This window comes from Mobula hypostoma, chromosome 30 (assembly GCF_963921235.1).
Source record: "Mobula hypostoma chromosome 30, sMobHyp1.1, whole genome shotgun sequence".
In the NCBI taxonomy this organism is placed as follows: domain Eukaryota; kingdom Metazoa; phylum Chordata; class Chondrichthyes; order Myliobatiformes; family Myliobatidae; genus Mobula; species Mobula hypostoma.
In genome coordinates, this window is record NC_086126.1 from 5,975,235 (window position 1) to 6,029,803 (window position 54,569).

The 54,569-nt window shown below is 53.1% G+C and overlaps 1 protein-coding gene across 1 annotated transcript; it reads right to left on the minus strand.

Moving 5' to 3' along the window:
• Nucleotides 1–9,995: 9,995 nt before the first annotated feature.
• LOC134339570 (somatostatin receptor type 4-like) lies at nucleotides 9,996–35,977 on the minus strand. The gene is made up of 2 exons (XM_063036195.1): nucleotides 35,663–35,977; nucleotides 9,996–11,340 (listed from the first exon to the last, which is right to left on the minus strand). The coding sequence occupies exon 2, from the start codon at nucleotides 11,136–11,138 to the stop codon at nucleotides 9,996–9,998; it is 1,143 nt and encodes a 380-aa protein (XP_062892265.1). The 5' UTR covers nucleotides 11,139–11,340; nucleotides 35,663–35,977.
• Nucleotides 35,978–54,569: the final 18,592 nt, after the last annotated feature.

Below are 54,569 nucleotides of genomic sequence, written 5' to 3' on the forward strand. Positions count from 1 at the left end.
GAGGCTGCCCGACCTGCTGAGTTCCTGCAGCATTTAGTGTGCGTTTTGTGTCACCCTGCTCGATCTGTGCGCACACGGTAGAAGATAAAGATTGGCTTTATTCACCAAAATATACACCCAGCTCGTTAATGTAAATATCTAATCAGCCAATCACGTGGCAGCAACTCAATGCATAAAAGCACGCCGACATGGTCAAGAGGTTCAGTTGTTGTTCAGACCGAACATCAGAATGGGGGAAGAAACGTGATCTGGGTGACTTTGACATTGGAGCGATTGCTGGTGCCAGATGGGGTGGTTTGAGTATTTCAGAAACTGCTGGGATTTTCACACACAACAGTCTCCAGAGTTTACAGAGAATGGTGTGAAAAACAAAACAAAAAAAAAAGTCCAGTGAGCGGCAGTTTCGTGCCTTGTTAATGAGAGAGGCCAGACCGGGTCAAGCTGACAGGAAGGTGACAGTAACTCAAATAACCACCCGTTACCACAGTGGTGCGCGCAAGAGCATCTCTGAACGCACAGCATGTCTAACCGTGAAGAGGATCGGCCACAGCAGTGCAGGCCATGAACTTTATTAGGTACAGAAGTGTCCAGTGAAATAGACCATTTGCGTCAATGACCGACAGTCCACCCCTATAATCTTGCGACGCTCCCTGCGTCCACTGTCCCAACCTGCTTTGACCGGCCAAAGCGCTTACCTGAGGTGAGCGCTGTCTGCGATTCCTTGGTCCAGGAGCCGAGCTGCTCGAAATCAGTTCCCACCCCCACTGTAATTTTTGGATAACCTTCTTCACTGTCTGCAAACCACCCACTTAAGTGTCATCCGCAAATTTAGTAAGCCATGCCGTCGGAAAACTCCTTACAGGCAACGGCAGGAATTGGACCCCCTATTCCCTATTTTTTGGCACTGTGAAGCTTCGTGCTCCGTTATCTTTGACTGCGACAGGCCACCTCACTCTGCGCCCCCCCACCCACGCCTCAAACAACCACCCAGTTCTGGGTGCCATCGCGGGCCGGGGGAACGGAGGAAATGATTTGAAGAGGCACTGAGCAATAGACGGTAGACCTCCACATACCACTGTGCCAACGGGATAACCAGATCTTCCAGTCTACACCCAGGCCATTCGGCCCATCGATCGGGAGCACTCGATCGTCCTCCTCTCCTGTTCACTCTCCCCTCTGATCAGTACAGGGACAGCCCCACTGGATAAGGATGAGTGACCGTCCCATCACACACTCCCAGGGGTCAGACACAGAGTGAAGCTCCTTCCACACCATCCCATCACACACTCCTGGGGTCAGACACAGAGTGAAGCTCCCTCCACACCATCCCATCACACACTCCCGGGATCAGACACAGAGTGAAGCTCCCTCCACACCATCCCATCACACACTCCCGGGGTCAGACACAGAGTGAAGCTCCCTCCACACCATCCCATCACACACTCCCGGGATCAGACACAGAGTGAAGCTCCCTCCACACCATCCCATCACACACTCCCGGGATCAGACACAGAGTGAAGCTTCCTCTGCACCGTTCCATCACACACTCCCGGGGTCAGACACAGAGTGAAGCTCCCTCCACACCGTCCCATCACACACTCCCGGGGTCAGACACAGAGTGAAGCTCCCTCTACACTGTCCCATCACACACTCCCGGGGTCAGACACAGAGTGAAGCTCCCTCCACACCGTCCCATCACACACTCCCGGGGTCAGACACAGAGTGAAGCTCCCTCTACACCATCCCATCACACACTCCCGGGGTCAGAAACACAGTGAAGCTCCCACCGCACCGTCCCATCACATACTCCCAGGGTCAGGGTCAGGCACAGAGCGAAGCTCCCTCCACACCGTCCCATCACCCATCACACACTCCCGGGGTCAGACACAGAGTGAAGCTCCTTCCACACCGTCCCATCACACACTCCCAGGGTCAGACACAGAGTGAAGCTCCCTCTACACTGTCCCATCACACACTCCCAGGTCAGACACAGAGTGAAGCTCCCTCCACACCGTCCCATCACACACTCCCGGGGTCAGACACAGAGTGAAGCTCCCTCCACACCGTCCCATCACACACTCCCGGGGTCAGACACAGAGTGAAGCTCCCTCTACACTGTCCCATCACACACTCCCAGGTCAGACACAGAGTGAAGCTCCCTCCACACCGTCCCATCACATTCTCCCGAGGTCAGACACAGAGTGAAGCTCCCTCCACACCGTCCCATCACACACTCCCGGGGTCAGACACAGAGTGAAGCTCCCTCCACACCATCCCATCACACACTCCCGGGGTCAGAAACACAGTGAAACTCCCTCCGCACCGTCCCATCACACACTCCCGGGGTCAGAAACACGGTGAAGCTCCCTCCGCACCGTCCCATCACACACTCCCAGGATCAGACACAGAGTGAAGCTCCCTCCACACCGTCCCATCACACACTCCCGGGATCAGACACAGAGTGAAGCTCCCTCACCACTGTCCCATCACACACTCCCAGGGTCAGGGTCAGGCACAGAGCGAAGCTCCCTCCACACCGTCCCATCACCCATCACACACTCCCGGGGTCAGACACAGAGTGAAGCTCCCTCCACACCGTCCCATCACACACTCCCGGGGTCAGACACAGAGTGAAGCTCCCTCCACACCGTCCCATCACACACTCCCGGGGTCAGACACAGAGTGAAGCTCCCTCTACACTGTCCCATCACACACTCCCAGGTCAGACACAGAGTGAAGCTCCCTCCACACCGTCCCATCACATTCTCCCGGGGTCAGACACAGAGTGAAGCTCCCTCCACACCGTCCCATCACACACTCCCGGGGTCAGACACAGAGTGAAGCTCCCTCCACACCATCCCATCACACACTCCCGGGGTCAGAAACACAGTGAAACTCCCTCCGCACCGTCCCATCACACACTCCCAGGGTCAGGGTCAGGCACAGAGTGAAGCTCCCTCCACACCGTCCCATCACCCATCACACACTCCCGGGGTCAGACACAGAGTGAAGCTCCTTCCACACCGTCCCATCACACACTCCCAGGGTCAGACACAGTGTGAAGCTCCGTCTACACTGTCCCATCACACACTCCTGGAGTCAGACACAGAATGAAGTTCCCTCTACACTGTCCCATCACACACTCCTGGAGTCAGACACAGAGTGAAGTTCCCTCCACACCATCCCTTCACACACTTCCGGGGTCAGACACAGAGTGAAGCTCCCTCCACACCGTCCCATCACACACTCCCGGGGTCAGACACAGAGTGAAGCTCCCTCCACACCATCCCATCACACACTCCCGGGGTCAGACACAGAGTGAAGCTCCCTCCACACCATCCCATCACACACTCCCGGAGTCAGACACAGAGTGAAGCTCCCTCCACACCGTCCCATCACACACTCCCGGGGTCAGACATAGAGTGAAGCTCCCTCCACACCGTCCCATCACACACTCCCGGGGTCAGAAACACAGTGAAGCTCCCTCCACACCGTCCCATCACACACTCCCAGGATCAGACACAGAGTGATGCTCCCTCCACACCGTCCCATCACACATTCCCGGGATCAGACACAGAGTGAAGCTCCCTCACCACCGTCCCATCACACACTCCCAGGGTCAGGGTCAGGCACAGAGCGAAGCTCCCTCCACACCGTCCCATCACCCATCACACACTCCCGGGGTCAGACACAGAGTGAAGCTCCTTCCACACCGTCCCATCACACACTCCCAGGGTCAGACACAGAGTGAAGCTCCCTCTACACTGTCCCATCACACACTCCCGGGGTCAGACACAGAGTGAAGTTCCCTCCACACCATCCCGTCACACACTCCCGGGGTCAGACACAGAGTGAAGCTCCCTCACCACCATCCCATCACACACTCCCGGGGTCAGACACAGAGTGAAACTCCCTCTACACTGTCCCATCACACACTCCTGGAGTCAGACACAGAGTGAAGTTCCCTCCACACCATCCCATCACACACTCCCGGGGTCAGAAACACAGTGAAGCTCCCTCCGCACCGTCCCATCACACACTCCCGGGATCAGACACAGAGTGAAGCTCCCTCACCACCGTCCCATCACACACTCCCAGGGTCAGGGTCAGGCACAGAGCGAAGCTCCCTCCACACCGTCCCATCACCCATCACACACTCCTGGAGTCAGACACAGAGTGAAGTTCCCTCCACACCATCCCATCACACACTCCTGGAGTCAGACACCGAGTGAAGCTCCCTCACCACCATCCCGTCACACACTCCCGGGGTCAGACACAGAGTGAAACTCCCTCTACACTGTCCCATCACACACTCCTGGAGTCAGACACAGAGTGAAGCTCCCTCACCACTGTCCCATCACACACTCCCGGGGTCAGACACAGAGTGAAGCTCCCTCCACACCGTTCCATCACACACTCCCGGGGTCAGAAACACGGTGAAGCTCCCTCCGCACCGTCCCATCACACACTCCCAGGATCAGACACAGAGTGAAGCTCCCTCCACACCGTCCCATCACACACTCCCGGGATCAGACACAGAGTGAAGCTCCCTCACCACTGTCCCATCACACACTCCCAGGGTCAGGGTCAGGCACAGAGCGAAGCTCCCTCCACACCGTCCCATCACCCATCACACACTCCCGGGGTCAGACACAGAGTGAAGCTCCCTCCACACCGTTCCATCACACACTCCCGGGGTCAGAAACACGGTGAAGCTCCCTCCGCACCGTCCCATCACACACTCCCGGGATCAGACACAGAGTGAAGCTCCCTCCACACCGTCCCATCACACACTCCCGGGATCAGACACAGAGTGAAGCTCCCTCACCACTGTCCCATCACACACTCCCAGGGTCAGGGTCAGGCACAGAGCGAAGCTCCCTCCACACCGTCCCATCACCCATCACACAGTCCCAGGGTCAGACACAGAGTGAAGCTCCTTCCACACCGTCCCATCACACACTCCCAGGGTCAGACACAGAGTGAAGCTCCCTCACCACCGTCCCATCACACACTCCCGGGGTCAGACACAGAGTGAAACTCCCTCCACACCGTTCCATCACACACTCTCAGGTCAGACACAGAGTGAATCTCCCTCCACACCGTCCCATCACACACTCCCGGGGGTCAGACACAGAGTGAAGCTCCCTGCGCACCGTCCCATCACACACTCCTGGAGTCAGACACAGAGTGAAGCTCCCTCCACACCATCCCATCACACACTCCCGGGGTCAGACACAGAGTGAAGCTCCCTCACCACCGTCCCATCACACACTCCCGGGGTCAGACACAGAGTGAAACTCCCTCCACACCGTTCCATCACACACTCTCAGGTCAGACACAGAGTGAATCTCCCTCCACACCGTCCCATCACACACTCCCGGGGGTCAGACACAGAGTGAAGCTCCCTCCGCACCGTCCCATCACACACTCCCGGAGTCAGACACAGAATGAAGCTCCCTCCACACCGTCCCATCACACACTCCCGGGGTCAGACACAGAGTGAAACTCTCTCTGAACTGTTCCATCACACACTCCCGAGCTGAGCCAGAGACCTTCTCCATCCTGGTCTCAGGGCCAGAGTCTCTATCCAGAGGATGTGATAAGACCATCACCATAAGCCATAGGAGCAAAATAAACCATTCAGCCCATCAACACCTCTGCTATTCCACCATGGCTGATATATTATCCTGTTTTCTTTGAAGTACTGGCTAACCAAGAACCCATTACTCTCCTCTGTAAACGTACCCAGTGACTTGTCCTCCACAGCTGTCAGTGGAGGTGAAGTGTTCAGATTCACTCCCCTCTGGGTAATGAACTCCCTGCTCATCCCTGTCCCTATTTTCTGAGGCTGTGCGCTCTGATTGTAGACTGCCCCACTATCGGAAACATCCTCTCTCAGCCTGCATAGGCGTTTCAGTATTCGATAGGTTTCAATGAGATCCCCCACCCCTTATTCTTCTAAAACTCCCGCGAGTTCAGGGTCAGAGCCATCAAATGCTCCTTGTACACTAACCCTTTCATTCCTGAAATCATTCTCATGAAGGTACTCTGGACCGTTTCCAATGCAAGCACAATTTTTTTCTAAGATAAGGGGCCAAAACTACTCACAGCACTTCAAGTGTGGTGTAGACTCTCTCTCTCTGAGACACACACACACACACACACATGCAGAGCCAATCTGTCTTCCAATTCTTTTCCTGAGTTCTTGGAGGTCGGTGGATCCAGAAATTGCTGAGTTATTGTTTTGGGAACGAAGAGCGAGACAGATGTTTCTGTAATCCGTGGGTGGGGGTGGGGGCAATGCTGGAATACCCGTCAGAGTTTCCACATCACGCAGCAGCTGGGAAATTCTCTGATCATCTACTAGACACGTCCGGTACTGCTCATGCACCGACTGTGACCTGGGGAGGGGTGATCTTCACCAGAACAGGGGGAAGGAATGGTGAAGGAATTGGTCTAAAGGAGTAGCATTGACGAGTTCAGTGTTATAGACTCCTAGAGTACTTCAGCACAGAAACAGGCCCTTCAGCCCATCTAGTCCCTGCTGACTCCCATCGACCCGCACTGGGATTACAGCCCTCCATACCTCTCCAAACTTCTCTTAAACATTGAAATCGAGCTCGCAGGCACCACTTGTGCTGGCAGCTCGTTCCACACTCTCACCACCCTCTGAGTGAAGCCCCTCATGTTCCCCTTAAACTCTTCACCTTTCACCCTTAACCTATGACCTCCCACCCAACCTCAGTAGAAAAAGTTTGCTATCTATACCCCTCATAATTTTGTACACCTCTGTCAAATCTCCCCTCAATCTTCTATGTTCCAAGGAATACAGTCCCAGCCTAGAAGGATAGAAAACCTACAGCACAATACAGGCCCTTCGGCCCACAAAACTGTGCTGAACATGTCCTTATTTTAGAAATTACCTCGGATTACCCATAGCCCTCTATTTCTCTAAGATCCATGTACCTGTCCCGGAGTCTCTTACCCTGTCGTATCCGCCTCCACCACCATTGCCGTCAGCTCATTCCACACACTCACCACTCTCTGCGTAAAAAAAAAACTTACCCCTGACATCTCCTCTGTACCTACTCCCCCAGCACCTTAAAACTGTGCCCTCTCGTGCTAGCCATTTCAGCCCTGGGAAAAAGCCTCTGACTATCCACGCGATCAATGCCTCTCATCATCTTGTACACCTCTATCGGGTCACCTCTCATCCTCCGTCGCTCCAAGGAGAAAAGGCCAAGTTCACTCAACCTATTCTCGTAAGGCACGCTCCCCAATCCAGGCAACATCCTTGTAAATCTCCTCTGCACCCTTTCTATAGTTTCCACATCCTTCCTGTAGTGAGGTGACCAGAACTGAGCCCAAGTGGGGTCTGACCAGGGTCCTATATATCCGCAACATTACCTCTCGGCTCCTAAACTCAATCCCACGGTTGATGAGGGGGAAGGTGGGTGGGCGGGAGATGGGGAGGGAGAGGATGAAGTAAGAAGCTGGGATAGGTGGAAGAGGTGAAGGCCTGAAGAAGAAGGAATCTGATTGGACAGGAGAGTGGACCATGGGAAGGGAAGGGAAGGGTACGACATGGATAGGTGGAAGAGGTGAAGGCCTGAAGAAGAAGGAATCTGATTGGACAGGAGAGTGGACCATGGGAAGGGAGGGAGGAGGGGAACCAGATGACGGGCAGCTGAGGGGTGAGGGGGCAGGAGCCAGAATGGAGAATGGTAAAGGAGGGGGTCGGGGAGACATTATTCAGAAGTTTGAGAAATCGATGTTCGTGCCATCAGGTTGGAGGCTACTCAGATGGAATAGGAGGCGTTGCCCCTCCAACCTGAGAGTGGCCTCATGGTGGCGATAGAGGAAGCCGCGGATGGACATGTTGGAGTGGGGAGGGGAAGGGGAATTGGAATGAGTGGGCACTGGGAGAGTGTGGCCGGTGGGGTGAAGTTGCTCGGTGAAGCTGCTCTCCCCCACAATCAGAGTTGTAGAGGAGGCCGTAGCGGGACACGGACAGAGCAGGGGAAGGCGAGGCCCTGCCTCGGACCAGCGTTGGGGGCGGAGGAGAGGGCGGTGCGGGAGGGAACGGGGTGAAGAGTGCACCATGACCCGTGCCACTTGGGAGGTGGGCACCGCCCGGCAGGATCCCGGAAGGACACAGGCAGAGCATCGCCTGGGATCTGGCCCAGGGATGCAGGGTGCAATCCCGCAAGAAGGGGGGCTCGCGTGCCTCACTGACCCAGAGGGCTACGCTGGCTGGAGTCAGGGGCTTTGGGCCGTGGCTCTTGGGGGGGGGTCACCCATGCCAAACAGGGTCAAAGGGTAGAGGTCACACCGAGAGGGGTCCACCAGTCCTCCAGGTTCGGGGGGTTCAGCTCAGGGTTAACAAACACGTCTGTTACAGAAACAGCAACGAAGAACCCTTCTCCATCTGAGTGAGACGGTATTCCCGAGTCTCCACCCGGGACTTGCGTGACTGACAGGGGTGAAGACCGAGTGGAAGCTCCTGACACGATGAAGGAAGCCCTGAACACCGCCATCGCTGCCCGAAACGCCAGCGGCAGGGTGCAGCGCCGTGGGATAGCGGGGTCAGGGGGAATCACTGGGCCTTTGAGGAGAGCGCACCCAACCAACAGAGGGGACAGTGCCCGGGCGAGGCGTGAACAGAGAGGCTCCCCCCCCTTTAACAATCCATTCTGGAGGGAGCGACCTTGTTCTGGTGCGAAGCCGGCGCCTCCGGCCACGGGGTCCATTTACCTCCAGACCCAACCCCGGGACCCCGAGCCAATGTTCCCTTTCGTGGGATCTTCCTGTGCACGCCAGCACTGCCCACAGTCCCGGGAGGGGGTGGAATCGGATCAAATTCCACTCTGGGGGCAGGGGTAAGTGGGGGGAAGGCTCAGTGGTAGAGACATGGAAAACCCGCAGCGCAATACAGGCCCTTCGGCCCACAAAGCTGCACCGAACGCATCCTTAGCTTCAGAGATTACCCGTAGCCCTCTATTTTTCTGAGCTCCAGGTACCTGTCCAGTAGACTTTTAAAAGACCCTATTGTATCCTCTTCCACCTCTGTTGCCGGCAACCCATTCCACGCACTCACCAATCTCCGCGTAAAAAACTTACCCCTGCACCTACTTCCAAGCACCTTAAAACTGTGCCCTCTCGTGTCAGCCAGTTCAGCCCTGGGGAAAAGCCTCTGACTATCCACACGATCAATGCATCTCATCATCTTATACACCTCTATCAGGTCACCTCTCATCCTCCGTCGCTCCAAGGAGAAAAGGCCGAGTTCACTCAACCTATTCTCATAGGGCACGCTCCCCAATCCAGGCAGCATCCTTGTAAATCTCCTCTGCACCCTGTGCTGATAGCACCTTTAACTCCAGATCAATAAGCCCCAGGTTCACATTCAGCTCCCCCAGGAGGGTCACCAGGACGCTGCCTGGATCAGAGAGCGTGCCTTACGAGGAGAGGCTGGGCGAGCTGGGGCTTTTCTCGATGCAGCGGAGGAGGATGAGAGGTGACTTGGTGGGGGAGTCCAAGGTGATAGGAGGCACAGATTGAGTTGCGACCCAGAGGCTTATCCCCAGGGTGGGAAATGGCTAATAGGAGGGGGGGGGCATAATTTTAAGGTGATTGGAGGAAAGTATGGGGGGGGGAATGTCAGAGGTAGGTTTTTTAGTGGTGGGTGTGTGGAAACACCATACCAGCAGGGTGGTGGTCGAGGCAGACACATTAGGGACATTGATGAGACTCTCACATGGATGATAGAAAAATGGAGGGCTACATGGGAGGGAAGGGTCTTGGAGTCGTTTAAAAGGTCAGCACAACATTGTGGGCTGAAGGGCCTGTACTTTATATGTTCAAAGTGAGAAAGGGTCCCTTGGAGGCGGTATGGGGTCCCTGGGGTGATGTGGGAGGGTCATTTTCCTGGAGGTGGGGGGAGAGTTACTCACTGGGATGAGGGTCTCTCCCCCACCCCCACAGTTCGCCCATCACAGAGCGGTGGTCCGCGAGGTGCACGTCCCATTCGGGCAGGCCTTGTCATAGTCCTGCTGGCCGGCGTCGGGGAGCCGCGCTCTGGGCTTGAGAGCAAGGGCGCCGTGGTCGGCGGCCTCCCGCTCGCCCTCCTCCCCCCACCCCTCACCCGCCTCTCCCTCCCTGTTCGCCCTCCCCTCGCGCCCGCGCCGCTGGCCCGCGCACTGGAGGCAGAGGAGCCTGCGGAAGGCCCGGCGGAAGTTGTCGGACACGAAGCCGTAGAGGACGGGGTTGGCGCCGCTGTTGGCGTAGCTCAGGATGACCACCAGCTGCGCCAGGGTGGGGTCGGGCGGCGACCAGAAGACGCTGGAGAGCTGGACGGCGTAGAAGGGCGTCCAGCAGACGGCGAACACGGCCACCACCAGCACCACCATCCGCGTGATCCTCCTCTCGGACTGCCGGCGGTGCAGCCAGCCGGCCCGGAGGCCCACCGCCCGCATCTTCACCACGATCAGCAGGTAGCAGAGGCTGATGGCCGTCACGGGCAGCAGGAAGCCCACCAGGAAGGTGTAGACCACGAAGACCTTGGACCAGGACCTCCTGGGCCAGAGGAGATTGCAGACCACCTCGCCGCCCTCCGTCTTCTGGGTGTCGGCGAAGACCGCGATGGGGGCGATCACCAGCAGCGAGAGCGCCCAGACCAGGAGGTTGACGGCCTTGGCCACCGGCAGCCGGCGGTAGGAGGCCGCCCGGATGGGGTGCACCACGGCCAGGTAGCGGTCCACGCTCAGCACGGTCAGGCAGAAGACGCTGGTGAACATGTTGATGCCGTCGATGCTGAGGACCAGGCGACAGGCCAGCGGGCCGAAGGGCCAGTGGCGCAGGGCGGCGGCCGTGGCCAGGAACGGCACGCTGCCCATGAAGAGCTCGTCGGCCACCGCCAGGTTCAGGATGTAGATGTTAGTGGCCGTCTTCATGCCGGCGTGCCTCAGCACCACGTAAATGACCATGGAGTTGCCCAGGACCCCCACGCAGCATACCAGCACGTAGACGGAGGACAGGAGGATGGCGTCGGGGGCCAGGGCCTCGCTGGCGGCCTCTGAGGCATTGGGGGCACTGGGCGTCGGGAGGGCTACCTCGGCTTCGAGGGGGAGCTCCATCCTGCGGGCCCCTTGGGTAGCCGGTGGAGGGCTCTATCACACCATCGTCTGCGGCGGAACTCCAAGGCGGTGGCTCGGAACGGGTGGGACCTCAGCGCAGGCCCCGGGAGCTCTGGGACAGACTGCAACTCGGGATGGACCCCTCCTGCCGGCGTTTCCCGGGATAAATCTCCAGGTCACCGTCTTCCCCTCGGCGTCACATCTAAACAGGAAGAGAGTACGGTTGAAGGAAGGGTGGGGCAAGGCCGCTCGGCCCGTCGAGGGCAGACCGGCTCTTCCAAAGGAAAGGCTCCCCCCCCCAAAAAAAATTGTCTCAAAACCCGGAGTTTTTTCCCCTCCTCCCCGCCTTCCCACTGGAGCAGGGCAACTCCCTGTGGGGAAATATCCCCTCTCTCAACCCCCAGTGCTCAGCTGTCTCCCCAATAAATTTTACTCCAACAACCTTTGGTGTCCAACATCTGCCCCCCCCACCCCCACCACACACACACACACACACACACACACCCTCCACGCCCAGTAATAGTTTCTCTTTGTTAACTTAATCACCCGCGGGGTAACGTTGCAGTTCTATAAAACCCTGGTTAGACCTCACTCGGAGTTTTGTGTTCGGTTCCGGTCCCCTCATTATAGGAAGGATGTGGAGGCTTTAGAGGGGGTGCTGAGGAGATCTGCCAGGATGCTGCCTGGATTAGAGAGCATGTCTGATGTCGTATTCTGGACATTTTCAAGGAGCGATGCCTCAAAAAGGCAACATCCATCATTAAGGACCCCCATCACCCAGGACATGCCCTCTTCTCATTGCTGCCATCAGGAAGGAGGTACAGGAGCCTGAAGACACACACTCAACGATTCAGGAACAGCTTCTTCCCCTCTGCCATCCGATTTCTGAATGGACATTGAACCCATGAACACTACCTCACTACTTTTTATTTTTTTAATTTTTGCACAACTTATTTAATTTAACAATTTAATATATATACTTACAGTGATTCACATTTTCTTTCTATTATATATTGCAATGTACGGCTGCCACAAAGACAACAGACTTCACAATGTATGCCGATGATATTAAGACCATAAGATATAGGAGCAGAATTAGGCCATTTGGCCCATCGAGTCTGTTCCGCAATTTCATCATGGCTGATCCAATTTTCCTCTCAGACTCAATCTCCTGCCTTCTCCCTGTATCCCTTCACGCCCCGACCAATCAAGAATCTATCAACCTCTGCCTTAAATATACATAAAGACGCGGCCTCCTCAGCTGCCTGTGGCAACGAATTCCCCAGATTCACCACCCTCTGGCTAAAGAAATTCCTCCTCATCTCCATTCTAAAAGGACGCCCCTCTATTCTGAGACTTAGACTCTCTCACCATCGGAAATATCCTCTCCACTTCCACTCTGTCAAGGCCCTTTCACCATCCTGTAGGTTTCAATTCTGGATTTGGTGGCCATTATACTGATACATTATGGTAACAGGCCCTACAGACCGCGCCTTCCAAGATGTCTGCCTGGACTAGTCTCATTTGCCTGCGTTTCGCTCTAAATTTGAAAGTCAAAACTGCCCAACGTATTATCGGCTCCAACCTATCGGCATCAAGGACATATGTACAGAAAGCTGCTGGGAAAGGGCCAGGAACATCATGAAGGATCCCACCCACCCTCATGGACTGTTTGTCCCACTCCCATCGGGGAGGAGGCTACGTAGCACCCACGCCAGGACCGCCAGACTCAAAAACAGTTCCTTTCCCCAAGCAGTGAGGCTGATCAACACCTCCACCCACCAACCCACCCCTCCGCACCCCCCAACCACCACCACTTTATCATTTCCTGTCAGAGTCACCCTGTGTACCGAAACTCCTGTTCCCAGAGTCATTTTATGGACAGACAATCAATCCATGTATATAGGCTGTCTTATGTATTTATATTTATTGTGTCCCTTTTTATTGAAATTGAGATGGAATACAGATTCGGGAAGTGTATTTGGTAGAAGAAATGAAAGGGTTAACTATTTTCTAAGTGGAGAGAAAACACAAAAAATTGAGGCTATTCCGTTCAAATGTCTATTCAGATATAGAAAGGGGCTTGGGAGTCCTTGTGTAGAATTCCCTAAATGTTAATTTGCAGGTTGCGTCTGCGGTGAGGAAGGCAAATGCCATGTTAGCATTCATTTCGAGAGGACTAGAATATAAAAGCAAGGATGTAATGCTGAGACTTTATAAAGCACTGGCAAGGCCTCACTTGGAGTATTGTGCGCAGTGTTTATCTTCGAAAGGTTGTGCTGACATTGGAGAGGGTTCAAAGGAGGCTCATGAAAATGATTCCAGGAACGAATGGCTTGTCATATGAGGAGTGTTTGATGGCTCTGGGCCCGCACTCACTCGAATTCAGAAGAATGAGGGGCGACCTCATTGAAACCTATTGAATGGTGAACAGGCCTTGATAGAGTGGGTGTGGCAAGGATGTTTCCTGTAGCGGGGGAGTCTAGGACCAGAGGACACAGATAGAGTGGATGTGGAGAGGATGTTTCCTATAGTGGGGGAGTCTAGGACCAGAGGGCACAGATAGAGTGGATGTGGAGAGGATGTTTCTTATAGTGGGGGAGTCTAGGACCAGAGGGCACAGATAGAGTGGATGTGGAGAGGATGTTTCCTATAGTGGGGAGTCTAGGACCAGAGGACACAGATAGAGTGGATGTGCAGAGGATGTTTCCTATAGTGGGGGAGTCTAGGACCAGAGGACACAGATAGAGTGGATGTGGAGAGGATGTTTCCTATAGTGGGGGAGTCTAGGACCAGAGGACACAGATAGAGTGGATGTGGAGAGGATGTTTCCTATAGTGAGGGAGTCTAGGACCAGAGGCCACAGATAGAGTGGATGTGCAGAGGATGTTTCCTATAGTGGGGGAGTCTAGGACCAGAGGACACAGATAGAGTGGATGTGGAGAGGATGTTTCCTATAGTGGGGGAGTCTAGGACCAGAGGACACAGATAGAGTGGATGTGGAGAGGATGTTTCCTATAGTTGGGGAGTCTAGGACCAGAGGACACAGATAGAGGAATGTGGAGAGGATGTTTCCTATAGTCGGGGCGTCTAGGACCAGAGGGCACAGCCTCAGAATAGAAGGACGTCCCTTTCAGAACAGAGGTGAAGAGGAATTTCTTTAGCCAGAGGGTGGAGAATCTGTGTAATTCTTTACACAGATGGCTGCAGAGGCCAAGTCTTTATAAATATATAAGGCAGAGGTTGATAGATTCGTAATTGGTCAGGGCATGAAGGGATACAGGGAGAAGGCAGGAGATTGGGGCTGAGAGGGAAATTGGATCAGCCATGATGAAATGGCGGAACAGACTCGATGGGCCAAATGGCCTAATTCTGCTCCTATATCTATGGTCCTCTGTATACAGTATGCAACCTGAAACTTTTACTCTTCACAGACATCCATGAAACAGGGGAAAAATGCAAAGAAACACCAGAACCCCAATTATTCTGTTCTGCTTTACACTTGAGTATTGGAAATGACGTTAAATGATCTTGGATCTTATCTTGAATCTATTCACGTTCCTTCTCAAATGCCCTTTAGATGAGTTTTCTCAGCTTGTTCAATTACACACACCACCGCCTGGGTGAAGAAGTTGCCTCTCAGGTCATAGAGTCATAAAGAAAGACAGCACGGCCCTTCAGCCCATCTAGGCCGTGCTGAACCATTTATACTGTCAACTCCCATCGACCTCCATTCAGACCATAGCCCTCCATACCCCTACCAACGATGACGCCTGAGTGAAGAAGTTTCCCCTCATGTTCCCCTTAAACTTTTGACCTTTCACCCTTAACCCATGCAGTCCCACCCCTTGCACTTTCCCAATCATTATCCCTCCTAATTTTGTGCCCCGTTTAGATCTCTCCCCTCTCACCGTAAACTATAATCCACCCCAGAGGTCAAGGGTGAAAGGTGAGCGGTTTAAGGGGAACATGAGGGGAAAGTTCTTCACTCAGAGGGTGGTGAGAGTGTGGAACGAGCTGCCGGCACCAGTGGTGCGTGCGAACTCGATTTCAAAGTTTAAGAGAAGTTTGGATAGTTGGGAGGGATATGGAGGGCGATAGTCCCGGTGCAGGTCGATGGGAGTAGGCAGTTTAAATGTTTTCAGCATGGACTAGATGGGCCGAAGGGCCTGTTTCTGTGCTTTTCTTCTCTATGACCGTGCCCTCTTGCTCTTGATTTCCCACCCGTAGGGGGAGAAGAAACTGTGCACATTCAACGTACCAGTCGGGTCAGAGGCGGGTCCGGTTTTGGTACGGTGAAATGCGTCGCCCGCGTCACGGGCCAAAGCAGACCGAAGATTCAGCCGGCCGGGCGCGCCCACGACTCGCTGACCCGAACCCGCGGGACTTTGGAATGCCGGAGGATGCCGGAGCCACCTGGAGGGAAACCCGCGCGGTCACGGGGAGAACGTAGAGACGATGGCGGTGATTAAACTCCCGTCGCTGGCGCTGTAAAGCCAGTGACGTTGTTTCTGCACAGGGAGCAGTGGATGAGTGACACGCCCTGCCAGGCACGGCGGTCGAGGCAGATACATCAGGGACATTTCAGAGACTCCTCTCAATAGGCACCTGAATGACAGAGAAATGGAGGGCTACGTGGGAGGGAAGGATTAGATTGATCTTGGATTGGTTAAAGGGTTGGCACAACATCGTGGGCCGAAGGGCCTGCACTGTTCTATGTTCTGTGTTCGGCCAGAGAGAGGCGGATACACAGGACACACTGGCGGAGGGACTGGTGTTTAACGGAGTCACTGACCGCATGTAACTGCTGGGACTGAGGTGGATGCATGCCCGCTGGCCAGTACAGAGATGGTGGGCTGAATGGCCTCTTTCTTACTGTGTTCTGTTGCCTGATTAGCCACAGCGTTCTGACTGAGGTTGTGAGTTCGAATCTCGCCTCTCCCACCTGGGGAAACTGAATAACATAGTTAAATGACTCGCTTAAATCCGGTGATGAACCGAAGCAATTAACCTTTGATGGCCACGTTGAAGAGAAGTTTGGATAAATCCATGGGTGGGAAGGGGATGGAGGGCTGTGGTCTCGGAGCCAGAAGGGACTAGGAGGGCATAACAATTGGCGACACTTGCAGGCTGCCCCCCCCCCCACACAGCGATTGATTGTGTTGGTTGTTAATGCAAACGACACATCGAAGCTTTTTTTTATAAGCATCCATTAGTCTCGTGAGACCATGGATTTGTGCCTTGGAAGGTTTCCAGGGCGCAGGCCTGGGCAGGGTTGTATGGAAGACCGGTAGTTGCCCATGCTGCAAGTCTCCCCTCTCCACGACACCGATGTTGTCCAAGGGAAGGGCATTAGGACCCATACAGCTTGGCACCGGTGTCGTCACAGAGCAATGTGTGATTAAGTGCCTTGCTCAAGGACACAACACGTTCCTTCCGCTGGGGCTCGAACTCACGACCTTCAGATCACTAGACGAACGCCTTAACCAACGAACGAACAAAGTACGTGTAATAAATAATTCTAATGCCATCTAACAGTTCAGCACAGACTAGCTGGGCCAAAGATCCTACCTCTATTGTGTAGTGCTCTGTAACTCTTTGCTGGTGATATGTGATGCTGGACCCACTGGTATAGTTGGCGATTAACCCTGATCTTCCCGCTGCCTCAGAAATGAGCCAACACCTTCAAGGAGCGATGCCTCAAAAAGGCGGCCTCCATCACCCGGGACGTGCCCTCCTCTCATTGCTACCATCAGGGAGGAGGTACAGGAGCCTGAAGACACACACTCAATGATTCAGGAACAGCTTCTTCCCCTCTGCCATCCGATTTCTGAACAGGCATCGAACCCACGAGCTCTACCTCGATGCCACACACACAGAATGTTGGAGGAGATCAGCAGGCCAGGCAGCATTCGGGTCTCGGCCCGAAACGTCGACTGTTTCCTCCTCTCCGTAGACGCTGCCCGGCCTGCTGAGTTCCTCCAGCATTCTGTGCACGTTGCTCTGGATTTCCAGCGTCTGCAGATTCTCTCCTGTTGGTGTTTTGACCACACCCTTGCTACTTTTTTCATTTCTATTTTAGTGCTACTTATTTAATTTGACTAATGTATGTACTTACTGTAATCCACATTTTTTTCTCTACTATTATGCACTGCATTGTGCTGCTACCGCCAAACGGCAGATTTCACAACATATGCTGGTGGTATTAAACCTAATTCTGATTCATCGTTACCCCCACCACAGACATTCTCCCTTCTCCCACCCTCCCATCAGGGAGAAGGTACACCAGCCCGAAAGTTCGTCCCACCAGGCCCAAGGACAACCTCTGCTATACATAAAACCATTAAGCAGATCCCTACTAGGAGAAATACCTCACCATCTACCTCGTTGTGATCTTGCAGCTTGTCGTCTGCCTGTACTGTACCTTCTCTGTAACACTTCATTCCTGTTCTACGACTTCCTTTGTTCCAATGCGATGTACTTACGCCCCTCTCCCCCACCCACCCACCTTCCGTCTCACCTGGTCTCACCCAGCACCTCCCAGTGTCTCACTTCATCCCCCCTCTCCCCCACCTACCCACCTTCCCCCTCACCTGGTCTCACCTATCACCTCCCAGTGTCTTACTTCATCCCCCGTCTCCCCCACCCACCCACCTTCCCCCTCACCTGGTCTCACCCATCACCTCCCAGTGTCTCACTTCATCCCCCCTCCCCCACCCACCTTCCCCCTCACCTAGTCTCACCTATCACCTCCCAGTGTCTCACTTCATCCCCCCTCTCCCCCACCCACCCACCTTCCCCCTCACCTGGTCTCACCCATCACCTCCCAGTGTCTCACTTCATCCCCCCTCTCCCCCACCCACCCACCTTCCCCCTCACCTGGTCTCACCTATCCCCTGCCAGCTTCTGTTCCTGTCCCTCCCCACCATCTAACTCTGACTTCTTCCCCCTTCCTTCCCAGTCCTGACGAAAGGTCTCGGCCCGAAACGTCGACTCTTTATCCCTCTCCGTGGATGCTAAGCTTCTCCGGCACTTTGTGTGTGTTGCTCAGGAATTCCAGCATCTGCAGAATCCTCTTGGGTTTACCAGAGAAGGGAGCAGAATTGAGCCATTCGGCCCATCGAGGCTGTTCCACCTTTCCAGCATGGCTGATTTATTCTCCCTCTCAAACCCCATTCTCCTGCCTTCTCCCCAGAACCTTTGTCACCCTGACTAATCGAGAATCTATCAGCCTCTGCTTTAAATATACACAATGACTTAGCCTCCACAGCCGTCTGTGGCAGAGTCACCACCTTCCGGCAAAAGAAATTCCTCCTCTTCTCCGTTCTAAAGGGACGTCCCTCTATCCTGAGGCTGTGTCCTCTAGCCCTAGGCTTCCCCGCTTTAGGAAACACTCTCTCTGTGTCCACTCTTTCTGAGCCTTTCAATATCCAACAGGTTTCAACGTCCCCTCGCCACCACCCCGACCATTCTTCCAGACTCCAGCGAATACAGGCCCAGAGCTGTCTAACACTCCTCATACGTTAACCCTTTCATTCCCAGAATCATTCTCCTGAACCTCCTCGGGACCCTCTCCAATGCCAGCACATCCCAAGGGGACCAAAACCGCTCACAGTTCTCCAATGAGACCAATACCTCACAAAGTCTCAGCATTAAATCTTTTGCTTTTATATGCTAGTCCTCTCAACTAGTGAAGCAGGTCCTTCCTTTTATAGTCCAGACGGCAAAGCTACTGTTGCTATGTCTTTTTGTGCCTGTTTCCCTCTCTCTGCGCATTAGGTCTTGGCCTTTTTAAAAAAAAATTGGATTCTTTCAGCCTTCTTGTTTCGTGGCTGCCTGTCAGCAGACGAATCTCAAGGTGTATAATTTACACGTACTTCCATAATAAATGAACTTTGAACTGTGTCAACTCATTCATCATCAGAGAGGAACGGCGTGAAATCAGGCCCTTCGCTCCGTCACACCCATCCTAACCCTGTTGCTCAGCTACACGGAACTACTTTGCCCAGTTATGGAATTAGCCGTCTGAATGACACTTGAACAAAAGATTTTCACCATAGCTCAGGACATGTGGCAGTAACAAACCAATCCTGACTAACTCCATGTAGGGCCATTTAGGGATGGGCAATAAATGCTGGCTTTCAATGAGGCAATAGGTTTCCCAGTAGGCAGTATGGTCTCGTTAGAAGCTTCATCAAAGTTGTCTGCCCTTTCTACATTGGTTGGCCACTTTACTGGGTCCACCCGTACGCCTCGTTAATGCAATGATCTAATCAGCCAATCACGTGGCAGCAACTCAATGCAGAAAAGCATGCCTACACGGTCAAGAGGTTCAGTTGTTGTGACACCTATTTACTTCAATAATAAATATTCATTTTCTTGAGGGTATCCACAGCAAATAGAAATAAACGCAATTGAATAGTTGAAAAATCGCACAGGACGGAGATGGACAAACAACAAATGTGCAAAAAAAAACAACAAAAATAACTTAGTAAATAAGCAATAAATATTGAAAGCATGAGATTCCTCGAAAGTGAGTCTATGGGAATCAAACAACAGGAATTCTGCAGATGCTGGAAATTCAAGCAACACACATCAAAGTTGCTGGTGAACGCAGCAGGCCAGGCAGCATCTATAGGAAGAGGCGCAGTCGACGTTTCAGGCCGAGACCCTTCGTCAGGACTAACTGAAGGAAGAGTGAGTAAGGGATTTGAAAGCTGGAGGGGGAGGGGGAGATGCAAAATGATAGGAGAAGACAGGAGGGGGAGGGATGGAGCCAAGAGCTGGACAGGTGATAGGCAAAAGGAGATACGAGAGGATCATGGGACAGGAGGTCCGGGAAGAAAGACGGGGGGGGGTGACCCAGAGGATGGGCAAGAGGTATATTCAGAGGGACAGAGGGAGAAAAAGGAGAGTGAGAGAAAGAATGTGTGCATAAAAATGAGTAACAGCTGGGGTACGAGGGGGAGGTGGGGCATTAGCGGAAGTTAGAGAAGTCAATGTTCATGCCATCAGGTTGGAGGCTACCCAGACGGAATATAAGGTGTTGTTCCTCCAACCTGAATGTGGCTTCATCTTTACAGTAGAGGAGGCCGTGGATAGACATGTCAGAATGGGAATGGGATGTGGAATTAAAATGTGTGGCCACTGGGAGATCCTGCTTTCTCTGGCGGACAGAGCGTAGATGTTCAGCAAAGCGGTCTCCCAGTCTGCGTCGGGTCTCACCAATGTATAAAAGGCCACATCGGGAGCACCGGATGCAGTATATCACCCCAGTCGACTCACAGGTGAAGTGATGCCTCACCTGGAAGGACTGTTTGGGGCCCTGAATGGTGGTAAGGGAGGAAGTGTAAGGGCATGTGTAGCACTTGTTCCGCTTACACGGATAAGTGCCAGGAGGGAGATCAGTGGGGAGGGATGGGGGGGACGAATGGACAAGGGAGTTGTGTAGGGAGCGATCCCTGCGGAATGCAGAGAGAGGGGGGGAGGGAAAGATGTGCTTAGTGGTGGGATCCCGTTGGAGGTGGCGGAAGTTACGGAGAATAATATGTTGGACCCGGAGGCTGGTGGGGTGGTAGGTGAGGACCAGGGGAACTCTATTCCTAGTGGGGTGGTGGGAGGATGGAGTGAGAGCAGATGTACGTGAAATGGGGGAGATGCGTTTAAGAGCAGAGTTGATAGTGGAGGAAGGGGAGCCCCTTTCTTTAAAAAATGAAGACATCTCCCTCGTCCTAGAATGAAAAGCCTCATCCTGAGAGCAGATGCGGCAGAGACGGAGGAATTGCGAGAAGGGGATGGCGTTTTTGCAAGAGACAGGGTGAGAAGAGGAATAGTCCAGATAGCTGTGAGAGTCAGTAGGCTTATAGTAGACATCAGTGGATAAGCTGTCTCCAGAGACAGAGACAGAAAGATCTAGAAAGGGGAGGGAGGTGTCGGAAATGGACCAGGTAAACTTGAGGGCAGGGTGAAAGTTGGAGGCAAAGTTAATAAAGTCAACGAGTTCTGCATGCGTGCAGGAAGCAGCGCCAATGCAGTCGTCGATGTAGCGAAGGAAAAGTGGGGGACAGATACCAGAATAGGCACGGAACATAGATTGTTCCACAAAGCCAACAAAAAGGCAGGCATAGCTAGGACCCATACGGGTGCCCATAGCTACACCTTTAGTTTGGAGGAAATGGGAGGAGCAAAAGGAGAAATTATTAAGAGTAAGGACTAATTCCGCTAGACGGAGCAGAGTGGTGGTAGAGGGGAACTGATTAGGTCTGGAATCCAAAAAGAAGCGTAGAGCTTTGAGACCTTCCTGATGGGGGATGGAAGTATATAAGGACTGGACATCCATGGTGAAAATAAAGCGGTGGGGGCCAGGGAACTTAAAATCATCGAAAAGTTTAAGTTTAAGTTTAAGGAATCAAGGCATCTTTGTCAACAGAATTCACGTTCACTGGATGCGTTTTGTTGCTCGTGCCATTCTCTGTAAACTCTGGAGACCGTTGTGCGTGGAAATCCCAGGAGATCAGCCGTTTCTAAGATACTCAGACCACCCCATCTGGCACCAACAATCGTTCCGCTGTCAAGGTCACCTGGATCCCATTTCTTCCCCCATTCGGATGTTTGGTCTGAATAACTGAACCTCTTGACCATGTCTGCATGCTTTAATGTATTGCGTTGCTGCCACGTGATTGGCTGATCGGAGCAGGTGTACCTAATAAAGTGGCCACCATATGCCGCCTTAAGATTCATTTTCTCTCGGGAATTTGCAGGGACTTGAAGAAATGCAATAATGTTTGTGAAACAATGTCCATACACCCTGTGTTCCGCCTTCAGCTTTGACTTTCCAAAGTGAATCACTTCACACTTTTCAGGATTGAACTCCATCTGCCTCTTGAAGAAATTAGCCCACAGATCCCGTCTAAATCTCTCCCCCTTACCCTCAATCTTTGCCCTCTGATATGGGGGGAAAGTTCCTGCTGCCTGCCCTTTCTACCCTCGTTGGCCACTTTATTAGGTACACCTGTACACCTGCTCGTTAATGCAAATATCTCATCAGCCAATCACGTGACAGCAACTTAATGCAGAAGAGCATGCAGATACGGTCAAGAGGTTCAGTTGTTGTTCAGACCAAACACCGGAATGGGGAAGGAACATGATCTGAGCGACTTTGGAAGTCACTTAGTCTAAGTGAAAAGGTAGTGGAGTCAGCCCAGTACATCACGGGTAAAGCCCTCCCAACCATTGAGCACATCTACATGAAACACTGCCATAGGAAAGCAGCATTCATCATCAGAGATCCCCACCACCCAGGCCATGCTCTCTTCTCGCTGCTGCCATCAGGGTCGAAGGTACAAGAGCCTCAGGACTCGCACCACCAGGTTCAGGAACAGTTACTACCCCTCAACCATCAGGCTCCTGGAACAAAAAGGGGTTAACTACACTCATCTATTGAGATGTCACCACAACCAATGATCTCACTTTAAGGACTCTTTATCTCACGTTCTTGCTATTTATTACTATTTATTTATATTTGCATTTGCACAGTTTGTTGTCTTCTGCACTCTGGCTGATCTTTCACTGATCCTGTTTACAGTTACTATTCTATAGATTTACTGAGTAGGAAAATGAATCTCAGGGTTGTATATGGTGACATTGATAATATATTTCACTGTTAATGTTTGACCGTGGAATGATTGTTGGTGCCAGACGGGGTGGTTGGAGCATCTCAGAAACGGCTGATCTCCTGGGATTTTCACACACAAGTCTTTAAATTTTACAGAGAATGGTGCAAGGAGCAAAAGTGAGCAGCGGTTCTGTGGGCGAAGACAGCTTGTTAACGAGAGAGGTCAGGGGAGAATGGCCAGACTGACAGGAAGGTGACAGTAACTCAAATAACCACCCGTTACAACAGTGCTGGGCAGAAGAGCATCTCTGAACGCACAACACGCCGAACCTTAACGTGGACGGGTCACACGAGGTACCAGATAAGGAGGCTACGAGGAGAATTCTCATTGCACGCTGAGATTTATCTTGCATGCATTCACAGTAGAAATAAATAAAGAGAATTTATGGAAAAAAAACACTACACACAAACCCTTTACGCCCCCTGCACATCCACCGTGTGCTCTGCCTACAAGCTGGCCCTTCCGAAGAGAATCACTTCACACTTTTCCGGATTTAGCTCACCTGAAGAAGATGCCCGTCAAGTCTCTCTCCTTCTCCTTAATCTTTGGAGGAAAGTTTCTGCTGCCTGCCCTCCATACTTTTTTCTATTCCTCCCGCCCCCTTCTGTCTTCCCCCAGATGCCGCCCCTCCCCACCTCGCATTTCACAACACCGGAAAACAGCCACGGGTTATTTCCCCCTCCAACCCGAGAAGGTGGGGGGAGAACTCCCTCCTCACAGACATGTCCGAATATTCTACTCTTTGCTAAAGGGGTTTGAACGACTTGCTGTTCGCATACCTCTGTCGTCTTCCGACCAGTCACAGGTGAACCCCGGCAGTCGTAAGAAAGACAAATGCCAGGTATTTAAAAAAAAGGGTGTCGCCTCCTCGCAGCCGTAGACGAGCCAGCGATTGGGGCGGGGGGGGGGGCAGGTAGAGAGATAGAGATAAATAGACAGAAAGATAGAGATAGAGAGGGGGTGAGGGAGAAAGAAGGGGAAGGGACAGAGAGAGAGGAATGGCGAGGAAGAAAGCTGGGGAGAGATGAAGAGAGAGAGATGGAGACGAGACGGTGCTGGCGCGGATCGCAGCGAGTTTCCCGCAACAGGCTGGTCACTGTGCCCCGGGTTGTCCTGCGCGGCACACGGCTCCGTCCCCGAGCTCGCTGCCCTCTCTGTCTGGAGCTCAGATCGCCCGGACAGATGCTCCTCTCCGTCCTCCTCCCCCGTCTCACACCAACCCCCAACCCTCCCCCACCCCCACCCTCCCCCCTCCCCCCCACCTCACCTCACCGCTCGGCAGCAGCGACCAATCAGGAGGAAGGAGAGGACGGATCACTCAACATCAGCACCGGCGGGAGGTGTGGCAGGGGGGACGAACCCGGGGGAGGGCGTATGGACAGGGGGAAAGAGAGAGAGAATAGAGAGGGTGGAGGAGAGAGAGATGGGGGAAAGAGAGAGAGAATAGAGAGGGTGGGGGACAGAGAGATGGGGGAGGATGAGAGAGAATAGAGAGGGTGGGGGAGAGAGAGATGGGGAGGAGAGAGAGAATAGAGAGGGTGGGGGAGAGAGAGGTGGGGAGGAGGGAGAGAATAGAGAGGGTGGGGGAGAGAGAGATGGGGAGGAGGGAGAGAATAGAGAGGGTGGGGGAGAGAGAGGTGGGGAGGAGGGAGAGAATAGAGAGGGTGGGGGAGAGAGAGGTGGGGAGGAGGGAGAGAATAGAGAGGGTGGGGGAGAGAGAGATGGGGGAGGAGGGAGAGAATAGAGAGGGTGGGGGAGAGAGAGATGGGGAGGAGAGAGAGAATAGAGAGGGTGGGGGAGAGAGAGGTGGGGAGGAGGGAGAGAATAGAGAGGGTGGGGGAGAGAGAGATGGGGGAGGAGGGAGAGAATAGAGAGGGTGGGGGAGAGAGAGGTGGGGAGGAGGGAGAGAATAGAGAGGGTGGGGGAGAGAGAGGTGGGGAGGAGGGAGAGAATAGAGAGGGTGGGGGAGAGAGAGATGGGGGAGGAGGGAGAGAATAGAGAGGGTGGGGGAGAGAGAGATGGGGAGGAGAGAGAGAATAGAGAGGGTGGGGGAGAGAGAGATGGGGAGGAGAGAGAGAATAGAGAGGGTGGGGGAGAGAGAGGTGGGGGAGGAGAGAGAGAATAGAGAGGGTGGGGGAGAGAGAGATGGGGGAGGAGGGAGAGAATAGAGAGGGTGGGGGAGAGAGAGGTGGGGAGGAGGGAGAGAATAGAGAGGGTGGGGGAGAGAGAGGTGGGGAGGAGGGAGAGAATAGAGAGGGTGGGGGAGAGAGAGATGGGGGAGGAGGGAGAGAATAGAGAGGGTGGGGGAGAGAGAGATGGGGAGGAGGGAGAGAATAGAGAGGGTGGGGGAGAGAGAGGTGGGGGAGGAGAGAGAGAATAGAGAGGGTGGGGGAGAGAGAGATGGGGAGGAGAGAGAGATGGGGAGGAGAGAGAGGTGGGGAGGAGAGAGAGAGTGGGAGTGGGAGGTGTGGCAGGGGGGATGAAACTGGAGAGGGGGGCATGGATAAGGGAAAGAGAGAGAGAGAATAGAGGGGATGGGGCAGAGAGAGAGTGGGAGGTGTGGCGGGGTGGTGTGTTGAACCCGGAAGGGGACATGGATAGGGGCGAGAGAGAGGATAGAGAGGGTGGGAGGAGGGAGAGAGAGAGAGATAGGGAGGTGTGGCGGGGGACGAACTTAGAGAGAGGGCATGGATGGGGGAAGGACAGAGAGAGAGAATAGAGGGTGAGAGGGGGAGAGAGAGATTGTGGGAGGTGTGGCAGGGGAGAGAAAAGAGATGGGGAGGAGAGAGAGAGGGTGAGAGGGGAGAGAAGAGACAGAGGAAAGAAAGGGTGGGAGGGAGAGAGAGGGTGGGAGGGAGAGAAAAAGAGAGGGGTATAGAGAGTGGGAGGGTCAGAGATATGGGGATAGAGAGAGATAGACAGAGAGGGTTGGAGGGGGAGAGAGAGGGGAGATGGGGGAAATAGAGAGAGTGAGAGAGAGAATAGAGGGGAGCAGAGAGAGAGGAGAAAGAAAGAGAAAAAGGGAGAATAGAGAGTGTTGGGGGGGAGAGAGAGGGAGACAGATGAGGAGGAGAGAAGAGAGGGTTAGGGTAGAGAGAGTGGGTGGATGGGACAACTGTATGGAGAGATGGGGGAGAGAGAGATCAGGAGGGGGAGGTAGAAGAGAGATATCGAGGGGAAGGTGTAGAGAGAGAGATGGGAAGAGAGAGAAAGAGGGGGAAGGGGTGGAGAGGGAGTAGGGTGGGGAAAGAGAGAGTGAGAGGGAGAGAGGGTGACAGAGATGGGAGACAAAGAGGGAGAGAGTGGAAGAGAAAGGGGAGAGAAGGAGGGAGAAGGGGAGAAGGGAGGCAGAGGGAGAACACTCCCCCGCCCCCCCCCCACACACACACACACACACAAACAAACCCTGGTTACTCTGGGCCAGAATCACCTTCCTGTTCATGGGATCTTACTATGCGTAGGCTCTATCTACCCCGCCCCACCCATCCCACCTTTGAGCCCTGCGGCGTTGGCCCCGTCAGGCTGCAGTTTTGGGGCCCGGTTTGCTGAGGGTGGGCTCCTGCCATTCCACAAGAGCGGGCTGCGGAGGTGGTGATGGGTGGGGGGGTGGGTGAGGGTGGACTTAGGGACCCTGTGATGGCACCCCAGGGTGGAGGGGTGAAGAGGACGGCAGAGAGAGAGAAAGACAGAGAGAGAGAGAGGGGGGAGAGTTTGGTGCAGGAGAGAAACACTGAGGCCATGTACCGTGTGGCTTGTTACCACAGCAACCCAGCCAGTCGCTCGCCTGAGAACAATTCTAGCGTCTGGCTTTGTGACATTTGGGCTTGCAAAGGGAGATAAAATGGAAACTAATAAAAAGAGACGCCTGACAAAGATCGGGCTGCTCGTCACTCCGGGGAACGATCACCTAAAATGCCACCCTCTGCAGAGAGTGGCTCAGGAAGATAAAGAAATGAGAACGTTGCCCGGAATCGGGGGCCTGAGTTCCACAAAGAGGTCGAACAGGGTTAGGGTTAGGACTTTGTTCCCTGGGGTGTCGGGCACTGAGGGGGAGATTTGATAGGGGTGTTGGGGTATTGTGTGCAGTTTCGGTCACCTACATGCAGGAAGGCTGTAAGATTGAAAAAGTGCAGCGAAAATTTACAAGGATGTTGCCGGGACTTGAGGACCTGAGTTATAAGGAAAGACTGAATAGGTTAGAACTTTACTCCCTACGGGGTAGGGGACTGAGGAGAGATCTTACAGAGGTGCTGAAGACACCTTTAAAGGGCCCCCAACCTGTTCTGTGTTCTGGACCAATACCTGACTGCATCATGGCCTGGTATGGGAACGCCAAAACCTTTGAATGGAAAATCCCACAAAAGGTAGTGGATTTGGCCCAGTACATCACGGGTAAAGCACTCCCAACTATTGAGCACATCTACGTGAAACACTGTCGTAGGAAAGCAGCATCCATCATCAGAGATCCCCACCACCCAGGCAGTGCTCTCTTCTCTCAATGCTGCCATCGGGTAGAAGGTACAGGAGCCTCAGGACTCACACCACCAGGTTCAGGAACAGTTACTACCCCTCAACCATCCAGGCACATGAACGAGAGGGGATAACTACACTCATTTAAGGACTCTTTTACGAGGGGTGATTGATAAGCTCATGGCCGAAGATAGAAGCGGTCAATTTTAGAAAACCTAGCACATTTATTTTTCCTACATTTACACACTTAGTCCAGCGGTCGTGGAGCGTACGGATCTTGGACCTCCAGAAGGTGTCCACAGCAGGGATGATTGATAAGTTCGTGGCCTAAGGTAGAAGGAGATGAGTTATACAGCTCTCGTTACATGCACGTGCAGTTCAACTCTTTCAGTGAAAATGCAGAAGGTTTGAAGTTTCTCCTCATCTCCTTCTACCTTAGGCCACGAACTTATCAATCACCCCTGCTGTGGACCACTTGCTGGAGGTCCAAGATGCCAACTTCTACAAAGAAGGGATCCGCGTGCTCCACGACCGCTGGACTAAGTGTGCAAATGTAGGAAAAATAAATGCGCTAGGTTTTCTAAAATTGACTCCTTCTACCTGAGGCCACGAACTTACCAATCACCCCTTGTACCTTGTTATTTCATGCTCATTATTTATTGCTATTTATTTATTATCTGCATTGGCCCAGTCTGTTCGCAGTTTACTGTTCCTGATGTTTGTAGTTTACAGACCCCGTTTACAGTTACCATTCTATAGATTTGCTGAGTATGCAGGAAAATGAATCCCAGGGTTGGATGTGGTGACGTGTATGTACTCTGATAATAAATTTTACTTTGAGCTTTGAACCATTAAGCAGGTTGGAAACCCATCAGAGGTGTTAAGTATTGAATGCTTCACCTCACCTAGCTGCCCTGGAGCGAAATCAAACATATTGAAAAACTGCAGCGAAAGTTTACAAGGACGTCACTGGGACTCGGGGACCCGAGTTACAGGGAAAGGTTGAATAGGTCAGGACTCTGCTCCCTGGAGAACGAAGGGAGATTTGGGAGAGGTGCACAAAATATTGAGGGGTTTATAGAGAGGGTAAAAGCAAGCGGGGTTTTTCCACTGAGCTCGGGTGAGACGAGAACTAGAGGTTAAGGGTGAAAGGTGAAATATTTAAGGGGGAACCTGAGGATGAACTTCCTAACTCGAGCCACCAGCAGATGTGGGTTTGACTTCAATCTTTAAGAGAAGTTTGGCTCGGTGCATGGACAGGAGGGGTTTGGAGGGCTGAGGTTCAGGTGTAGGTTGATGGGACGAGGCGGAATGACATGGACTAGATGGGCAGAAGGGCCTGTTTCTGTGCGGCAGGGCTGATTTCCTTAAGGGGAAATCTTGCCTGTTGGAATTCTTGGAAGAATTCAAGACAGACAAAGGAGTCAGTGGATGTTGTTTACTTGGATTCTCAGGAGACCCTTGACAAGGTGCCACATATAAGGCTGCTAAACAAGAGCCCTTGAGTTTACAGGAGAGATACTAGCATGGAGAGAGCATTGGCTGATTGGCAGGAGGCAGTGAGTGGGAGCAAAGGGAGCCTTTTCTGATTGGCTGCCGGTGTCTCGTGGTATTCCGCAGGGGTCAGTATTGGGACAGCCTCTTTTCATGTTATATGTCAATGATTTGATTGACGGAATCGATGGCTTTGTGGCCAAGTTTGCAGATAGGTGGAGGGGCAGGTAGTGTTGATGAAGCAGGGAGTCTGCAGAAGGACCTGGACGGATTAGGAGACTGGGCAGATGGAATCTAGTGTAGGGAAGTGTATGGCCACGCAGTTTGGTTGAAGGAATAAAGGAGTACACTATTTTCTAAATGAGGAGAAAATTCAAACAATCTGCGGTGCAAAGGGACTTCGGGGTCCTTGTGCAGGATTCCCTAAAGGTTAACCTGCAGGTTGAGTCAGTGGTGAGGAAGGCAAATGCAATGCTGTCATTTATTTCAGGAGGACTATAATATAAAAGCAAGGATGTAATGCTGAGACTTTATAAGGCACTGCTGAGGCCTCACTGTGAGCAGTTTTAGATTAGATTGTTAGATTATGAGGACTCTTTTATTGTCATTTAGAAATGCATGCATTAACAAATGATACAATGTTCCTCTGGTATGATATCACAGAAACACAAGACAGACCAAGACTGAAAAACTGACAAAAACCACATAATTATAACATATAGTTACAACAGTGCAAAGCAATACTGTAATTTGACAAAGAACAGACCATGGGCATGGTAAAAAGAAAAAGTCTCAAAGTCTCTCGAAAGTCCCATCATCTCACGCAGACGGTAGAAGGAAGAAAAACTCTCCCTGCCATGAGCTTCCAGCGCCGCAAACTTCCCGATGCAGCACCCTGGAAGCACCCGACCACGGCCGACTCTTGAGTCCGTCCGAAAACTTCGAGCCTCCGACACCGAGCTCCGAGCACCATCTCTGCCGAGCATTTCGACCCCGGCCCTGGCAACAGGCAATAGGCAAAGCCGAGGATTTGAGGCCTTCCCCTCCAGAGATTCTCGATCGCACAGTAGCAGCGGCAGCGAAGCAGGAATTTCAGAAGTTTCTCCAGATGTTCCTCTGTGCTTCTCACGTCCGTCTCCATCAAATCAGGATTGTGCACGGCCCCCTAGTTAACAGATACGATATCATTTCAGAGCGGCCGTGTGCGCTGCGTCACACCACCATCTTCTCCTGCTTCTCTTCTTGTTGATAAAGAGGCAGGCAGCAGGCGGGAACAGAGGGCTCCCTGTCCATTGATCACTGCGCTAGTTGATACTGTGGTTATCTACATTTACTTATTGGTCGATCGATTGAGATGCAACGTGGAATAAGCCCTTCTGCCCCTTCGAGCTAGTCTTTCAGGTTGTCCCTAAGTGTACCCCAACCTCTCATCCCAGGGGTGAGGTTACTGGAGCCTCCACTGGCTTTTCCACAGCTCTGGGTTTTTTACGGGAAGGGGGTGGGGGTGGGGGTGGGCCCAACCCTTCTTTTGCCGCAGGGCTTCCGACTGTCCCTAGCGGAGTTGTGAGGTAAGGCTGCAGCTCTGAGAAGCCCTGGCCAGGCCACAAACATGAGAAAACCTGCGGGTGCTGGGAAATCTGAAGCAATGGGCACTCGGATCGCTGGAGTGACTCGGCAGGCCAGGCAGCGTCCATGGGAAAAAGGGAACAGCTAACAGTGAGGGCTGAGACCCTCCATCAGGACTGGTGGGGTTGGTGGGACAGGCAGTTACAATAGGGGCATTTAAAGATTCTAAGATCATTGATGAAAGGAACTCGGAGTACTGTGGGAGGGAATGGGACGGTGTGGAGGGAGCTTCACTCTGTCTGACCCCGGAAGTGTGTGATGGGACGGTGTAGAGGGAGCTTCACCCTGTGTCTGACCCCGGGAGTGTGTGATGGGACAGTGGGGAGGGAGCTTCACTCTGTGTCTGACCCCGGGAGTGTGTGATGGGACAGTGTAGAGGGAGCTTCACTCTGTGTCTGACCCCGGGAGTGTGTGATGGGACGGTGTGGAGGGAGCTTCACTCTGTGTCTGACCCTGGGAGTGTGTGATGGGACAGTGTAGAGGGAGCTTCACTCTGTGTCTGACCCCGGGAGTGTGTGATGGGACAGTGTGGAGGGAGCTTCACTCTGTGTCTGACCCCGGGAGTGTGTGATGGGACGGTGGTGAGGGAGCTTCACTCTGTGTCTGACCCCGGGAGTGTGTGATGGGACGGTGTAGGGGAAGCTTCACTCTCTGTCTGACTCCAGGAGTGTGTGATGGGACAGTATGGAGGGAGCTTCACTCAGTGGCTAGGATTTGGACTGGGAAGTTTTATGAAGGAACAATAACAGAGGTCGGGGCTGGATACAGGAGCTGATGGAGGAGTTGAGTGACCTGTTGTTCATTCCTTTCCTCAGCCCAGTGGATGCCTCTCGGATGTAACGGGAATGGACAGATCCCAGCCGGACCTCCAGATCTCCAGCCGTGCACAGGAGGTGCCTGTGGTCTGCCTGGTGGGGGAGACGTCTGGCAGCTCTGGGGAGCCGATAACATCGCCGCAGGGAAGCCCACCACAGACCTTTGCCCTGCCAGCAAGCTTCCTGCCACCGAGAGCAACACGGCTCGAAAACAGCATGTCTATTATCGACAGGACCTAAAGGGCAACGCAGAATTAAACTGGGCAGCTCGGATACGACTGGTCTCTCCCTATCTTTCTCTATCTCTCTCTCTCTTTCTCCCTCTCTGTTTCTCTCAATATCTCTCACTTCCTCTTTCTCTCTCTCTTTATCTTCTCTCCTCTATGGCTCTCTCTATATACATTTCTCATTATCTCTCTCTGGTGCTGTCTCGCTCCCTCCCTCAATCTGAAACTCCCTCCATCTCTCTGTCCGTATCTCCGTCTCTCTCCCGCTCTATCTCAATCTCTATTTCTCTGTCTTATTTTCTCTCTATCTCATTCTCTCTCTACCTGTTTTTTTTCTATATCTCTCTCCCTCTCTCCTCTCCTCTCACTGTCTTTCTCTCTCTATTTCTTTCTCTCTGTATATCTCCCCTCTCTCCCTCTTTATATTTTCTCTCCCTCTCTCTCGATATACTTTTCCCTCTCTATCTCTCTCTCCATCTCTCTATATTTCTCTCGCTACTGCAATCTCTCTCTCTATATACTCTCTCTACCTGTCTATTTTTTTCTCCCTATCTCTATCTCAATCTCTCTCTCTCACATGTATGTATATCTAACATTTATTCTCTTTATCATTGTTGAAAGTTCACTGTTGTCAACTTGGATCCGGGGGGTTTGAGGGGTGCCACTGGAAGGAGAGGTGGATGTGGGCTACTTGCAGGAATCTCTGTAATCCACACCGTGTCTCCAAGCCCCCCGACTTTGCTGTCAGGCTAAACCTGCCCCTGTGACTTGGGGCCGAATCTTCCGCGCAGATTCAGAATTCACTGGTCGGATCTCAGCCTCGCTGGCCGGGGCCAGGATTTATCGCCCGGCCCCTAGCTGTCCCTTCAGAAGGGAGGTGGAGCTGCCATCCTCCTGGTGAAGGGGCCCCCTCTGCGCTGTTAAAGAGGGGGTTCGGGGGTTTAGACCCGGTGACAGGGCAGGAGAGCGAAAGATTCAGATTTAGATTTTGTTATCATGTGTACATCAAATGCAGTTCATAACCAAGATCACACATATATATATATATCTTGCTATCTATATCCCTCTCCCCCTTTCCCCGCCTCCCCTCCCATCTCTGCCTCTCATCTGTCTTTCTCTATTTCTCTCTCTATATATATCTCCCCTCTATCTCCCTTTTTCTTTCACTCTCTCCATCTGTCCTTTGACTCTCTCTCTCTCTCACTATCTTTCTATCTGTCTTTCTCTTTCTCTCTCTCACTATTTCACTACCTCTCTCCCCCCCCTCTTTTGCTATCTCTATTTGTCTTTCTCTATTTCTCGCTATCTCTTTTTTCTCTCTCACACTATCGCTTCCTCTCTTTCTTTTGCTATCTCTCACTCTATCTGTATTTCTCTCTATCTCCCTCTTTCGCTATCTCTCAATTTATATTTCTATCTCTCTCTCCTTGTCTTCTGCTATCTCTCACTCTATCTGCTTTTCTCTCTCTCTATCTTTCTCACCATCTTTTTTCTCTCACTCACCATCGCACTGTCTCTCCCACTTCCTCTCGCTTTTCCATTCCCTCTCTTTATCTTCTTTCTCTCTCTCTCTCCATCTGGCGTTGACCAACACAAGCCGAGGGCGTGTGGAGTCAGCCACAAATGTCGCCGCACATTCTGGGGCCAACAGAAACTACCCACAAATGCCCGGCAGAACCACACGACCGAGCAACAAAAGGACACCAGGGAAACGAGCCGCTCTCACGGAAAGTTCTCTGACTCCGGTTACGGGCCCGGGGACGCCAGGCCTCGGCCATCGCCCTACGACCGCCAGACCTCGAGCCCGCGAGGGTCGCCACACTTTCTGGCGCCAACATAGCATGCCCTCAACAAGACAAGAGACGACAATAAGACAACAGCAAAGCAAGCCAGCCTTCCCACCCTTCTAACCCCTCACAGGCCTCCAACCCCAGGGCAGGCCGCCTCCGGGCTCCCAGGCCCCGACCCCGGACCCTCAAACGCTACAGCTCCAACTTCGGACTTCACTCCACTGATTGCCTCGACTTCCAGAAGACGTCTCTTGTGTCTCCTTCGGGCCTCTTTCCAAGCTGGGGTGACGGGGGGGGGGAGCCTGTGGGTAGTGGTGCCCCCTGCCCTTGCCCTCCATGGGGAGGAGAGGTGGTGGGCTTGAGAAGGGGTGCCAGAGCAGAGGCCCGAGTGACCGTGGTGAGTTTCATACAAGCCTCTGTGTAGCGGCGGGGGAGTGGGAGGGGTGGGTGGGTAGTGTTTAGCAGGGTGCTCTGTCCTCGAGAATTACTGCAACCACACTCGCTCAGGCCTCCAGATCAACAGTAGTGAGTTTCCCATTCTGATCCTCCTCTCACCCCTCACCCGCCCATCAGCTCCCTCCAACGGAGGGATGGGGAGGGGGCAGAGAGTGGGAGAGTGGCATTAGTGTGACACGGGGCTGTGGGGAGAGAGTGGGACAGTGGGATTAGTGTGGGGACTGACACAGGACTATGGGGGGAGTGGGACAGTGGGATTAGTTTGGGGACTGAAACAGGGCTGTGGGGGGAGTGGGACAGTGGGATTAGTGTGGGAACTGACACAGGGCTGTGGGGGGAGTGGGACAGTGGGATTAGTGTGGGAACTGACACAGGGCTGTGGGGGGAGTGGGACAGTGGGATTAGTGTGGGAACTGACACAGGGCTGTGGGGGGAGTGGGACAGTGGGATTAGTTTGGGGACTGAAACAGGGCTGTGGGGAGAGAGTGGGACAGTGGGATTAGTGTGGGGACTGACACAGGGCTGTGGGGGGAGTGGGACAGTGGGATTAGTGTGGGGACTGACACAGGGCTGTGGGGACAGAGTGGGACAGTGGGATTAGTGTGGGACAGACACAGGGCTGTGGGGAGAGAGTGGGACAGTGGGATTAGTGTGGGGATTGACACAGGGCTGTGGGGACAGAGTTGGAGAGTGGGATTAGTGTGGGGACTGACACAGGGCTCTAGGGATAGAGTGGGACAGGGGGATTAGTGTGGGGACTGACACAGGGCTGTGGGGACAGAGTGGGACAATGGGATTAGTGTGGGGACTGACACAGGGCTGTGGGGACAGAGTGGGACAGTGGGATTAGTGTGGGGACTGACGCAGGGCTGTGGGGAGTGGGTGGGACAGTGGGATTAGTGTGTGGATTGACACAAGACTGTGGGGAGAGAGTGGGACACTGGGATTAGTTTGGGGACTGACACAGGACTGTGAGGAGAGAGTGAGACAGTGGGATTAGTGTGGGGACTGACACAGGACTGTGGGGAGAGAGTGGGGCAGTGGGATTAGTGTGGGACTGACACAGGACTGTGGGGAGAGAGTGGGACAGTGGGATTAGTTTGGGAACTGACACAGGACTGTGGGGAGAGAGTGGGACAGTGGGATTAGTGTGGGGACTGACACGGGGCTGTGGGGACAGAGTGGGACAGTGGGATTAGTTTGGGGACTGACACAGGGCTGAGGGGAGAGAGTGGGACTGTGGGATTAGTGTGGGGACTGACACGGGGCTGTGGGGAGAGAGTGGGACAGTGGGATTAGTTTGGGGACTGGCACAGGACTGTGGGGAGAGAGTGGGACAGTGGGATTAGTTTGGGGTCTGACACAGGGCTGTGGGGCGAGTGGGACAGTGGGATTAGTGTGGGGACTGGCACAGGACTGTGGGGACAGAGTGGGACAGTGGGATTAGTGTGGGGACTGACACAGGGCTGTGGGGACAGAGTTGGACAGTGGGATTAGTGTGGGGACTGACACAAGACTGTGGGGAGAGAGTGGGACACTGGGATTAGTGTGGGGACTGACACGGGGCTGTGGGGAGAGGATGGAGAACAGATAATGGAACAGAAATCTCGCATCAATCACACAGAGTCCCTCCTCACTCCCTCCCACAATGTTCCCTCCCACGCCATTCCCTCCTCACCCCTCCCAGTGCATTCCCTCCTCACTGCCTCACACACACGCACACAATTCCCTCATTTCCTGCCACGCCATTCCCTCCTCACCCACTCACAGTGTTCCCTCCTCAACCCCTCCCGCAGTGTTCCCTCCTCACCCCCTCACACAGTGTTCCCTCCTCAACCCCTCCCGCAGTGTTCCCTCCTCACCCCTCACACAGTGTTCCCTCCTCCCTCCCTCCCTCCCACAGTGTTCCCTCCTCAGCCCCTCCCTCGCCACTGAATCTGGGGATGGTTATGAATTGGGGGGGGGTTTCACCTGGGGGATATTTCGCTGTGGAGTTTAAAGCCTCCCTTTGTGGGTTTCCCTGAGGAACCGGCAGATCATCTGAAGCTCTCTGCAACCGAGGAAACGGGCTATTTCTGTGAGGTGACTCACTTCAGCTGGAAGAATGTTCCAGCCCATGATCTCCAGCGCCACTCGCAAGTTTTCTGTAATCCTCGGAGCCCCTCAGGAACACTGAAGTGTCTGCCTTCAATTTCCAAGCTTAATCGAAACGCAGTTTCAATCTGATGATTCATGCGGACGGCTGACCGGCGTTATCGCTCGCTAACCAGTTGCCAGGGGAGTGAGGCAGGAGCCGAGGCGCCTTCGCCAGTGACGAGTTTGGAACGGATCGCGCTGTGGGAGGGGTGGGAGGGAGGGCGCTCCACCCGGGGGGGGGATTGTAAAGAGGGAGCTCCGCACTGTGGGGGGAGAGGTGAAGAGGGAGCTCCATACTGTGGGGGGAGGGGTGAAGAGGGAGCTCCATACTGTGGGGGGAGGGGTGAAGAGGGAGCGCTACACTGTGAGAGAGGGAGCTTCACACCGTGGGGGGAGGGGTGAAGAGGGAGCTCCGCACTGTGGGGGGAGGGGTGAAGAGGGAGCTTCACATTGTGGGGGGAGGGGTGAAGAGGGAGCTTCACACTCTGGGGGAGGGGAGGGGTGAAGAGGGAGCGCTACACTGTGAGAGAGGGAGCTTCACATCGTGGGGGGAGGGGTGAAGAGGGAGCTCCGCACTGTGGGGGGAGGGGTGAAGAGGGAGCTTCACACCGTGGGGGGAGGGGTGAAGAGGGAGCTTCACACTCTGGGGGAGGGGAGGGGTGAAGAGGGAGCTTCGCACTCTGGGGAGGGGTGAAGAGGGAGCTTCACATTGTGGGGGGAGGGGTGAAGAGGAAGCTCCATACTGTGGGGGGAGGGGTGAAGAGGGAGCGCTACACTGTGAGAGAGGGAGCTTCACACCGTGGGGGAGGGGTGAAGAGGGAGCTTCACACTCTGGGGGAGGGGAGGGGTGAAGAGGGAGCTCCATACTGTGGGGGGAGGGGTGAAGAGGGAGCTCCATACTGTGGGGGGAGGGGTGAAGAGGGAGCGCTACACTGTGAGAGAGGGAGCTTCACACCGTGGGGGGAGGGGTGAAGAGGGAGCTCTGCACTGTGGGGGGAGGGGTGAAGAGGGAGCTTCACACTCTGGGGGAGGGGAGGGGTGAAGAGGGAGCTTCGCACTCTGGGGAGGGGTGAAGAGGGAGCTTCACATTGTGGGGGGAGGGGTGAAGAGGAAGCTCCATACTGTGGGGGGAGGGGTGAAGAGGGAGCGCTACACTGTGAGAGAGGGAGCTTCACACCGTGGGGGGGGAGGGGTGAAGAGGGAGCTTCAAACTGTGGGGGGAGGGGTGAAGAGGGAGCTTCAAACTGTGGGGGGAGGGGGGTGAAGAGGGAGCTTCACATTCTGGGGGAGGGGTGAAGAGGGAGCTTCACATTGTGGGGGGAGGGGTGAAGAGGGAGCTCTACACTGTGGGGGGAGGGGCGAAGAGGGAGCTTCAAACTGTGGGGGGAGGGGGGTGAAGAGGGAGCTGCACACTGTGGGGCGAGGGCTGAAGAGGGAGCTTCACACCATGGGAGGGATGGTGAAGAGGGAGCTCTACACTGTGGGGGAGGGGTGAAGAGGGACCTTCACACTGTGGAGGGAGGGGTGAAGAGGGAGCTTCACACTGTGGGGGGAGGGGTGAAGAGGGAGCTTCACACTGTGGGAGGGGTGGTGAAGAGGGATCTCCACACCGTGGGAGGGGCAGTGATGAGGGAGCACCTCACCGTGGGAGGGGAGGTGAGAGAAGGCACCGTGCCAATGAACCTAGAAATAAACTTTAAAACTAATTTTGCCATCGCCATGTCTGTATATGTTTTGATGCAGGCACCATTACAGACATCCTACGATCGACTATTATTAGAGTTATTCGGAGAGAAAACAGGCCCTTCGGCCCGTCTCATTTCCTGCTGACCAAGATCCCCATTTAATCCTCTTTCCATTTGCCTGCCCCTGACCCCTATCCCTCGAAAACCGGAGTTCCCAACCTTTTTTTTAATGACATGGACATCTGCCACTAACCCAGGTTGGGAAGTTCCTGCCGTAAGCCTTTCCTAGCGGTGAGCCAAGTGCCTTTTCAACGTTACATATACGGACCGTGCTCTAGGTGAGAAAGTTACCCCTCGGGTTCCTGTTAAATTTCCCCTCTCCCCTCACCTTGATGCCCCGCTCTGGGGAACAGACTGGGTGCATTCTCCTTGTAGTACTGTTAAAGAGGTATGTGAGGCAGTGTTCATGGGTTCTTTGATCATTCCGAGGGGAAGAAGCTGTCCCTTCATACTCCCGTACCTCCTCCCCGATGGTAGCAGTGAGAAGAGGGAGGTGGGGGTCCTTAATGATGGACGCCGACTTTCTGAGGGTTTGCAACCCTCTACAGCTTTTCTTTCCCGACCCCGTGCGGTCGCCCCTCCCTATGCGACCGGTCAGAGTGGCCCTCACGGTCCACTTGGAGAAATTTGCCGGAGTCTCCGGTGACGTGCCACGTCTCTCCTCAGACTCCGAGTGAAATCCAGCCGCTGCCCGTGAAAGAGCTGATCTCAACCCGTGAAGACGTTAACACACACGCACACACTCCATCTGCTCCACAGTCTCTCCCCGGCGTGACGAACGTAAACGACACCTCCGAGGTGTCAGAGAGTGTAGGCTGGCGCGTACATCAGAGATCTCTGCCTGTTAGTGCAGGGCGGGTGGAGCGAAGGTGGGGAGAGGGAGACCTCAGATACTTTGTCCGCCGGGCAGACTCGCTGCCGGAACCACGGGAGGGAGGTTAACGCATTCAGACCCTCGAAGCCACTCTGCAACACACCCTCAGTGGCCTCCCTGTCGGGTACACCAGCTCGCTGACGCAAATATCTAATCAGCCGATCAAGTGGCAGCGACTCGAGGCGTAAAAGCACGCCGGCACGGCCGAGAGGTTCAGACCAAACAGCGGAGTGGGGGAAGAAATGTGGTCGAGGTGACTTTGGCCCTGGCGCCAGACGGGGTGGTTTGAGTATCTCAGAACCTCCTGGGATTACCACGCACGGCAGCCGCCGGAGCTTACGGAGAACGGTGCGAAATGAGAGGGGTCAGAGGGGAATGGCCGGACTGTTTCGAGCTGACAGGAAGGCAACAGTATCCCAAATAAACCTATCACCTTTCAGCTTGTCCTCTTTCCCCTCCTTCCCCCTACCTTATTATTCTGTTGTCACCCCCTCCTTCCCTCTCAGTCCTGAGGAAGGGCCTCGGCCCGAAACGTCGAACAATAGCAACGCACACAAAATGCTGGAGGGATTCAGCAGGCCAGGCAGCATCCATGGAAGAGGTGCCCCGGTCACTAAACTGCACCTGCCCAATGTGCCCCACCTGTCCGTCAACCGTCCCGCTCCTGGTTCCACCTATCACATTGCAGCCCCCATCTTTAGACTCCACCCACAACCGGGTTCCACCTGCCCATCATCTCCCACCTCGCCTGGTTCCTGAGGCTTTCCTCTCTGGAGTTATTGAGGGTGACAGGTGACTTGATAGAGGCGTGCAAGTTGATAAGAGGCAGAGATTGAGTGGACAACCAGAGACTTTCTCCCAGGGTGGAAATGGCCATTACAAGTGAGAAGAGGGTTTGTCCTGGGCCTTTAGTGATGGGCGCCTGGGGAAGAAGCTGTTGTTGAACCTTGAGAAAGATTAAAGAAACTTGAAGTTCATTTGTCACACGCACATCGAGTTTTTGCGTCCATCTCCCTCCGAGGACATGCAGAAGGGCGCAGACCACGGGTATTGCCGTGTCTTTGGAATGTGGGAGGAAACCGGAGCACCCGGAGGAATCCTGTGGAATTCGTTGCCACATGGGGCTGTGGTCAAGTCATTGGGTGTATTTAAGGCAGAGGTTGATAGGTTCTTACATAAAAGTTGCTGGTGGAACACAGCAGGCCAGGCAGCATCTCTAGGAAGAGGTACAGTCGATGTTTCGGGCCGAGACCCTTCGTCAATTTTTATGTGTGTTGCTTGAAATTCCAGCATCTGCAGATTTCCTCGTGTTTGCGTTGATGGGTTCTTGCTTGGTTAGGGGTTTACAGGGATTAGGTAGGAGAATGGCGTTGAAGAACGGCGGAGCAGACTTGATGTGCTGAATGACCTCATTCTTATGGTTTCTTATGGTTTTCAGGAGTGTTTCAGCTGTCGGGAGAGACTGGATTTTCGGTCCCAGAATTAACATCACAGAGCAGTCATTGGAATTGAGATGAGTTCAGTACGCATCAAAGTTGCTGGTGAACGCAGCAGGCCAGGCAGCATCTCTAGGAAGAGGTACAGTCGACGTTTCGGGCCGAGACCCTTCGTCAGGAGGGTTGATTGAATTGTTGCTTGAATTTCCAGCACCTGCAGAATTCCTCGTGTTTGGGTTCCGTATGGATGACCAGTACTGACATGGTGGGCCGAAGGGCCCGTTCCCCACTGCTTGTCTGACTGACGCGCTCGGCCAGACTGCGGGCTGGCGCTTCAAATTCTCAGTCCACCCTGCCCCCTGGTGGTCAGCTGAGAATGTCACCTCTTCCCTCCGCAGCTGAATCCAAATACAGACAAACACACACACACACACTCTCTCTATCTATCTATCTATCTCTATCTCCACTACAACTGAGCTTTTATTCCACCAGTAACCTCATTCCCTCGTCCTTCCTCCCACCCTCCTTACCACTCCTCCTCCCTCACCCTCCTTCTATCCCTCTCTCTTTCCCTCCTCTTCTCCTTTCTGACCCTCCACCTCTCTCACTCCTCCACCCCCCGCAAACCCCTCTCGCACCCTGACCTCAGCCTCTGCTGAGTTAGGAAAGAAAAAGGAAAGATCAAGTCCTATTTGCTATCTCCTGTCTTCTCCTATCATTTTGGATCTCCCCCTCCCCCTCCCCCTCCCACTTTCAAATCTCTTACTAGCTCTTCCTTCAGTTAGTCCTGACGAAGGGTCTCGGCCCGAAATGTCGACTGTACCTCTTCCTAGAGATGCTGCCTGGCCTGCTGCGTTCCACCAGCAACTTTGATGTGTGTTACTAAGAAACTGCAGCCCACATACTAAACCAAAAAAAAAAAAATTTTTAAATGACCACCGTTAGTGACAGTGACTCTTTGACTCTATGAACGTGGAACACCCAAAGGAGGAGGTACTAACTGCTGATGGGCAACTTGTTTCACCTTCCCCCTCACCTGGTCTCACCTGTCACCTGTCAGCCTCTCATCCTCCCCACCTTCTCACTCTGGCCTCTGCCCCCTTCCTTTCCGCTCCCGATGAAGGGTCTCAGCCCAAAGCGTCGGCTCTTTGTTCCCCTCCACGGATGCTGCCCGACCTGCTGCGTCCCTCTGAAATGTCCAATTCAGCATTAAAAAGTTGCGTGGACAGGTGGGTGGATAGGAAAGGGTTATGGGTAAAACGTGGACAGATAGGAATGGATTAGATGTCAGCATGGGCCAGCATGGGCCAGTTGGGCTGAGTGGCCTATTTCCTTGCTGTATGACTCTGTGGACTGGATATACAGAAGAAAGCACGACACTGCCTCTACTTCCTTAAGAGTTTGCGGAGATTTGGCACAACATCTAAAATTTTGACAAATTTGTGTGGTGGAGAGTGTATTGACTGGCCGCATCACAGCCTAGTATGGAAACACCAAAGCCCTTGAACGGAAAATTCTTCAAAGAGTAGTGGTGTTCATCCTGTAATATTATATCCCGATGGTTATTATGGATTGTCCTATCTGAAATAATGTATTGATTATCATATAGCTTGTGAGAGTTTGACTCTAAAACTGGATCAGGCTCGAATTTATGGTGCCTTTGTGAAGTGATGGGGGTCATTCATCAGTTTGTATTTTAAAGCAAGGTTCTGGTGAATGATATTTGCCACTTGATTGTAATCAGATTGAGTTCAACTGCTGCAGGACCCTGGAATGTGCTGGATTGTGTCTGGTTTCTCCTGCATTTATCCGCCTTGTTTGATTGTATTGTATGTAGTTCTGATTTTTTTTCTTCTTATTTTTGTTAACCAGCTGGTCCTGTATTTCTGCAAGGAGCCCCTCTGCTGCTGGGAAGAGGTCTCCAACTCTCAGTCAGGTGCTCGATGCTTCCTTGTCAATGTCTATTCCGCTCGGATCATTGGGATGTCTCCCATGGAGGATCATACTCATTCCACTGGTTAATGGTTTCTTCCATATTGAGGGTTTATTGTTCTGAGTTGGCCTCTCATTTAAGTATTCTGGCCTGTGTTTCTTATCACAATTGTATATACACACATGAAGTGTTGAATCCTGTTCAGCTTTGATGGAAATATATACTTAGGAGTTTTAAAACAAAAGAGTAGTGGATACAGCCCAGTCCATCGCGGGTAAAGCCCTCCCCATCATTGAGCACGTCTACTCGAAACGCTGTCGCAGGAAAGCAGCATCAGGGACCCCCACCACCCAGTCTTCTCGCTGCTGCGGCCAGGTAGAAGGTACAGGAGCCTCAGGACTCGCACACCAGGTTCAGGAACGGTCACTACCCCTCAACCATCAGGCTCTTGAACCGAAGTGGATAACCGCTCAACTTCATTTGCAATGTTCCCACAACCTATGGACTCTTTGTCTCATGCTCTCAATATTTACTGCTTATTTATTAATTATTATTGTTTCTTTCTTTTCGTAGTTGCACAGTGTGCTGTCTTCCGCACTCAAAATGCACAAGTCCTTCACTGATTCTGTTATGATTATTTTTCAATAGATTTATTGAGTATGCAGGAAAACAAATCTCAGGGTTTTATCTGGTGACGTATTTGTACTTTGATAATAAGTTTACTTTGAGCTTTGAACACAGCAAGATCTCACAAATGTCAGTCAAGGCAGTGACCCCCAGCTCACCCACTGCCACTGACTGAGAGAGACACTGGGCCAGGATTCTGGGGAGGCCTCACAACCGTTGAACACAAGAAGCCGGAACACTTGTTCTGTTCTTGCGTCTCCGTCTGTTTTATTTTTAGAGCACAAAACGTAGAAGAGTACAGCACAGGAGCAGGCCATTCGGCCCACAGTGTTGTGCTGTACCAGCTAAAAAATAAATCAAAAACACCCAAGCACTAATCCCTCCTACCAACACCCTGTCCCTATCCCTCCATCTTCCTCACACCTGTGTGCCTATCCAAACCTCTCCTAAAAACCTCTATGTATTTGCCTCCACCACCATACCAGACATCCACCTCTCTCACATCCCCCTTGAACCGACCCCCTCTCACATTCAGTGCCTGCCCTCCGGTGTTAGACATTTCAACCCTGGCAAACAGATACTCTATCCACTCCACCTATGCCTCTCATCATCTTATAACCATATAACAATTACAGCACGGAAACAGGCCATCTCGGCCCTTCTAGTCCGTGCCCAATGCTTACTCTCACCTAGTCCCACCGACCTGCACTCAGCCCATAACCCTCCATTCCTTTCCTGTCCATATATCTATCCAATTTAACTTTAAACAACATCGAACCTGCCCCAACCACTTCTGCTGGAAGCTCGTTCCACACAGCTACCACTCTCTGAGTAAAGAAGTACCCCCTCATGTTACCCCTAAACTTTTGCCCTTTAACTCTCAACTCATGTCCTCTTGTTTGAATCTCCCCCACTCTCAATGGAAAAAGCCTATCCACGTCAACTCTATCTATCCCCCTGATAATTTTAAATACCTCTATCAAGTTCCCCCTCAACCTTCTATGCTCTAAAGAAACTCGCAGATTCCTGGACTTATTTCATGGCATAATTTACATATTACTATTTAATTATTTATGGTGCAACTGTAACGAAAACCAATTTCCCCCGGGATCAATAAAGTATGACTATGACTATAAAGACCTAACTTGTTCAACCTTTCTCTGAAACTTAGGTCCTGAAACCCAGGTAACATTCTAGCAAATCTCCTCTGTACTCTCTCCATTTTGTTGACATCTTTCCTATAATTCGGTGACCAGAACTGTACACAATACTCCAGATTTGGCCCTCACCAATGCCTTGTGCAATTTTGACATTACATCCCAACTCCTATACTCAATGCTCCGATTTATAAAGACCAGCACATAAATCTCAATCAGGTCTCCCCTCAGTCTCCGACGCTCCAGAGAAAACAACCCAAGTTTATCCAGCCTCTTATGCCCTCTAAACCAGGCAGCATGCCTCTCCGCAACCTCAAGCATCCTTCCTATAGAGGGGTGACCAGAACTGTAAGCAATACTCCAGATGTGGCCCAAGCGGAGTTTCAAAATGTTGCAACATAACCTCTTGACTTTTGAACCTAGTGCCTTGACTCAATTATTTATTTAAAGACACAGCGTGAAAACAGTCCCTCCTGACCCAACGAGCCGCTCTGCCCTGCCACCTTTCTATTTAACCCTAGACTAACACGGGGCAATTTATGAGGACCAATTAACCTACTAACCCGTACGTCTTCGGACTGTGGGAGAAACTCACACGGTCACGGGGAGAACGTACAAACTCCTTCCAAGCTGATCGCCAAAGCTTGACGCCCTGAGCTGTAATAACGGCTGCGCTAAGCGCCCGAGAGGCCTGTGTTGCCCGGATGGACAAGGTGGGCGCGCCACGTTGGCACCGGAATTTGTGGAGGCACCTGGGTTATGGGGAAGAGGCAGGTAGGTGGAGCTGAGTCCATGGTTAGATCAGCCATGATCTTATTGAATGGCGGGGCAGGCTGGATGGGCCAGATGGCGAGGAGATTGACTGAAGTTTCGGATCAAAGCCCAAGGGTTGATCAGGCCCGGTGTTTGAGAATCCGCGAGTTCGCTGGGGGCTGGAGGCCGAGGACGTCCTGGTGTGGGGTTACAGGGCCGTGTGTGTGCGCGTGGGTTGTGAGGAACGGGGCTTGTTTCGATGCTGTTCTGTGGTTGCCCGCTGTGCCCAGCTGAAGATCGTGGGGATCCTACGTTGGCGCTGGAACGCGTGGCGGAGGTCCAGGAGTCCAGGCGCAATGGCCGAAGCCTAGCGGTGTGAGACGTGTCCTGCAGCTGGAGGGGTGTCCGGGTGTGCGTGGGGAAGGGGGTGAGAGAGCTGACAGAAGCTTGTTTTGTTACTCTGAATTGTTAATCAAGCATTGTGGGCAGGCTTGGCTGGTGCCAGTCTGTGTTGCAGTGCCTGTGGGCTCCCCCCAGCACATCCTTGGAGATGTTGGCTATCAACGCAAGTGACACATTTTGATGTGCACAAGATAAATCTGATTCTGAGTCTGCACTTGGAAGGCGAAGCAGCGATTAAAGATGGTCCACAAGGGACGTTGGACTGAGTTTTTGAAGAGGCGACTAAGAGGATTGACAAGGGCAGGGAGGTAGAGGTCATCTGCATGAACTTCAGCAAAGCCTTTCTCAAGGCCGTGAGTACAGGAGCAGGGGTGTTCGGAACAGGAAGCTGGTGTACTGTGTGCAGGTCTGGTCACTTGGCCACAGGAGGATCTCAGTAAGCTGCAAGGGGCGAAGAAAAGATGGACGAGGATGATTCCGGCACATCAGAAATAGGAGCAGGAGTCGGCCATCTGGCCCGTCCAGCCTGCCTCGCCATTCAATAAGATCACGGCTGATCTGACCATGGACTCATCTCCACCTACCTGCCTTTTCCCCACAACCCTTAATTCCCCATCTATGCAAAAATCTATCCAACCTTGTCTTAAATATATTTACTGAGGTAGCCTCCACTGCTTCAATGGGCAGAGAATTCCACAGATTCACAACACGCTGGAGGAACTCAGCAGGTCAGGCAGCATCTGTTGGATGCTGCCCGACCTGCTGAGTTCCTCCAACGTGTTGTGAGTGTTGGTTTGACCCCAGCATCTGCAGATTATTTTGTGTTTACGATTCCACAGATTCACCACTCTCTGGGAAAAGAGAGTCCTAAATCTACTCCATGGAAACTAGAGGCAATGTCCCCTAGTTCTAGTCTCACCTACCAGTGGAAACAACTCCATCCCTCCCCCTCCTGTCTTCTCCTATCATTTTGGATCTCCCCCTCCCCTTCCCACTTTCAAATCTCTCTTACTATCTCTTCTTTCAGTTAGTCCTGACGAAGGGTCTCGGCCTGAAACTTCGACTGTACCTCTTCCTATAGATGCTGTCTGGCCTGCTGCGTTCACCGGCAATTTTTGTGTGTGTTGCTTGAAACAACTTTCCTGTCTCTATCTTATCTATCCCTGTCATCATGTTATGTTTCTATAAGATCTCCTCTCATTCTTCTGAATTCCAGTGAGTACAGTCCCAGACGACTCAATCTCTCCTCATAGTCTAACCCCCTCATCTCTGGAATCAACCTGGTGAACCTCCTCTGCACAGCCTCCAAAGCCAGTATATCCTTCCTCGAGTAAGGAGACTGGAATTGCACGCCGTACTCCAGGTGCGGCCGCACCGGAGGGCTTCAGTTATGAGGAGAGACCGGACAGGCTGGGAGTTACAACCTGGAGCGTAGGAGGTAAGGGGTGATCTTATGATGGTTGTCCGTCGCGTCCAACGATGACAGGAGACGTGTGCGGGAGAGCTTTTAATGTGGGAAAGCTGTCGCACTGGGGCAGTCCCACTCTCTCGATATCGGAATTCCGGGTCCGGTGGGATGAGTAGTCGTCACACAAATCGGTCGCAATGGAAGACTGTGTGCCTTGCCGTGCGCTTCGCTCTCCACGGAGCGCGGCCGAACCGCCTCCCCGGCTGTTGGATCTCACCGTAGAAACATAGAAACATAGAAAATAGGTGCAGGAGTAGGCCATTTGGCCCTTCGAGCCTGCACCGCCATTCAGTATGATCACGGCTGATCATCCAACTCAGAACCCTGTACCTGCCTTCCTTCCATACCCCCTGATCCCTTTAGCCACAAGGGCCATATCTAACTCCCTCTTAAATATAGCCAATGAACTGGCCTCAACTGTTTCCTGTGGCAGAGAATTCCACAGATTCACCACTCTCTGTGTGAAGAAGTTTTTCCTCATCTCGGTCCTAAAAGGCTTCCCCTATATCCTTAAACTGTGACCCCTCGTTCTGGACTTCCCCAACATCGGGAACAATCTTCCTGCATCTAGCCTGTCCAATTCCTTTAGAATTTTATACGTTTCAATAAGATTCCCCTTCAATCTTCTAAATTCCAGAGAGTATAAGCCTAATCGATCCAGTCTTTCATCATATGAAAGTCCTGCCATCCCAGGAATCAATCTGGTGAACCTTCTTTGTACTCTCTCTATGGCAAGAATGTCTTTCCTCAGATTAGGGGACCAAAACTGCACACATTACTCCAGGTGTGGTCTCACCAAGGCCTTGTACAACTGCAGTAGTACCTCCCTGCTCCTGTACTCGAATCTTCTTGCTATGAATGCCAGCATACCATTCGCCTTTTTCACCGCCTGCTGTACCTGCATGCCCACTTTCAATGACTGGTGTATAATGACACCCAGGTCTCGTTGCACCTCCCCTTTTCCTAATCAACCACCATTCAGATAATAATCTGCTTTCCTGTTCTTGCCAGATCTTGTAGATCTCGTCCGCCCAGTCTGCCGGAGCTGCCTTCACGTGCTGGGACAGGGATGTCCCTATCTCACCCGAGAATGAGGTCTGCCTGGCTTATCCCACCTGTCGAACCGGTGTACCAGGGTGTGGCTGCTGTGGCATGCAGACAGCCCCTTGGCGCCACAGGTGGGGACCAGATCACCGGGAGTGTAGGTCAGAGGTCCTGAAGAAAGCACAATACAGGCCCTTCGGCCCACAATGTTGTGCTGACCTTTTAACCTCCTCTAACCCTTCCATCCCCTTAATTCTGAACCAGAATCTGGATCGACAGGGAGGTTCCTGCCAATCTGGGCTGGGCACAGGCCGGCTGATGCAACTGCCAGGCGTCACAGGTTCCGGGAGCAGGAGGAAGCTGGTCACTGGGCAAACAGAGGCAGGGGTGGGTCCCAGGTAGTGTGACGGCTCCCGCTGACTCAGGCAGAGTCACAGCACCCTGAACTGGCTGCCAGCTGTGGCTGGGATAGAGAGGGTGGGACACTGCCTGCAAAGCACATCCGTCCAGGTGGGGAGGTTTGGGTGGGATTGACGGCGGAAGTCCGAGGAGCGGGATTGTGCACATTGAATTAAATGGCAGCCGGACCTGAGAGTAGACCACTCCAGTTCCTACACCCCTCCCCACCTCTCTAACCCCCTCCGGTCGCTACACCCCTCCCCATCTCTGTAACCCCCTCCGGTCCCTACACCCCTCCCCGTCTCTGCAACCAACACCGGCCCCTACACCCCTCCCCGTCTCTGCAACCCACACCAGCCCCTACAACTCCCCCCCCACCACCTCCATCTCTGTAACCTCCTCTGGCCCCTACACCCCTCCCCACCTCTGTTACCCCCTCCGGTCCCTTCACCCCTCCCCGTCTCTGTAACCCCCTCCGGCCCTACACCCCCCCCGTCTCTGCAACCAACACCAGTCCCTACACCCCACCCCGTCTCTGTAACCCCCTCCAGCCCCTACACCCCTCCCTGTCTCTGTAACACCCTCCGACCCCTGCACCCCTCCCCGTCTCTGTAACCCCCTCCAACCCCTACACCCCTCCCCATCTCTGTAACCCTCTCCGGCCCCTACACCCCTCCCTGTCTCTGTAACCCCCTCTGGCCCCTACACCCCTCCCCGTCTCTGTAACCCCCTCCGGCCCCTACACCCCTCCCTGTCTCTGTAACCCCCTCCAGCCTCTACACTCCCCATCCCTCTACCCCCTCTGGCCCCTACATCCCTCTCTCTGTTTCCCCCTGCGGCCCCTACACCCTTTCCCGTATTTGTAACTCCCTCCAACCCCTCCCCGTCTCTGTAATCGCCTTCAGCCCCTACAGCCCTCCCCGTCTCTGAAACCAACCGCTACCCACCACCCCCCCCCACCCGGCCCTCTGCAACTGGTTTTCGGATGCAGTATTGGATTCACCTGGGTGTAAGACGCTCCTCTCCTCCGCTAGCCTGCGGGTCACCCTGGGGCGAGGTGTAGCACCTGCTTAGCCCCCCAGGGTGGTGGACGGTCATATGAGCGGCTGGTGCACATCATAAATCCTGGTGATGTGACGCCGGGCTGACAATCTCTGAAGAGTATTGATAATGGCCGGGGGTGGGGGCGGCGGTCAGCCGTCTTGTGAAGACACTGCCCAGAAGAAGGCGATGGCAAACCACTTCTGTAGGAAAATTTGCCAGGAACAATCTTGGTGATGGTCATAGAAAAGAGAAAAAGTGGCAGAGTGAAAGAGGTCTTCCCCACAGGAGACAGACGGACGAGCAGGATCACCCACATCTTACGACATTATCATAGTAGATTCTCTGTCTGGGTTAAGTTGAACCTGGTGATTTGATACGCTGGGTCGAGCAGCGTCTGTGGTGGTGGGGTTGGGAGAGATTGCCAACGCCCTAGGCCAATCTCGTCGAAGCCTATCGAATATAGAAAGGCCTAGATCCAGGGTTCCCAGCCTGGGGTTCGTGAATCCCTGGGTTAATAGCAGGGGTCCATGGCATAAAAAAAAGTTGGGAATGTGGAGGGGGTGTTTCGTATAGTGGGGAGAGTCTAGGTCCAGAGGGCACAGCCTCAGAATACAGAGACATCCATTTTGATCCGAGATGAGGAGGAATTTCTTTAGCCAGAGGCTGATGAATCTCTGGAATTCATTGCCAGGAGGACGAGTTGTTGGGTATACTTAAAGGAGGTTGATTGGTTAAGCGATTCAAAGGTTACAGGGAGAAGGCAGGAGAATGGGGTTGAGCGGGATAATAAATTAGCCATGATGGAATGCCAGAGCAGACTCGATGGGCCGAATGGCCTAATTCTGCTCCTATGTCTCATAGAAAACTTGTAATCAAATTTTCTTCCCCCCATCCCTTCACACCCGAATGTCGACTGTCCATTTTCTTCCCGAGTCCTCCCAGCGCTTTAGACCATAAGGTACAGGAAAAGAATCAGCCCATCGAGTCTGCTCTGCCACTGCAATCAGAATCAGGATTATTATCACTGATACAGGCCGCGAAATTTGCTGTTTTGTGTCAGCAGTACAGTGTAAGACATAAAAAATTGTTTAATGAATATATTTTTTAAAATAGTTTTGAAAAAAAGAGCAAAAATAGTGAGGCTGTGTTCAGATGAGGCCCGGGTTCAATCCCCGTCACTGCCCGCGAGGAGTTGGTACGTTCTCTCCCCCGTGACCGCGTCGGTTTCCTCCGGGTGCTCCGGTTTCCTCCCACAGTCCAAAGACGTACCCGTCGGTAGGATAACTGGTCACTGTAAATCGTCCCGTGATTGGGCGAGGATTAAATCGGGGGATTGCTGGGCGTGGCGGCTCACAGGGCCGGGGGGGGGGCCCCTACTCCGCGCTGTACGTCAATATAAACCTGACGGCGGAACGGAAGAAGCTGTTCCTAGAACGCTGCGCGAGTCTTCAGGCTCCTGAACCTCCCCCTTCGATGGTAGTAACGAGAGAAACAATTCATTTTTATTTTCAACCCCTCCTCCCCATTAACCTTCGACCCCTTATCAATCAGGAGCCTGTCGGCCTCTGCTTTATACACACCCGGTGACTTGGCCTCCTCAGCCGTCTCGGGCAATGTGTAATGCTCCAGACTCTGGCATCTGCCGTTTCTTTTATAACCCCCGCCCCCGTTCTATAACCCTATCCGTGTATCGGGTTGTCCTGAATTAAACTGGTTTACGAGGGCTAGCGGCCGACTGCTTTGCTTGAGTTGCCCCCATGGTTGGAATAGGGGCAGGCGGGGGGAGGGGGGAGCTGACAAACTACCCCCCCGCCAACCCCAATCCTGAATTGGAGAGCGACCTGATTTTCGTCTTTAAGTAAGCGGCAAGTGTGAATGTCTGAGGAGGCTGCTTCCTGCGGCAGGGCAGGTGGTGAGATTTCCTGTGGCAGCAGGGAGATTTGTCTGTCCGCAGGGTCACCGTTCGCAGCTCCATGATTGTTCACAGTGGGGGGGGGAGGTACTGCTCTCCTCCCCCCCCACTCCCACCACCAGCTAACCAGGAGTACGAGGTGCCTGTGTGTGTGTGTGTGTGTGTGTGTGTGTGTGTGTGTGTGTGTGTGTGTGTGTGCTGTCTATCTGTATGTGAGTCAGATATGCATCTGTGCATTTATGATGTCAGAATGGTTGTTGTGACGTGTCTAGTGTGGTCGTGTAGTGGGTCGTGCTTGTCGCTCTCACTCTCAGCTCCCACCGCTGGCGAGCAGTCTCGCGGACAGCAGAGCTGAATGTGTCAGTCTCTCCCTGCCAGTACACAGTCTCTCCTACAGCAAGCCTCACGTCGTGCCCCCTCGCCGGTGACACACGGAAACCGAACTCCTCTCGGACTCAGGCTGAGCTACGGAGGATGGAGAGGCGGTCCGGCCCCTGCACAACGTAGCACGCAGGCCCACCGGTGTGTGCACACGCCCTGGTGCTCGTGAACCAGATCCCCAGCGATGGGTAAGTAGCCCCACTGCCTTGCGGGCAGCCTCGGGAGAGACGAAGGCTACGGGAGTAAAACCCAGACAGCAAATCCGGAGTGGAGCCCCTGAGGCGGCCGGACGTCACCGGACATCCTTCCGGCAGCTCCTGCAGCCGAGCTGGTGACAGACGTATTGCTTCATAAGCTTTCCTTTGGACTCCACCGGTGAGGCCGAGAGGGGCATCTCAGGACCTCCTCACCCTCGGCCCAGGCTTGTGCCCTGGCGAGTTCTCAGCAACGGAACCAATACAGACTGACCCATAGCGCACACTACATTTCCATTGTCCTTCGAGACAGGCGGATGTCATTATCATTGTAATCTGAATATCTGTCGTGCATGTATATGTGGTGTATTTCTGTGCGTATGCACCGTCTATCCATGTATGTGCATATGGCATGCGTGTGCTGCGTGTACGTGTCTATGTATATGGTGTCTGTATCTGTGTGTCTCAGTCCCTCAACACTTCTGTAAATCTTTTCCCTACACTTTTCCAGTGTAGCATCATCTGCTTTATAGTCACCATCATCATCATCATGTGTCATGTCATATGACATCATCATTATGCGCCGTGTCGTATTGACGTGGACGACCATGGTCCTACCATGACCATGATTGTTCTTGACCTCCAGAAGCGGTTTCTTGAACTTCCAGTAATTGCATCATTCCCTATTCCCTCTCTCACCTTATCTCCTTGCCTACCCATCACATCCCTCTGCTGCTCCTTCCCCTTCCCTTTCTTCTGTCCTCTCCTTTCAGATTTTCCCTTCTCCAGCCCTGTCTCTCTTTCACTTCCCAGCTTGTTACTGAACCCCTCCCCCTCTCCCGGTTCCACCTATCACCTACCACTTTGTACTTCTTCCTCCTCCCCTCCCTCCACCTCTCATCTTTTCTCCCCCCCAGTCCCAATGAAGGGTCTTGGCCTAAAGCATCGACTGTTCACTCTTTTCCGTGGATGCTGCCTAGCCTGCTGAGTTCCTCCAGCATTTTGTGTGGTTTGCCATCGCCTTCTTCCGGGCAGTGTCTTTACAAGATGGGTGACCCTCCCAGCCATTATCAATACTCATCAGTGATTGTCTAGCCTGGTGTCAGTGGTCACATAACCAGGACTTGTGACGTGCACTGGCTGCTTGTACGACCTTCCACCACCCTGGGGGGCTAAGCAGGTGCTACACCTTGCCCAAGGGTGACCTGCAGGCTAGCAGAGAGAAAGAGCGCCTTACACATCCTGTAACATCTGTCGGACGATGCTGAGGATGTTCTACGAGTCTGTGGTAGCCAGTGCGATCATCTTTGCTGTTGTGTGCTGGGGCAGCAGGCTGAGGGTAGCAGACACCAACAGAATTAACAAACTCCTTCGTAAGGCCAGTGATGTTGTGGGGACGGAACTGGACTCTCTGACGGTGGTGTCTGAAAAGAGGATGCTGTCCAAGTTGCATGCCATCTTGGACAATGTCTCCCGTCCACTACGTAATGTACTGGGTGGGCACAGGAGTACGTTCAGCCAGAGACTCATCCTTCCAAGATGCAGTACGGAGCGTCATAGGAAGTCATTCCTGCCTGTGGCCATCAAACTTTACAACTCCTCCCTTGGAGGGTCAGACACCCTGAGCCAATAGGCTGGTCCTGGACTTATTTCCTGGCATAATTTACATATTACTATTTAATTATTTATGGTTTTATTACTATTTAATTATTTATGGTGCAACTGTAACGAAAACCAATTTCCCCCGGGATCAATAAGGTATGACTACTATGACTATGACACCTCCTTTGGTAGAGACGTATCCCCACCCCTACCAACCGGTACGCCTTCGGACTGTGGGAGGAAACCGGAGCACCCGGAGGAAACCCACGCAGTCACGGGGAGAACGTACAAACTCCTTACAGGCAGCGGCGGGAATTGAACCCGGGTCGCCTGTGCTGTAAAGCGTCGTGCTGACCACTACGCTACTGAGCTGTCCTAATACCTACACTATCTGTGACACCACTTTCCGGTGAGCCGGCCCGTTTGTCTGTAGGTGCCATTCCAAGATTGCGCACCATGTTCAAAGTAAATTTAACATTAAAGTACGTTTAAAGTACTGGGATGGCACGGTCGCGTAGATGTTAGCGCGATGCTTTACCGTACCAGCAAGCCGGGTTCAATTCCCACCGTTGTCTGTAAGGAGTTTGTACGTTCTCCCCATGACTGTGTGGGTTTCCTCCGGGTGTTCCGGTTTCCTCCCACAGTCCGAAGATGTACCGGACGGCAGGCTAATTGGTCATTTTAACTTGTCCCGTGATTAGGCTAGGACTAAATCGGGGGTTTGCTGGGCGGTACAGTGCTAAGGGCCAATTCCACGCCGTAGCTAAATAAATAAATTAGTTACTGTATGCTAACTTGAGATTAATTTCCTTGAGACCCGAAGAAGGGTCTCAGCCCGAAATGTTGACTGTTCATTTCCCTCCATAGATGCTGCCTGACCTGCTGAGTTCCTCCAGCATTTTCTGTGTGTGTGTGTGTGTGTGTGTGTGTTGCTCTGGATTTCCAGCATCGGCATAATCTTTTGTGTTTGAGATTCAATTTCTTGCAGGCTCTGACAGGGTGGGAAGAAAAAAAGAATTATAATAGAGAAACTCCCCACTGATCTCCCTCCTGGCACTTATCCTTGTAAGCGGAACAAGTGCTACACATGCCCTTACACTTCCACCCTCACCACCATTCAGGGCCCCAGACAGTCCTTCCAGGTGAGGCGACACTTCACCTGTGAGTCGGCTGGGGTGATATACTGCGTCCGGTGCTCCCGATGTGGCCTTCTATATATTGGCGAGACCCGACGCAGACTGGGAGATCATTTTGCTGAACACCTATACTCTGTCTGCCAGAGAAAGCAGGATCTCCCCAGTGGCCACACATTTTGATTCCACGTCCCATTCCCATTCTGACATGTCTATCCACGGCCTCCTCTACTGTAAAGATGAAGCCACACTCAGGTTGAAGGAACAACACCTTATATTCCGTCTGGGTAGCCTCCAATCTGATGGCATGAACATTGACTTCTCTAACTTCTGCTAATGCCCCACCTCCCCCTCGTACCCCATCCGTTATTTATTTATATACACACATTCTTTCTCTCTCTCTCTCCTCTGTCCCTCTGACTATACCCCTTGCCCATCCTCTGGGCTTCCCCTCCCCCTTTCCTTTCTCCCTGGGCCTCCTGTCCCATGATCCTCTCATATCATAGAACCATAGAACCATAGAAACTACAGCACAGAAACAGGCCCTTTGGCCCTTCTTGGCTGTACCGAACCATTTTCTGCCTAGTCCCACTGACCTGCACACAGACCATATCCCTCCATACACCTCCCATACATAT

Excerpts from the sequence above, each read along its gene's own strand:
- LOC134339570 (XM_063036195.1), bottom strand. The coding sequence starts at position 11,138 with ATGGAGCTCCCCCTCGAAGCCGAGGTAGCCCTCCCGACGCCCAGTGCC.